Here is a 72,089-nt window from a genome sequence, read left to right as displayed (position 1 = left end):
CATGTTATGGTTGATGCATGCATACATAATCATTATGTGGCTGGTCCTTGACGATGGTGGATCAGTGGTAGCTAATTCCCATTGTGTGGAATTAGTGAGTGGGTGTTACCGTATCCTTGACGATGGTGGGTCGGTGAGTTGGGTTATCCCAGATTTTGGTACCACATGCATGTAGTTGCATTGCATTAGGCTACTTGTGCTGTTATAACATGAATGGAAGATTGTCCAATGTTATAATTTGTGTTGATTCGTGGTTTGCTTACTGATTGTATGGTTTTGAATCTGATCGTAACTGTGATTGGGTGAATGGCATGTGATTTGATATTTTATTATCTATATCTTATAACATTAGTTAAATGTGAATGAGACTCACCCTTACTGTTGTTATTTTATAGATTGAGGAGTAGCTCTTGTACTTGGTGAGGATTAGCTCGTTAAGTAGTTCGTTAGAGTCAGTTGGGTCTGTGTCATGCTCTGGTCGTGTAACACTGGGACGTTGTTTAGAGTTACTTGTTGAACTATTTTTATTTCAGTGTTTTATTATGGTGGTGTTTTAAGTCTATGACTTTGGATGTTGCATTGTTCAGATGTTAAATAGATTTCCGCTGTGTTAACATGACGATCTGAAGGATATTTGGGTTTAACGTTCTCTTTTATGGCATGACATGTGTATTATTTTGATTATATGGAAGTTGTAATGCCCTTTTCATGTTTTACTCTGATTATTGTTTAATATTTATGCGGGTATTAGAAGGGTGTTACAATAGTGGTATCAGAGCATAGTCGGTCGTTTGAGTCAGAGTCTTAGTGTCGGTTAATCCCTCGTATGCGATTAGTGTAAGATTGACACTGTCGATACTTCTTGTTCTAATAAATATTGTTTTGTACTTAGCAGAACAATGGCCGGAAGAGGAGGAAGAAACGACGACGCGATTGCTGTGGCTCTGGGTATGATTGCTGGTGTGTTGGGTGGGAATGCCAATGGGGCTGGAATTGGTGCTGACAGGCAGCTGACCAGTTTTCAGAGGAACAACCCTCCGTTGTTCGAAGGCACTCACGATCCCGAAGGCGCTCAGAAGTTGCTAAAGGAAATTGAGAGGATCTTCCGAGTGATTGATTGTGATGAAAATCTGAAGGTGAGATATGGTACTCACATGCTGTCTGAAGAAGCTGATGATTGGTGGATGGCTAGTAGGGATGAACTGCAAGCTGCTGGTGTTGCAATTACTTGGGCTCTGTTCAAGAGAGAGTTCTTGCGGTGGTACTTTCCTGAGGATTTTAGAGGCAGGAAGGAGGTTGAATTTCTGGAGCTGACGCAAGGTAACATGACTGTGCCAGAGTATGCGTCCAAGTTTGTTGAGTTGGCAAAGTATTATGTCCACTACAACAATGATGGGGCTAGCGAGTTCTCGAAGTGTGTTAAGTTTGAGAATGGTCTTCGTGACGAGATTAAACAAGGTATCAGATATCAGCGGATTTGCAGGTTTGTTGATATGGTTGACTGCAGCCGAATCTTTGAAGAGGACAATATTAAGCTGAAGTTGTCACACTCTCGCGAGTTAGTCGACAGGAAAGAGAAGAAGCATATGGATCGTGGTAAGCCATATGGTAGAGGTGACCAGAAAGCTGGAGGTTGGAAGAAGCCTAGTGGGGGACACTCTAGTGCCCCTATTAAGTGCTTTAAGTGTGGAGAACCTGGACATCGCATTCACGAGTGCAAAAGTGAAGAAAAGAAGTGCTATAGGTGTGGAAAGGCAGGTCACATTGCTATTGAGTGCAAAGGGAACACTGTAACTTGTTTCAACTGCGGAGAAGAGGGCCATATTAGTCCTAAGTGTCCTAAGCCGAGGAAGAATCAAGCTGGTGGTAAGGTGTTTGCCTTATCTGGTTCCGAGACTACTCCAGAAGATCGGTTAATTAAAGGTACGTGTTTTATTCATGGCACTCCTTTAATTTCAATTATAGATACTGGAGCAACTCACTCGTTTATTTCGTTGGATTGTGCTAAACGACTGAACTTGGAAATATCTGATATTAATGGAAGTATGATCATTGACACTCCTGCGTCGGGTTCAGTGACTACTTTGTTTGCTTGTTTGAACTGTCCAATTGATATTTTTGGTAGAGAATTTGGAATGGATTTAGTGTGCCTTCTGTTGGAGCAACTCGATGTTATTTTGGGAATGATTTGGTTACAATTCAATTGGGTTCATATCAATTGTTTCTCGAAGACAGTTATTTTTCCTGAAGATGAAAGTGTGGAAGGTTTGGCGATAACCGCTAGGCAGACAAAAGAAGCAGTTAAGGACGGGGCTGCCGTGTTTACGTTGATTGCATCCATGGAAGTGAAAGGGAAGGTAGTGAGAAGTGAATTACCGGTAGTATGCGACTTTCCCAAAGTCTTTCCAGAAGATGTTAGAGAATTGCCACCTGAGAGAGAAGTGGAATTTGCTATTGAGTTAATTCCTGGGACTAATCATGTGTCGATGGCACCGTATCATATGTCGGCATCTTAATTGAATGAATTGAAGAGTCAATTGGAAGAGTTACTTGAGAAGGAATTTATTCGTCCTAGTGTTTCACCGTGGGGTGCACCGGTATTGCTAGTAAAGAAGAAAGAAGGCTCGATGAGGTTATGTGTGGATTATAGACAGTTGAATAAAGTTACTATCAAAAATCGGTATCCGTTGCCGAGGATCGATGATCTAATGGATCAACTAGTTGGGGCGTGCATGTTCAGTAAGATTGACTTGAGGTCGGGATATCATCAGATTCGGGTGAAGACTGACGATATTCAGAAGACTAGAACAAGGTATGGTCATTACGAATACACTATGATGCCGTTTGAAGTTACGAATGCACCTGGTGTTTTTATGGAATATATGAATATGATTTTTCATCCCTATCTCGACCAGTTCGTAGTAGTATTTATCGATGATATTTTAATATATTCTAAGAATGAAGAAGAGCATGCAGATCATCTTAGAGTGGTATTGGAACTATTGAAGGAAAATAAACTTTATGCGAAACTGTCAAAGTGTGAGTTCTGGTTAAATGAAGTAAGCTTTCTTGGGCATGTAATTTCTAAGGATGGTATTGCCGTTGACCCAACGAAAGTAGAAGCAGTGTCTCAGTGGGAGGCTCCGAAGTCAGTTTCCGAAATCCGTAGTTTCCTTGGTCTTGCGGGTTACTATAGAAAGTTCATTGAAGGTTTTTCAAAGTTAGCATTGCCGTTAACTAAGTTGACTAGGAAGGGTCAAGCGTTCATCTGGGATTCGAAATGTGAAGAAGGATTCCAAGAGCTGAAGAGGAGGCTGACTAGTGCGCCGATCTTGATTTTGCCGAACCCGGCGGAATCTTTTGTTGTGTATTGTGATGCTTCATTGATGGGATTAGGAGGTGTGCTAATGTAGAATCAACAGGTAGTCACTTATGCATCGAGACAACTCAAAGTGCATGAGAAGAATTATCCGACTCACGACTTAGAGTTGGCAGCAGTGGTATTTGTGTTGAAGCTGTGGAGGCATTATCTATATGGTTCAAGGTTCGAAGTATTTAGTGATCATAAGAGTCTGAAGTATCTCTTTGATCAAAAAGAGCTAAATATGAGACAAAGAAGATGGTTATAATTTCTCAAGGATTATGATTTTGAACTGAATTATCATCCGGGTAAAGCAAATGTTGTTGCCGATGCTTTGAGTAGGAAGTCCCTGCATATGTCTATGCTTATGGTGAGAGAATTGGATTTAATTGTGCAATTCAGAGATTTGAGTTTAGTATGTGAAAACACTCCTACCAGTGTTAAATTAGGTATGTTGAAGCTGACGAGTGGTATTCTTGAGGAAATTCGAGAGGGTCAGAAGACTGATGTATAGTTGGTTGATAAGTTGACCCTAATTAACCAAGATAAAGGAGGTGAATTCAGAATCGACGAGAATGGTATAATGAGGTTTGGTAATCGTGTTTGTGTTCCTGATGTTGTCGAGTTAAGAAGAAGCATTCTTGAGGAGGGACATCGTAGCGGATTGAGTATTCATCCTGGTGCTACCAAGATGTATCATGACTTAAAGAAGTTGTTCTGGTGGCCTGGAATGAAAAAGGAAATAGCTGAATTTGTTTATGCTTGTTTGACTTGCCAGAAGTCGAAGATTGAACATCAGAAGCCGTATGGAGCTATGCAACCGTTATTTATTCCGGAATGGAAGTGGGATAGTATATCTATGGATTTTGTTTCTTGTTTGCCGAGGACGGTGAAGAATTGTGAAGCTATTTGGGTTATTGTGGACAGGTTGACGAAGTCTGCTCACTTTATACCAATGAGAATGGATTACCCGATGGAGAAGCTAGCTCAATTGTATATTGAGAAGATAGTGAGTTTACATGGTATCCCTTCGAGTATCGTGTCAGATAGAGATCCAAGGTTTACATCCAGATTCTGGGAAGGTTTGCAGAAGGCTTTGGGTACTAAACTGAGATTGAGTTCTGCTTATCACCCGCAGACTGATGGTCAGATTGAGAGGACAATTCAGTCATTGGAAGATTTGTTACGTGCTTGTGTATTGGAAAAAGGTGGTGCATGGGATAGTTATTTGTCGTTGATTGAATTTACCTACAACAATAGTTTTCATTCGAGCATTGGTATGGCTCCATTTGAAGCTTTGTATGGTAGAAGATGTAGAACACCTTTGTGTTGGTATGAATCGGGTGAGAGTATGGTGATTGGACCAGAAATTGTACAAGAGACCACGAAGACAATTAAATTGATTCAAGAGAAGATGAAGGCTTCTCAGAGTCGCCAGAAAAGCTACCATGATAAAAGACGAAGGACACTTGAATTTCAAGAAGGAGATCATGTGTTCTTGAGGGTGATTCCTACAACAGGTGTTGGTAGAGCACTGAAATCAAGGAAGTTGACTCCGCGTTTCATTGGTCCGTATCAAATTACAGAAAGGATTGGAGAGGTAGCTTATCGTATTGCGTTGCCATCAACGCTTGCGAATTTGCATGATGTATTCCACGTGTCGCAATTGAGGAAATTCATTGCGGATCCATCTCATGTGATCCAGGTAGACGATGTGCAGGTGAAGGATAACATGACAGTTGAAGCTTTGCCTATGAGGATTGAAGATCGAAAGCTGAAACAATTGCGTGGCAAAGAGATAGCACTGGTCAGAGTAGCTTGGGGAGGACCAGCAGGTGGGAATGTGACGTGGGAACTGGAAAGTCAGATGAAGGATTCCTATCCAGAGTTATTTGCCTAAGGTATGTTTTCGAGGACGAAAACTATTTTACTGGGGGAGAGTTTTAACACTCCATACTTTCATAATTTAATTTAATTAATTTAATTGAATTATGAGGAATTAAGCAATTGGGCTTGAGTCGTGATTAGTAAAGAGGGGGTGCATTGGTAGGCCCTATTACTAATTAAAATTATTTTATTTTATTTTTAATAAAATAGAAGGAGTTGTGGAATAGAGAAGGTTACAGCATTTGGAAAAGAGTCTGAACGTGAAAAGAGAAGAGGAGCAGAGAAGTGCGACAAGAGGAAGAGCGAAGAATCAACCTTCAGGTAAGGGGGACTCTTCCGTTTATCTTCTATTATGGGGTTATAGGTAGTATGATAGAACTGATCGTGTTATCCGTACCAATTGAGTTATGCTTAGGTTGTAGAAATGTTAGGTTTTGGGAGAATGGATTGGTAATGATTGTGTTGATCATGTATGGTGTTAATTAGACGATTGGAATGTATTATAATGTGTTATAATATGTGTTTGTTTCACTGTATGCCAAATCTGGTTGGAATGAGATTGGTTTGGTAATGACTTGGTGAAGGAAGGGCAAAATCGCAGGTTGTTTTCTGCGACTCATAGTTCTGGAAATCGCCAGTTCGCGCCGCGTCCAATGGTTGGCGCCGCGATTTTGAATCGTAAGCCGGATTTTGGTGCCGTTTCGAGCATAGTGAAGCTAATCAAATAATTTACATAATAAAATGGTGTTTTGAGTTGTGACTAGAAATTATTTTTAAAACACGATTTTATTTGGTTGTGGTGGTTTATGCTTACAGGTACACTAATGAATGTTTAACCTGTATGATGTTGTGGTTGTAACCGGTGTTTGTTATTCATGTATGGTTGGTTTAAAATATGTGTTTTACTATGGTTGAGGAATAGCATGATTGTGTGTGGCTATTTATTATTGTAATTGATGATTATGACATTTGGTCGATTTATGTGGGTGATGAGCATGTTATGGTTGATGCATGCCTACATAATCATTATGTGGTTGGTCCTTGACGATGGTGGATCAGTGGTAGCTAATTCCCATTGTGTGGAATTAGTGAGTGGGTGTTACCGTATCCTTGACGATGGTGGGTCGGTGAGTTGGGTTATCCCAGATTTTGGTACCACATGCATGTAGTTGCATTGCATTAGGCTACTTGTGTTGTTATGACATGAATGGAAGATTGTCCAATGTTATAATTTGTGTTGATTGGTGGTTTGCTTACTGATTGTATGGTTTTGAATCTGATCGTAACTGTGATTGGGTGAATGGCATGTGATTTGATATTTTATTATCTATATCTTATAACATTAGTTAAATGTGAATGAGACTCACCCTTACTGTTGCTATTTTTCAAATTGAGGAGTAGCTCTTGCACTTGGTGAGGATTAGCTCGTCAAGTAGTTCGTTAGAGTCAGTTGGGTCTGTGTCATGCTCTGGTCGTGTAACACTGGGACGTTGTTTAGAGTTACTTGTTGAACTCTTTTTATTTCAGTGTTTTATTATGGTGGTGTTTTAAGTCTATGACTTTGGATGTTGCATTGTTCAGATGTTAAATAGATTTCCGCTGTGTTAACATGACGATCTGAAGGATATTTGGGTTTAACGTTCTCTTTTATGGCATGACATGTGTATTATTTTGATTATATGGAAGTTGTGATGCCCTTTTCATGTTTTACTCTGATTATTGTTTAATATTTATGTGGGGTATTAGAAGGGTGTTACACCCAGCATAAAAGAAAACCAAAGCGCTCGACAAGAAGAAGAGTCGGCCGAGAAGCCCGCCTCACCGCCATCGAAGCACTCAGGTTGAGTCTTCCCCATCCCATTCACCGGCCAGAAGCGACGAGGGCGAGAACATTGAAGCCATGCTCAACTACCGCATCGTTCGGGGAGCCACCAACTGCCAACTCTTTCCTATTACTCTCGCGAAGGGCACAATGGCTTGGTACAAAACCTTGGCTCTGATGTCTATCCATTCTTGGAGTGACATGATGGAACAATTCTCCAGGCACTTCACCGCCTCTCGACGACACCCAAAGTACGAGGCATCCTAGGAAGCAATCACCCAGGGAGTCGATGAGCCCCTACGTAGATACCTCGATTGATTCAATCAGGAGGCTATACAAATCTCCACGACAAATGATATGAACAGGTATCTGCTTGATCGTAGGTTGTGCCCGGGCGACGACTTTAAGAAGGTTGTCGGGATCGAAAAACCCCACTCGGTGGATGCACTCCTCCTCAAGGCTCAGGCCTACATCCAATATGAGGAAAACCAGGCTTCTAACAACGCCCACTAGTTAAGAAGTCAAAACAACTCGAGGATCTCGAAGTACGACGACCTCGCTCCTCCTCTTCGTGACAAAGAGAAATTCAAAAATTAAAATATCTTTTATATAAGTATTAATATCTTTTAAAAAACATATTGATAGCAAAAATTAAATTAAGTTTGACTTTTTTATTAGAAAACCATAATAAATAAATAAATAAGTAAATGTCTATAAAAAAAGAAAAATAATAAATTTAAAACACCTTTTATATAAATATTAATATCAATTACAAAAACATATTTATAGAAAAAAATAAATTAAATTTGACTGTTTTATTCTTTTCTTTTTTTGTCAAAATCCTCATTTTATTTGCAATTCATTGTTTTTTGTCCTAACTTTGTTAGGACAAAAACAATGAGAAGGATCATACCCTTCACGCTGTTAGCGCAGAAAACAAGGAGAAAAAGAGGAAGTGGACAAATACGCATGGACAGGAAGAAAATAAAGACGAAGACGACGACAGTGACACCACTGAAACCTTATGTACCTGGAGAATTGATAACTTCAATCCTTTTAAGTTTACCGATGAAGTCTCTTATTCGTTTCAAATGCGTTTCTAAACCATGGTTTTCTCTTATCTCTGATCCCAATTTTGCTGAATCTCATTTTCATATAAAATTGATTTCATATGAAATGCTTTACGCCTATCAACATCTAGAGATTTAGAAGAACAACTTGACTTAAAGAATGCTTCTGTTAAACGGTTCCATTTTTTGCATCCCCAACCTCATTCTCTTAATCAAATTATCAATTCCTGTAGAGGATTTATATTTTTCCAATATTCTTCGAGTTTTTGCATATTTAATCCATGCACCAAAGTTCACAAACAAATACCTTTAGCTCCTGGTGAATTTGAAACAAATTTAGAGTTACGTAATTTGTATTATCTATATGGTTTCACATTTGAATAGTTAAGAGATGATTACTTAATGGTTTCATTATCCTATATTCTATCCTAGGAAGATTTTTCACGTTTGGAATATTTCTCATTGAAAGATAACAAGTGGAAGGAAATTGAGGATACTTATTTCCTTTATACGATTGAAAAGATTGAGCCCATAGTAGGATCACTCTTTAACGATTTTATACATTGGCTGGCTGTACATTCAGATTCATCGATGAAAGTTATTATTGCATTTGATTTAACATAAAGGAAACTATTGGAGATGCTTTATCCAAATGGTGTAGGCTGTAACACCCTTCTAAACCCCGCGACAATTAAACAATTTCAAATCAGAGTAACATGCACAAGGGCGTCACAATTCATAATAAAATAAACATCATCGATCGTATGTCATGCATTCACTGAAGGAACATCTTAACATAACTCATAAATCAAATATCTCATGTTTACACAGCGGAATGAATCATCAAAACTAGCATCACATCGTCAATGCTTTTAATCCTCAAAATATATTAAACAAAACATAGTTATTGTCATAAACTTAAAACAGTGTTCTCCCGGTGTTACATCTATCAGAGCATGACCCGACGCTAAATAAACACATTGACTCATGAGCTAGTCCTCACCAAGTCGAAGCCGATATCCTCAACCAGAAAAATATAGTGTAAGGGTGAGTCTCATTCGCAATTAACAAATATTAGTGCATTATAAATAACAACACATCAATAGTTACATTATTCACCCAATCCATCTATATTCAGATAATCCATCATCACGCAAAACACACAATACCAATCATAATAATGAAGCACATTCAACCATATTATCCAATTCATGCATATGGATGTAACTGACTCTATGCATGTGGTACCAAATATCATCAATGGGAATAACCCACTGACCAATCTAACATCTCCAGATACGGCCCTGCCAGCATAAAATTCCACACGTTGGGAATTATGCCCTTCACTGAATCCTCTCATCATTAGGAATTCAACCCTCATCAAATGATTATGAAATGAATGCAACATACACAACATACTTATATCATCATCATCATCAATAAGCATGTTCACATGTATATTAGAAATCACTCAATACAATTCAAATCATCATCAATAACACAAGATCATATCACAAGGTTCATCATCCTCAAACGGCACACAAAACAGGCCTACAGATCGAAAGTTACGCATCATTGAACTTTCAAAGAAAATCACAAAACAGGATTTTTAACACACAGAGACCATACGCGTATCACCAAGCCTATACGCGTATCATACGCGTTTCACCAGAGTCAAAATTGCCCAGAAAATATCTCATACGCGTATTAACATCTCATACGCGTATCATTAGAACCAAAATACTCTTTAAAGTTTCTCATACGCGTATGACCACTCTCATACGCTCCTCATACGCAAATCACCAGCACATGGTCTATGGGACAGGGCAGCTGCGTATCATACGCGTATTGCCCCTGGGGATTGTCCCTCATACGCGTATGGCCTCATCCCATACGCGTATGACACTGTTCCATACGCGAAACACCAGTAAATTTTCCAGAACCTGCAATTTCGCACCAGTCCAATTCTCACTTGTTTCTACTCATATCAGTCCACGATTTTGAGTCTAAAACAGTCTAATTTCAGACTTTCATTCATAGGATTCATTCATACTTATTAGACTATCATCCTATATCAATCCATACATCAAAAACCCAATTCCCATATCATTTCTTAGAACCCCAAAAACCTAACTCTGACATACAAATCAAATTCACTCAACAACACAACCAATCATGCATTATCACTCATAATTACAATAAGAGATGGTAATTGGAAGAGTCCCCCCTTACCTTAGCCAAATCTCTTGATCTTTGGTCTCTTCCCGTTTGTTCCTCTTTTCACGTTCTTCGTGTTCCAACTTCTCTGTTCTTTCACGTTCTATTCTTTTCCTAATTTCCTTCTTGTTTTATGAAAAATAACTTTTAATTAGAAAAGGCTTTTTACTAACTCACACCTCCCTCCTTGCTAACATCATACATTGGCCCAATGTCTAAAACCTTTTATTTTCTAATTTTATTTTCCATAATTCAACATAATTCTAATATTAATTAAATTTCCAACTTAAATTAAAATTAAAATCATACGGGTGTTACACAGGCCATAAGTCAGAGCATTGTGAGTAGTGGGTATATGGAGAATATCTTAGTTTATGGGCTATGGATTGTGAAACTAGTAGAATTGAAATATTGTTGATGAAAGAATACAATGTGCATTCGTCTTGGATTAAGGCTATTGTTTTTCGCTATGCAAATCCTGTCTCCTCATCAATTTTCTCCAATATGCCCTACAAAAACTATTGATATCATTGTAACAGATGGGACTAGATTGTTGAGGTATACCGACAAAGGAGAGCTTATAGAGGGTTCTGTATGCGGAAAAATTCACTAATCAATTATATGAGATTGAACATAAATACTTACTTGTTGTAGACATGATTTAGGAATAAGGATTGTCGTTATTGTCACCTTGATTCGATCCCCGAAAAGATGAATGACGGGATCTTCTTCTGTATCTCACACTCCCGTTCACACCTCTCAATGGGGCAACTTGTGGAGCCGTCAGTTTTTGTTTCTGATTTCGTGATTACGGAAGGGACCTAGCCAAATAATATATATAACCCTAGTCCCTAGCCATTATGGGCCAAGGGTTAAAAGCCCACACTTTTGCCAACACTAATAAAGTTTCAGATACTCTATCTTTAATTAAAAATATCACTTAACCAATAAAGGAGCCTGTTTATGCACCTCCATCAGAATCACGATTAACCCGTTTTTCACAAACTAAATAACAATTGATTGTAGCCCATAAAATGTTAAATAATTCTAACATTCTCCCACTTGGGAAAAATCAATTGTGTGATTTTAATTTTAAAAACATTTCGAAAACGACTCTCGGGTTAACGACTAATTTCTTAAATTGCGTCCGCATTTTAAGAAATACATGATTCCAGGTGCAGTATCCGAATATGACTCCATCCAACAAAATTCAAGCAGTATTGATTCGTGGCGATTATTATATCTTTCATTGACATAAAATCTTCCATGGTTATAGATACTACGAACTCCGTCAACTAGTCATTAGTGTCGATGTGATCCAACAGCCAAACTGCTATTTTCTCTGTCAGTCCTTAATAATTTCTCTAAAATTCCTTAAAGCCGGAGAAATTGCATGATTTTGCAAATTATAATGCCTCAGTTCCAATATAGCGTCGACGACCGGCACAGGGATCCTGACAACGCTGAGCTTAAAATCACACCTCAGCTCCAATATGACATCGATCACTGGTATAGTGATCTCGAAGATGCCGAGCTCAAACTTATAACCATGCCTCAAACTCCAGCTATTGTCAACCATAGGCACAGTGGTTCCAATGACACTGAGTCTCAATCTTAACAATTGACATATAAATAAATAATGACAAATAATAATATTCATTGCATTATCAATTGCACAAAGTAGAAAATACTTGATAATTCAACACTTAAAGTGCTCAAAATAAAATACAACACAATAAGAAAATGACACAAAGAATAAACTCCCACTAACCAAGCACATCGAAAGAACTCACAATGCCTATAGTAGGACAGATTCTTCCTAGTATCTAGAGTAATTGGGCATCATTCAGAGTGATTGTCTTCACCTGTCATACCTTTCAAGATATTTTCCTAATAGGGAAACTTATTGAAGGGAGGAATCTTATTGGATTTCAAGGGTTTTAGTTGTCAGTTTTGTTAAGGGGAGGTTGAGTCCTCGTCAAACCTTTTTTAGACTTGTGAGGTAGTTACACAAGTTTGGTATAAGATCTTTAGTTGAATAGATTGGTGCTCGGATTTACCTAAAGATTTAATTACTCTTTTTTCAGATTTTCTTTACCCTTGGTGGGTCGATTATAATTAGGGGAGGTCAGCTCCTGGTTTGATATGTCTTAGTTTGGTCGATTTTGAAAGCTCGGAATGTGCTATAATATTCTCAGTTACTTCAGAAACTCTGAAAGATTTTATAATTGTTAAAAATTATATTAAAAAATATATATCCAATGATTATCAGGGTTCACCTATTTCTTTAAATATTCTTATGGGACAAAAAAAAAAAAAGAGGAAAATAGAGATATAGAAAGACAAATACTTCAATTCACTTGTTAAACTCCTATCTTATACTATCCATTTTCTTTAATAATATTTTAATTCAAAAAATAACTTTAAAAACTTAGTTATTCTCTCTTTAAATATTTAATTGAGAAATAAAAATTCATAAAATGAGAGAGAAAATTTACCACTACATGAGGTAGCGGTCTCTACCATCTCCTACATTTATACTTCTAAATTTTTTTATTGTGATACTTCAAATCCACATCTTAAAAAGAAGAATATATAATTAAAAATTAATAAACAATAATAAAATTGAAATATATAAAGAGAAAATAAATATTATAAACTTAGAGAGGGATATATTTCCTCTGACTTGAGAAAGATGTTTCTTCTGAACTATAACCATCTACATTTTTGCTTCTAAAAACCTTTTTAGTGATCCTTCAAATTCACATCTACAAAATATATATAATTAAGAATTAACAATAATAAAATTAAAATATATGATAATAAAATAAAAATCATATATTTGAAGTTAAAGATATTTCTTCTAGCTTGAGGTGGATTCCACAATCTCCTATGTCCTTACTTCTAAAAACCTATTGTGTGGTGCTGCGAATCCACATCTATAAAAAAAATAATTCAAAATTAATAAAAAAATAATATTTAAACATATGAAGAGAAAATAAAAATCATAGATTTAAATAGGGAAATATTTCAACTAATTAAAAATGAATAATTGACATGTATAACCGTTACTAACTAAGTGAATTAATGGCCTGGATAGTTAGTCATGGAGAGAAAGTTATGAGAGAAATTGATATGCTATCCATTTATTTTTTGTGATTTTCTTTTTTTATTATTATAATTTAATAGAAAAGTAGGCGGGATTACTGAAGAGGTGAGTTTATAGAAATTTATTATTATTATTATTATTATTATTATTATTATTATTATTATTATTATTATTATTATTATTATATAGAATGTAGTTTTTCTAAGATTGGCATGCATTTTGGTAAAACTAACCTAGCTGAAACATGTTGAATAAAATCCCATATCATTCAGTTTTCAACATGTTGAACAAGATGTCACAATATTACTGGTATGACATCGTGTTTACTGGGGCGTGTTTGCTAGAGCTGAGCTGTCAAGTATATCAGCTCTTTTGTTAGCTATAGAATATTTTGGAATATTCAGTTATCTTAGGTGTATCCAAGATCGACTTAATCTTAGATATTTGTTGGTTTTCACAATCTCTATAATTGGAGACAATTTAGGAAAGGCTGGATTAAAACCCTATTTTCTTGGAGATCAAGCAACTTTGCATCCTCCTTGCTATAGTTTTAGGCCCAACTCAGTCAATACTAATTCTATAAATAGACTGACCTAAACCTAGTTTTGGGTGGAAGTGATATTTGTATTTTTAGGATTCTATGAATCCTTATTTTAGTTGTGTTGTAAGTTTCATGTTATGTGCATTCATAAATCTGTAGGTGTTGAATGTTGTTTAATCTCCTAATCTGTTAAGGAAGGAGAGTAGTGTCAGTTCTCATAAGCTTTTAAGCATTGAGAATTGTGTGTCTTGGAAGAGTGTCTTATACTCTTAATTGTTTGTGGTGTTTGTCACGGGTTGTGATTGTGGGAATTTGAGGAGGGCCTCATACCTAGGTGAGTCTTAGGTAGAAGTCATAGGAAAGGTAGGGATTAAATAAGAAGTTGTAAACGGGGGAGTTTAGCTTCGAATTGATACTATCGTATATTGATTTTATCCCTTGCTTGGTAGCTCCCAGAGTAGGAAGGTTGTTCCGAACTAGGTAAACAACTCCTTGTGTCTTTTACCGTTCTGCCTTAACTTTCGTTACTACTATCATCTTGCTCCATAAACTTTATCAACATATATTTGTGTTGTGACATCTCATTCGACATTACATATCTGATACCAGAATTTCAATTGGTATTAGAGCAGGCATCCTGCTCTGCATCTGGGTGAGATATAGGGAAGTTACTTTCTGGTACGATGCACAAGGAAGGAGGATTTTTGAACAGACCACCTAGTCTGGATGGAAGTAATTATGACTACTGGAAACCTCGTATAGTTTCCTTCTTAAAATCCATAGACAGTAGGGCTTGTAAGGAAGTTTTCAAAGGATGGAAGCATCATGTTGATGTGGGAGCGGACAAACAACCCACTACTGAGCTAAAGCCTGAAGAAGACTAGGACAAAGAAGGGGATGAACTAGTTCTTGGAAATTCTAAAGCCCTAAATGCCATCTTCAATTATATTGACAAGAACATCTTCAAGTTGGTGAACACATGTGAAGTAGCCAAGGATGAATGGGAAATTCTTAAAACTGCTCATGAAGGCACGTCCAAAGTGAAGATGTCAAGACTACAATTGTTTATCACTCAATTTGAAAATCTAAGGATGAAGGATGATGAAAGTATTTAGGACTTTCATATGAATATTCTTGAGATAGCTAATGCGTCTAGTTCATTAGGAGAAAAGATACCAGAAGAGAAACTGGTGAGAAAGATGCGCAGGTCCCTTCCCACGAGATTTGATATAAAGGTGACTTCCATCGAAGAAGCTCAAGACATTAACCGGATGAGATTGCATGATCTAGTAGGATCTCTTCAGGCGTTCGATTTGAGCATCAATGAGAGAGCTAAAAAGAAGAACAAAAGCATAGCTTTTGTAGCCAACACTGAATATGGTAAGGAGGAATGTGATTTGAGTTAAGATTATGGAATATCCAATGCCATAGTACTGCTTGGGAGACAATTTAACAGGGTGATAAAGCAGATGGGCAGGAATCCAAGATCAAATGTCCAGAGCAACTCATGTGACATTCATGACTCAAATGATGTTGGAAGAAGTAAAGCTGAAGAAAAGTTCTCGTAAGAAAAAGGTATACACTGCTATGAATGTGAAGGTTTTGGACACATTAAACCCGAGTGTCCTACATATCTTAAGAAGCACAAGAAGGGCCTATCTGTAACTTGGTCTGAAGAAAACTCTAAAAGTGACCTTGAAGACGAATCTGCCAAACATATAAATGCTTTAACAAGCATATGGACATCCGATGGTGGTGGTTCAACATATGATGATCTAGCTGCATCAAACAGAGAACTGTGCCTCAAAAGTGCTGAATTGCATCAAGAAAGGGAGAAAAAACATGTCTAGTATGCCAATTGAATGCAAAAAAGAAAGAACATCTGAGGACTATCTATGGACTGGAAGAAGAGGCGAGCTCTCTAAAGTTTGAACTTGACAAAGTTCAAAAGTTTGTTAGAATGGTGAATAATAGGTCTCACTTGCTTGATGAAATTCTTCAAATGGGAAGAATGACAGGGGGAATGAGTAGCCTAGGGCTGGATGAGAAAAAGAAGCTTTTGGAAATTATTGAGGATCTTATAGAAGATGGTGTGTTGTTAAAATCAAACCAACAAAACATGACTCAAATAAGAAGGAGTTAAAGTACCGGTTCCACTGTGAAAGATGAGAATCGTCGAAATGAAAAAATCTCTGAGAAAACCAGGAATCTTGACTCTAGAGGCCAAGATATTGAGAAGGCCTCTCAAAGGAAGAAGCAGAAGATGTCGAGACCCGTGTCCCAACATATGAAGGTAGCACAGAAAAGGTACGATAGCCCTCAGCATAAATACCTTAGATGCGATCACTGTGGCAAGTTTGGTCATTCAAAAGCTACATTCTACAATTTGACTGGATATCCCAAACGAATGTTGTCTCATCAAAGGAAACATACTAATATGAATCCAAAGGCAAAGAAAGTCTCCATCCACGGGACATGTGTGAAAACTGTCTCGAGACACAAGCCATGCTATGCATGGAAGAAGATCCAAGTCTATGAAGGCTGAAGGCTCAAGAGCAAAGAAAGATGCAGGTGTCATGAGTGATAACCTCTCTAAAGCCAAGATGGTGAGTTCTGACAGGAAGAAGTATGAGGATTCCAAAGTCATATTTCGCAAGGAAGAGAATTGTGACCTGACCAGGTCCAAGGAGATAATGGACTCTACAAATATGATCATCTGTAACTCTATCAGAAAAGTAAACACTGTTAAGACAACTACAACACCTGCTAAAGTAAGTTCTGCTAAAGAAGTCTCAACATCTGATACCGACATTGGAGAATCTAATGCAAATGCTTAAGCTGGTCTAAATCAGTACAAGAGGAGTGAGACAGGGAACCTGGTCCCAAGAGATGTTGAGGTGCATGTTCTAAGTGAGCAAGACATTGCCTCTAAAGCTGAAGAGAGCCTTGCTTTTTAGAGTGGTTGTCCAGGTGAATATCAAAGTGATGAGGTCTATATCTGTGATCAGTCAGTAATTGAACTTATTTTCAGGCTAAGAGTGTGTGTGTGTGTGTGTGTGTGTGTGTGTGTGTGTGTGACACTAACCAAGATTCGAGGGCGTGGTATATGATGTTGACTGAACCCCGAGTCAATCATGAATATGGAGGGAATGAAACTGACAAAGATCTTTGTGTCATGGAGGGCTCAAGAAACTATGCCCAGGTATTTATGAGTATTAAAGGGATGTCGGATGAAATGATCCAACATCTTGTCAAACAGATGTAGTTGAGGGTGGAAAAGTCTCTAGGAGCGCAAGCTAAACAGATGGAAGACTCAATTCTCTTCTATCAAAGCAAGTGTGCAAAGAATGTTGATTGGGGACTCAGTCTGGAGAGTACCGGTCATGGAGAAATTCCTATCTCCTTTCACCAGAAATGTTCTAAAGATGAAGAAGGAGTAAGGGTTTATCAAAGTCTTCATCAAAGCATGACTAGGAGGCTTCTATATTTTAATGCAACCAGATCAGACATAGCTTTAAAAATCGGTGGTTGTATCAAAGGTCAAGAAGGACTCAAAACAAACCACCTCAATCAAGCCGAGGGAATTTTGGAGTCAGTATTGAGTACAAGCAAAGCACTACATTCCTATGATTCAGACTTTATTCTAGTAAGATGTTGTGATAAAGATCAGACTAATAGTGTTGCTGATAGAAATAATACTTCTGAAGAAGTTTCTCTCTTGGAAAATAATGTCTCTTGGCCCTTTGACAAGCAAAATTGTGTCACTTTTCCTATGGATGAAACTGTTGGTGCCCAACAAATGGTGCTAATGATAATGCTCCTCTAAATGTCATGACATAGTCATGCGAAAACTCGAGTGTCCTCAATACTTACAAGGACCCTAGGCATCTCAGTGGAGATATTGGGGAGATAAGGACCGTGACTCTGGAGCATGGTAATACTAAAAGGAAGCTTGCTATTAGTCTTCCAAAAGGCCTTAATAATACTCATCTTAAGAGAAAACTTGGGGTATGTATTCATGAAGAATTATAGCAATTACTTCAAGAGTTGCATCTGCAAGTAGAAGAACTAAAGATGTTGGAATGTGTACAACTTCTGGTGGTACCATTTGAGAAAAATGAGCTTTTGTTATGGCTGCTATTGCATGACTGCTGGTCATGTGATTTTGTTTAGATTTACATTATGATTCTTTTTAATTTAGTCTATGATTTTGTAAGAGTTAAATACCCAGTATATTTTAATTTTACTTGCATAAGAATTTTTTTTTTGCTTAACAAGTACATTGCTTTGTTCAACTACCTTTTTCACTTGGTGGCTAAAAAGGGGGAGTAGGAATTTAGTATACATGAGGTGCTTGTGCTCGAGGGGGAGTCTGCTTGCTACTACTATTGTGTTAGTATATACTTTGTTAGTATAAGCTGGCATATGTTGAGGGGGGCTGTTACGGTGTTATCTGTTACCCTATTATCTGTTACCCTTGCTTGTTCTTCTGATGCAATGGTTATTTGGTTGTTTTAGCCAAAATGTGCCAAAGGGGTAGATTGTAGTTTCTCTAAGATTGGCATGCATTTTGGTAAAACCAACCTAGTTGAAACATGTTGAATAAAATGCCATATCATTTAGTTTTCAACATGTTGCACAAGATGTCACAACATTACTGGTATGACATCGTGTTTACTGGGGCGTGCTTGCTGGAGCTGATCAGTTGAGTATATCAGCTTTTTTGTTAGCTGCAGAATATTGTGGAACATTCAGTTAGCTTATATATATATATATATATATATATATATATATATATATATATATATATATCCAAGATCGACTCAATCAGAGATATTTGTTGGTTTTCACAATCTCTATAATTGGAGACAATTTAGGAAAGATTGGATTAAAAACCTATTTTCTTGGAGATCAAGCAACAGACTTTGTGCAGCCTCTTTGTTGCCGTTTTAGGCCTAGCTCAGTCAATACTATTTCTATAAATAGACTGGCCTAAACTTAGTTTTAGGTGGAACTGATATTTGTATTTTTAGGGTTCTAGGAATTCTTATTTTAGTTGTGCTGTAAGTTTCATGTTGTGTGCATTCACAAACCTATACGTGTTGAATGTTGTTTAATCTCCAAAGCTGTTAAGCGAGGTGAGTATTGTCAATTCTCATAAGCTTTTAACCATTGAGAATTGTGTGTCTTGGAAGAGTGTCTTCTACTTTTAATTGTTTGCGGTGTTTGTCACGTGTTGTGATTGTGGGGATTTGAGGAGGGTCTCATACCTAGGTGAGTCTTAGGTGAAGTCATAGTAAGGATAGTGATTAAGTGAGAAGTTGTAAACGGGTGAGTTTAGTTTCAAATTGATACTATCGTATATTGATTTCATCTCTGGCTTGGTATCCCCCAGAGTAGGAAGGTTGTTCCAAACTGGATAAACAATTCCTTGTGTCTTTTACCTTTCTGCATTATTTTTCGTTACTGCTGCCATCTTGCTCCATAAACTTTATCAACAGATATTTGTGTCGTAACATCTCATGCGACATCACATATCTGATGCCAGAATATCATAGAAATTATATTTATTAAAAACCTTAATCATGGTTACTTAAAATATAGATTTTTTGGAAGAGAATATTGGGTAAAGGAAATAGTATATTAGTGGGAGGTAATCATTAAAAAAATGCTAGTTAATGGATAGTTATTAAAGAAATAATAATTTATTAATTAAAATAAAAAATAATTATTTAGTGGTGTAAATAATAAAATGAAATAAATAGATATGTAAATAATAAATTATAAAATTACTCTTAGTTTTGGCACCAAAAAACTGTTTAAAAAATTAACAAATTATATATTTATATATTAAAAAATAAAAAGACCATCATAAATAAGTAAATAAATGTCTATAAATAAGAAAAATAAAAAAGTTAATATACCTTTTATATAAATATTAATATCTTTTAAAAAAACATGTTTATAGCAAAAAATAAATTAAATTTGATATTTTTATTAGAAAGCCATAATAAATAAATAAATGTCTATAAAAAAGAAAAATAATAAATTTAAAATACCTTTTATATAAAAATTAATATCATTTACAAAACATATTTATAGCAAAAAATAAATTAAATTGGACTGTTTTATTCTTTTCTTTTTTTTATCAAAATCCTCGTTTTATTTGCAATTGTTTGTTTTCTTCTTAACTTTATTAGGACAAAAAACAATGAGAAGGTTCATAACCTTCATGCTGTTAGCGCAGAAAACAAGGAGAAAAAGAGGAAGAGGACAAATACGCATGGACAAGAAGAAGAGAAAGACCAAGACGACGACAGTGACACCACTAAAATCTTATGTACCTGAAGAATTGATAACTTCAATCCTTTTAAGTTTACCAGTGAAGTCTCTTCTTCGTTTTAAATGTGTTTCTAAATCATGGTTTTCTCTTATCTCTGACCCCAATTTTGCTAAATCACATTTTCAACTTACAACACACACTCGTAAAATTGAGTTCATATCAAATGATTTAGGCCAAACAACATCTATAGATTTTGAAGAAGAACTTGACTTTGAGAATGCTTCTGCTAAACGGTTCAGTTTTTTGCATCCCCAAGCTGATTCTCTTATTCATATTATAAGTTCGTGTAGAGGCTTTATATTTTTCCAATATTCTTCGAGTTTCTGCATATTTAATCCATGCACCAAAGTTCACAAACAAATACCTTTAGCTCCTGGTGAATTTGAAACAAATTTAGAGTTACGTGATTTGTATTATCTATATGGTTTCGGATATGATCAGTTGAGAGATGATTACTTGGTGGTTTCATTGTCCTGTATTCTAGCCCAGGAAGATTTTTCACGTTTGGAATATTTCACATTGAAAGATAACAAGTGGAAGGAAATTGAGGATACTTACTTCCTTTATACGATCGACAAGATAGAGCCCAGAGTGGGATCTCTCTTTAACGATGCTATTCATTGGGTGGCTGCACATTCAGATTCATTGATGAAAGTTATTATTGCATTTGATTTAACAGAAAGGAAACTTTTTGATTTGCCTTATCCAAATGGTGTAGGCCATAAGTGTGATCATTATGAGTTGTGGGTATATCAAGAATTTCTTAGTTTATGGGCTATGGATTGTAAAAATAGTAGAATTGAAATATGGTTGATGAAAGAATACAATGTGAACTCGTCTTGGATTAAGGCTATTGTTTTCCCTGTGCAAATCCTATCTCCTCATCAATTTTCTCCAATATGCTCTACAAAAAATGGTGATATCATTGTAACAAATGGGACTAGATTATTGAGGTATAACGACAAAGGAGAGCTTATCGAGGGTTCCTCATACAGATGCTTTCCAGATAGTGCAGTTTCACGTGGATCCCCATCAATAGTGTATACAGAATCTTTTCTTTCACTCCCTGGTGATGGCACGCAATCTTAAGAAGATGATTCAGACTAGAATTATTAGGTTTTGAAATATTTTCTTGATTTATTGATGTGCAACAAAATACAAAGTTTGGTTTTATGTTTATTGAAAATGTTGACAGCTTTGTTTGTGTCATTAGTGTTATTTGTGCATATGTAAATGTAATTGCATGAAATCAAGATTGTCAAATCTTTTACACGTGATTGTCTTATTAATGTTAGTTATGTTATTTGTTTTAATTTCACGAATAATATGCCAAACCTAAAACCTGTCATAGAGTCATTGTACTAGATTTTATAAAAATATGCTTCATTCGTAAAGATTTTAACAATAGCAATTATGACAAATCACTTAAGCTTCTTAGAATCTGTTTTCTTTTATATTCTATTAAAGGAAGCGAAAAACTGGAGATTTTATGGTTTAGTTCAGAAAGAAAACACTTTTTTTAACTGAACAAAACCGCTTGGGTTATTTAATTTCGAAGCAAACAGTTTTAAGGTTTTATTCTAAATAAAATCCCCGCCGGTAACTACCTTGTTGCATTTGACGTGTTCGCAATGGTTGGATTTAAGATTAAACAATTTGGATTTTAATGTAAATTTCAATTTGCTTTAAAATAAAAATATTGAATTTAAAATTTCAACCGCCTGATTTTAATCCAACAATTATGAATATGCGAATGTATAAAGGTAAATATCGAATGCTGGGAAACCTGACGAGTCACTGAGTTTTTATGAGTCTAAACCGAACTTCTCTAATATTATGGTGGTTTTGTTATTGATATGTGTTTCAAGGATTCACAAAGCTAGATGGTTTTCCCTAGGACAACTTTTATCGTATAATTCAATTTCACTTTTCAAAAGTATAGATCTTATTTTAAATTCAAATTATCGTGGTTGATATGATGCAAGCAAGTGGTATGAAGTGTGTTATAAATTGCTATAAATTTCTAGATTTCTCTTAGATATAATGAGTATGGAAATGTTAGAAGAACCTAGAAGAATCTATCATAAGACATCTAGAAAGAGTTAAAATAATTTAGAAATATTCACTACTATTGAAAGGTTAGTGACTTGAGCCTATATACGCAATTGGTATTTTGTAATTAATTATCCAATCTCTTCGCTCTCCTAGTAACAACAATATTTACTTCTCTTCTTCTTTTTACTTTTCTCTTTTCTCCTCTTTCTCTACTAACACTAACAAAACAAAGGATTACAAAGCATTTCAATATAGAAAGGGTTTCAATATGCATTGATAACTTTATAAATGGAATTTCAGTCATTGATTATTATTAGCATTTGTGTGTGCATGGAAGCAGATATGACCCATCAAGGGTGTATCAGTATCTAAGTAACAAGAATATAACAAGCGTTTGTTGCAAATATCAATTATTGTTAAATCAAAGCAACCAATTTCAGTTCCAAGTGCAGAAATAGTAAACATTAATTGATAGTAAATTAGCTAAAGCAAGGAGAGATAAACACTCGGTCAAGAATTACAAACCTCTGAACTTTGCCTTCCATGGAAGAGAGAAGAGAAATGATTATTACCTGGCAAAGTTGCAATGTAATTTTCCAATGTGATATTTTAGTTTGTGAATTGGTTTTTAAATGGCTAATCTGTATTTTTTGTAGTGATTCTTATAAAAATAGAAAAACTTAATTTTTTTCAAACTTTTTTAAAATAGACTAAAAATACTTATTTATAGTAAGAGTTCTTCTAAGCCTAAATGGTCCATAAACCCCACGTTATTGGTTCTTATTGAATTACATAATATTTTGCTAAAATAAGTTAAATAAAGCAAACATCAACTAATTATAAGTTAAAACTATTACAATCCCAAATTAAAATTAAATTTATTTATTCAAAAATAAATTAAAATAGAATATTTCTCTTCTTCATCCTCTTGTTTGACTCTCATCAAAGTAGTAAACGAACATTAAGCTGTAAAGATGATTGAGTTTGATTACACTAATGATCGATTCTCAGGTGATTATTATTTTTTATTATATAATAATTAATATTTTAATTTCGAATTTTTTTTGAATTTTATTTTTATTTTCTTAACATGGTAGTTTCAATATTAATGAAATATAAATTTTATTTTTAAAAATATTATAAAATATTCTATTAAAATTTTTACTAATTTAATATAGAAAAATATTAGGATTAAAATTGTTTGCCTAATAAATCATTTCAAATTCAAATAGTGCGCATTCTTCAAATTATGTGTTTTGATCAGAAAGTTGTCACGGTTTTACTTCTCGCACCTCACCCCTTACAACCTTTTCATGGACAAAACTCTTACCATAATCTACCACTTAAAAGTAACTCACCTCTCACAAAATTACCAAGGGTTTTATTTTGATAATAATTTGCATTGAATGTTTTAACTAGAGATCCTTACTCCTTAGAGATCCTTACATTTTTAGGAGTTTTGGTATATTATTAATCTAAAAGAAGAATTAGAAGTGAAAGTATTAGTTAAAAATATGAAAATTTGAGCATTTATAAATAGGAGAATCTGCACACCTATAATCTTAATGTTTTTGATGAATATATGATGTGTCTCATACAAATGTGTGTTTTTTAAAAAAAATCTTTAAAATGTACAAATATTCTCTCATTTTACCGAGTAAAATAATGTCGCATATTTTTTAATATCCGTTCTATATATAGAGTATTATTTAGAATTCTTTTTATTACAAACACTTAAGCCAAGAGGTAAGTTACTAGAGAGACAGATAACTATATATGACATGTTAAAGGAGTGAGAAAATATGAGAGCAATTGAGGTGATATAATCCATGTTCTATTTTTTGGAAACGGCATCCCATCATGTGACACAGTCTTAAAAAATTATACTAATAGTAAATAATAAAGGATAGAGAAATATAATAAATAAGAAAATGGGCAAAAGATTAAATTAAGAGGAGGCAAATTGAGGTTGAAGTAGAATTGCAGAGGGTTCTGCAGATAGATCCCCTCGTGCGTCTCACCCGCTGACTCACACTTTGTCCTTTTAATCTCATCATTATCATTTTTCTTTTGACCTTTGACTGCATCACCAATGACACTAAATTAACTTTATAATTTAAAACTGTAACGTGTATGAGGAAAAGGGTAGTAGTATAAGGGTGTAAATCAATACACGGTTACATTTTTGATTTATTAGGTTCTTGGATCCCTTGCACGTGAGGTCCTTTTACTAATAACATATTATACCATTATGTTTTTCACAAGAAAAGATTTTCTCCATTTCCTTCCTTCTCTATTCTGTGCATTACTAAAATTTTGAAAATATTAATATAATAATGTGACACATAATGTGTACATTTATTTTTTATGTCCTATATATATCTTCAAAATTATAGTAATGAAGAGAGAAAATGAAGAGAAAAATGGAGAAAATCATATCTCGTTTTTCAAAGCATGCATTTCTTCTCTATTACTCCCGTAGGTAATTACTTATTGGTCCATGTAACTTTGAATAGAATCGTAGTTATTACTTTCAAGTTTTCAACACATAATATATGATAAAGATTTCACCTAAATTCGTATATTTCCTCGATTTTTAATATAACGGGAAGAAAAAAACAATTCTAAATATATTTTGAATCTCAGCTATTACAGTTTATGTTTTTATTTGTTTATAAGTATATAATAAATTATCTATTCTTTCGGTTTCCATAATAACTAAGAAATAAAATAATCAGATTTTATTATAAAATAATCGTTAAATAGGTTTTATCATATTTCTAACTTATATGTAGCAGCCCCAAACTCGTTCGCATCATTCTTTGGGATAGATTGCAAGATAGAAAAATTCTTCAATGTTCTTCTATCCTTGAACAAGACATTTTTTATTCCCTTGCAATCTTTCTCATATAATGGTGTTGGTGTTGATGTTGATGTTGTATTTTTGGAACAACACTCAATTAAAGAAGGTTGGAAAAGTTAAACATAGAAGGGCGTTCAACCTTTGAAAAGATTAGAAGTTGGATGCATACAAGATATGTATTAAGAGATTTCAACATGAACATGAAAGTGAATAAAGGTGATTCTCATTACTCATTAGGATGAGCACAATGTGCTTTTATACAAGATTGAGTTACATCATAAGAAGCTGAACATGTGCTACATGGAATAAAATCCTAGAGTAACAAACTAACTGAAATAACAGAATTCAGTTAGTGTACTTTCTCTCTATCCTTTTTATCATTACTCACATACTTCAATATCCCCCCACAAGATGAAGGATGGTACTGACATACCTTTTTGGTATGCTTGCTGGTCGGGCAATCAATCTCTCATGGAGGCATACCCGGACTTATACCGATATGCCAAGAACCATCTTACTGACATTTTTTCTGCAGGTTTGTTGTCCTATGGAGCGGCTGACAGCGTCTCTTCCACAGATGCAGATGGCATTTGGCAATGGCAGCTTCATAACATGGTGGAGATGTGTAGAGGGGAAGATACGGAGCTGACTGACAGCGGCGATACGGAGCTGACTGACAGCGGTGGAGATGCTGTCTCGGTACAGCAGCGACATACCCTCATTGCTGGCTTGCTGTCCGATCTTCAGCAGCAAGGGGTGCGCGTGTATGGTGATGGCGAGGACACTTTCGTTTGGAGTGCGGAGGCGTGTGGTGTTTTCACGGTGAGTTCTTGCTATAACCGTTTTAGGAAGAATCTTTCCGGTCCCCCGATAGATAATATCACAGTTGTAGCCTTATCCCATCTCTGGAAAGTTAATGCTCCCCCCAAAATTCTATTATTCGGTTGGCGTTTCATTATCAACAAAATTGCAACGAAAGACCTTTTGGTTAAAAGGGGCATTATTTTGGATGGTGATGATTCTAGATGTGTTTTTTGTGCTAAGGAAAACGAGTCGCTTCGTCACTTATTCGCTCATTGCGAAGTGACAAATAGAGTTTGGAGGAAAGTCTTTGATTGGGTTGGAGTTGACATTTGTTTATCTAGGGAGGAGTTTGTGAATTACTTTCATTATTGCGGGAAAATAACATGTGTCAAGACTAGAATCATTGGGGCGGTGGTGTGGTTATCAACGGTTTGGAATATTTGGCTATCCCGGAACGCTATCGTTTTCAAAAACGAAACCTTTAGTTTCCTTGGTTGTTGGTCGGAGATCGTTTGTAATGCTTGGAGGTGGTTAAGCTCTTTTTATAATAGAGTCAATTATTGTAATTTGTATACTTGGAATATTCTACCGTTCTCGTGTTTTGAGACGTAGGAGTTTTCCATTTGTATCTTAGGGCGGAGCACCCCTTTTGCTCCGATTAATCCATTGCCTATTAAAAAAAAAAGGATGGTAGATATCTAACATCTTCATCTTGAACAATAGGTCATGAAAAGGCTGTGAATGGAGTGACTTAGTGAACAAGTCAGCGAGTTGTTCTTTGGATTTCACCGGTAGTAACTTCAAAATGCCTTTGCTTTGTTTTTCCCGGACAATATGGCAATCAATCTCCAAGTGTTTCGTTCTTTCATGGAAAACGGGGTTGGAGGCAATGTGGATGGCACTGTTGTTGTCACAGTATATCACAGGCGTTCTAAGACATGTAATGTGAAGATCTTTCATGAGGTATAGGAGCCATTGAAGCTCGCATGTAGCTGCAGCAAGGGCCCGATATTCCGCCTCGGAAGAAGAACGTGAAATCGTGAGCTGTTTCTTAGTGCGCCATGAGATAAGAGATCTACCAAGGAAAAAACACTGGCCTGACACAGATCTGCGAGTGTCCAAGCACCCTGCCTAGTCAGCATCAGAGTAACCATTTAGTTGGAGGCAGGAATCTCGTGGAAAGAAAATGCCTCGAGCCGGACATGATTTAAGATAACGTAAGACCCTGCATGCAGCATTGAAGTGAGTGACTGTAGGAGATGCAAGGAATTGACTAAGTTGTTGTGTGCTGAAGGTGATGTCAGGTCGAGTGGCATTAAGATACAAGAGACGACCAACAAGACGGCGGTAAGAGGGAATGTCGTGATATGGTGTACTTGAGTCTTGGTGCAGTTTGACTGCAGGGTCAGAAGGAGTAGTAATTGGCTTGGACTCAAGGAAACCAGAATCATCCAATAGATCGAGACAATACTTACGTTGGTTGAGAAAGATTCCTGTCTTAGATTGAGCAACCCCAATGCCGAGAAAATACTTTAATGTACCCAAGTCCTTGATTTTGAAGGCATTGTCTAGGGCAAGCTTAATAGAATTGAACTCATTCATATCATTACCAGCTAGAATGACATCATCAACATAGACTTTTAGAATAGTGATGGAGGATGATGAGCATTTCACAAACAAAGAATGATCTGATGTGGCCTGAATGTATTGATGAGCAAGAAGAAATGAGGTGAGTCTCTCATACCATCTTCTACTCGCTTGTTTAAGGCCATAGAGGGACTTAATAAGCTTGCATACCTGGTTCGGTTTGGAGGGCTGCACACCCGGTGGAATAACCATGTAAACATCTTCCTCAATATTGCCATGTAAGAAAGCATTATTTACATCAAGCTGATGTAAGAACCAATGCTTGCAAGCAGCTAAGGCAATAATGGTGCGGACTGTAGTGAGCTTGGCAACTGGTGAATAAGTATCGAAGTAATCAAGGCCTTCAATCTGGTTGTAACCCTTGGCAACCAATCGTGCTTTAAATCTGTCAATCGAGCCATTAGCCAAGTACTTGATTTTGTATACCCATCTGCAGCCAATTGGTGTGATGCCAGGTGGTAAGTCCACAAGTTTCCATGTACCTGTTTTCTCGAGGGCTGACAATTCAAGTTGCATAGCCTGTTTCCAGCACTCATACTTAGAGGCCTCAGCATATGTCTTAGGTTCAGTATTTGTAACTAAGGACAATGCATAGTTAGAATAAGATGGTGATAAGTGTTTGTGTGAAATGAAGTTAGAGAGAGGATATGGAGTACCTTTGGAAGAAAGATTTGAAGTAGCCAGAGAATTGCAAACATAATCTTGCAAATAAGAGGGTTGGTGACTCACCCTTGAAGAGGTTCTAGTTGAGGGAGAAGGGTTGGGTGCTATAGGCTCAGATGTAATGTGAGGGTTGAAAGCTAAAGCATCAGTTGTGATGTTAGGTGAGTTATTGATGGGAGAGGATGCAGTAGCAGGTTCAGTAGGTGTGGGTGGGGAGGTTGGGGTAGTGTGTGTGAGGGTTTTATCTTTGATAGAAGGAAAGTAGGACCAAGAAGTAGATGACATAGGAGTTGTGGGGATGTAAGGAAGGATATGCTCATGGAAAGTGACATTTCTAGAAACAAAGATATCATTGGTATGGAAGTCAAGGAGGATGTATCCTTTCATACCAGATTTGTAACCAAGGAACAAGGATTTTCGGGCTTTTGGATCAAGTTTGGTGCGATGAGCTTGAAGGGAAGATGCATAACATAAAGAGCCAAAGACCTTAAAGGAGGAAATATCAGGGAGTTTGCCATAAAGAACATGATAAGGAGACTGGTTTTGAAGAATGGGAGTAGGGACTCTATTAATGATAAAAGTTGCAAACTGAAGAGCATATGACCAGAAAATCTTGGGAAGTTTGGACTGATACAGAATGGCACGACCAACATTTAATAAGTGTTGGTGCTTCCGTTCAACTCTACCATTCTGCTGAGGATTTTCAACACAGGATCTTTGGTGAATGATGCCTTTGGATGCATAAAAGTGGTGGAGTAAAAACTCAGGGCCATTGTCAGTTCGAACGATTTTGGGTGTGATGTTAAATTGATTATGAACCATAGTAATGAAGTTTTGGACATGAGAAGAAGTTTCAGATTTTGATTTCATAAGAATGATCCACACAAATCTAGTATGATCATCTAATACAGTTAGGAAATATTTGTGGTTATGTGGGGATGGAGTGGCTATAGGGCCCCAAATATCAAAGTGTAAAAGTTCAAATTTGTGTGCAGCAATAGAGGAACTCAAATGATAGGGCAATTTCTTTTGTTTGGCCAAATGGCAAATGTCACATGTGGCATCATTATCATGTACAACAGAAGAGTATAGTTTTGACATAAGAGCTATTCTACTAGAGGAAACATGACCTAGCCTAAAGTGCCACAAAGAAGATTTAGGAATGGAGATATTATGAGACTTGTCAACAAGACAGTTATTAGCTAAGGGTGAAAAGCTTGGCTGGGAGGCTGAAGAAGGAGAGTAAGCTTTGTCTTCAAGGTGAGGTTCCTTTAAGTGCAAGTTATATAAGCCATTCTCTTTGCTACCCAAACCAATCGTCCTCTTGGTATTCAATTCCTGTAAAATGCAATGATCAACAGAGAAAACAGCTGAGCATTTCAAGTCATGGCATAGTTTGGAAATGGAAATAAGATTCAAATGGAAATCAAGAGCATATAAAACATGATTGAGATAAAGAATGGGAGAGAAAATGATGTTGCCAGCATATTGAACCATAGCGCAGTTTCCATTTGGTAATGTAATTCTGACAGGATGGATTTTGTAGTAAGAATGAAACATTTCTAAAGAGGCACACACATGATCATTAGCACCTGAATCTAAAATCCATGAAGGAAGGGATTTCTTAATAGTAGCATTACAAGTACTACCTGAGGGTTCATTAGAGGCACTTAAGGAAACCTGATTGGTAGTAGGAGTATGAGTGGAGGAAGGAATGCTGGATTGTTGTAAGAGGCTAATGAGTTGATCATATTGTGCTTGAGTGATAGGCATCTGCTGACTTGCATTAGAAGCAACAATAGAAGCATCAGGTGATTGAGAGGAAGATGAAGAATCAGATTGGTTGGCATTAACAAATGCTTTGTTCTTGTTAAAGTTGGGGTGGCCATGCTTCTGGTAACAAAAGTCAACTGTATGGCCAGATCGATTGCAAAAGGTGCAGACTCTAGGTGTGTTCTTGGTGTTGTTGTAGCCACCTTTGTACCTTGAGTCTTTATGTGCAGCATTCACCAAGATAGAACTATCATCCACAACATCTACTTTCTTGTGGTGACTCTCTTCTTGGACAACAAGAGAGTAGATACGATTGATGGAAGGAAGAGGGTCCATGAGCAAGACTTGCGTCTTAACAACAGAAAAGGAATCGTTCAAGCCAGTGAGGAACTGTATGGCTTGTTCCTCAAGTTTGTGTTCTTGAGCTTTTCTCACAGCATTGCATCTGCATCGGAGAGAGCAAGTACAGATGGGTAATGGTCTGTGAGAGTAAAGTTCTTCCCACAATGCTTTCAGCTCAAGAAAATACTCCATAACAGTTTTGGTATCTTGCACTAGTGTAAAAACAACAATATAATTTTAAAATTTACACCCGATATACTAAAAACGGGTGTAAATAAGAAATATGGTGGCAATTTTATAAATATAGTATCATTTTAAGTAATAGCACGTGAGAATTTACACCCTATTTTAAAATAATGGGTGTAAATTAAAAATATTATTATTATCAAATCCCAATTACTCCCGTTAAATTTAAAACGGGTGTAAATTTAAATTGATTAAAAAAATTATTTAATTTTATTACTCAAAATATTAATATTATTCTAAACACATTTACAACCCAAAATCTATTTTATTGACTCACTTTTTAACTATCTATTTTGTATATTTACTCTTAAAACTATTGTTTTCTTCAAACTTGAATCTAAACCCGACAAAAGTGCTTATTTTCCAAAAGCTATTTTTTTCTCTCATCTTCCTCACATAACAACAACAATACACTCAAATTCTTCATCTAGTTTTTCAGAAAAAATTGATAAAACAAACAACCAACAATCAGATTCCGTTTTTGACTTGGAATTGTTTCAATTTCGGTTTCGCGGTTCTATTTGAGCTTCACGGCTATGTTTGGTATTCGCGAAGGTTTTTTGTTCAGAAACCAGTTCTGTTTTGCTTCGAGTTTGGAGGTTTCGACTCAGTGCGGAGTTTGAATTCGAGCGGAGCTTTTTCAAGGTTCATATTTTGCATTCGAGCCAATTTTTCTGTACTTGTTTGTTTCAATTTCAAATAGAGTTTTGTTTCAGAATTTAATTTACGTTTTCGACTCAATTACGGGTTCTACTACAGTTTGATTGTGATTCGATTTCGGTACAGTTTTTGGTTTGGATTAAAATTAAAGTGAGTATACAACATCATAAATCTAAATTGGATGAGAGCTTACCGGTAGAAATGAAGAAAAATGCAGAATTTGTCCTAGCTCGCAAGGTGTTCGATGAAATGTCCCAACCGAATTCGTCAGTCTTTTTCTTCCGCTCTCAACATTTTCATTTCTTGGATTATTTTTTTTTATCTGTTGATAACCTCAAATAACCCAATCCAGACAAACCCTTGGTTGAATTTAAATTGATGAAATAGTTTTATGCATGAAATATATCCAACATATAACATAATTTTTTTCAGCAGGGAAGAATTTATTGGTTATTATATGAGCTATCTAACAGAGGCGTTGCATGATATTAGTAGTATTGAATTGAGAGCTATAGTTAGGCAGCCCCTTGGTTTGCACTTGGAGGTAAAAAATTGTGGTTATCGTTGGATATATAAGGATGATCTGGAACAATTAAACCCACAAATGATGTACAATGGAAATTAATGTGCATTGTTATAGTGATAATAAGAACATGCTTGATCTTTGATTATCTCTAATGATATATTGCTAAATGTCAAAGTCTTGGATATATATTAATGTTAATGTTAAGTTGAAGTTATTAGTGGTGTAGCTCTTTTCATTAGTTAATGAGTACCTTATTCAATAGTTTTTTTAACATAAGTATACATGACCATAAAAGAAAAATGTGAGGCACTGTGTTTTTCTTACTATAATTGTGCAACCTTCTTGACATCATGCCTCTAAAATCCCCTGTCACACTCCCTATGACATGGCTTTGTTACCAGCATTAAGTAATTTTAGTAAAATGAAGTCTTACCTTACAAAATTTAAGAGTTAGACATGATGTTGCTTTAAAGAGAAAAATACATTGAACTCTTACAGTTTTTAATGTTAGATCTTGTTGGATTTACGAGTAGAGTAATTTATGCACAGTACCATTGATCCGAATATTTTAATTGCTACATACTACAAAGAAGAATGAATCCAAAGCTAATTATATTAACCAACTCTAGCAGTTTGTAATAAATTGTAAATGAATTTAGAGATAGAAGAAGATTTTCAGACTTTAATTTGAGCTTCCATAGACATTCCTCATGCTTGCGGTATATTCCAACAAATTATGTTATAAACCCTTCGTATTATGTTATATGTTGTACTCTATTGATTATAAAACCATGAGTGAATCTTCAGTTAGTAGTTTATGGTCTTGAAATAGTTGGTTCATAACAAAAAATGTCTTAACTTTAACCCATATGTATTATGATTTTTGTTGCTTCTTTGATATCAGGTTTTTGGGATGGACAAGAAATACTGGTTCATTCCTGCTTATTCAGAAGAAGATATACGAAGGATGCCGACTCTACAAGGTCTCGAGTATCCATCAAAACCCGACTTCGATTCCCAATAGTTTAAAAACACAAAGGTCATATTTGGTTTAAGTTTAATGCTTTCATTTCTAGTTTCACTTTTAATAACAAAACTTTCCCGGTTTTCATTCCATTCATGGTTATTTCGAAAACATGTTTTTCTTTTCATGTACAAATCTTTAAAAAAAATCCTTGCTTCCAGTCGCGTCTGAACGGCAAAAACAAGTGATGCGTTGAGAGTTGTTAAGTTCACAAGCAATGTTAGGGGTTGGAGCTGATGCAGGTCTTTCCTCTTCATCTCTTTGCAAATTGCAGCCTCTCCTCTCACGTCTCACAACCTCTCTTCTCAGTTCTCTCAAGTTTTTGCAGGTCAAGTTTTTTGTCTCTTTTTTTCTTTTTTCCTCCCTATTCTCTCTCCGTTTCTTCCATTTGTTGGGGTTTTCCGCAGATATGCCTCCTGTTGCAACATAGGATTGCTTCCATCAGTAGCAAGCAACATCAATGTCACAACCACTTTGACTTGGTTACTTTGATTGAGTAATGTCTTACTCTTAACAATATTGTTCTTTTCTTACTGGATGCAGGTCAGCTATGGTTAGACATTACATTAGAATAAAGAAACTAGTACTGAAAACTCAATTAATTAATACGGAAAAGTCATCGATGCTCGCTTTAAAACCATTGGATGCGGATCCGCCAGTGCTTCCTCATCCGTCGGTAGGTTATTTTGTTTGTGTTGGTTATTTATATATCCAGTCATTATCGGGTTAATCCGTGGTTTAAGCTTTGTCTTCGTTGTTAAACCGGTGATTAAAATAAAGCTGCTGATTCTTACACTCTTTCCTATACTCACAAAAGGCAAAACCCTAATTTTCATCTAGCTTCAATCGGAGCCCGTGAGAAGAAGATGCCTGCGAAGGAAGATAGCTCGGAGAAGGAGAAGTCTCTAGATCTCTTTCTAAAGATCGGCTTAGACGAACGCACAGCTCGAAACACCATCGCCAACAACAAATTCACTACCAATCTCACTGCTGTTATCCACGAGGTATTCATTTCATTCTATATTCTATTTTCTTTTTAATTTTGTGCTCTCTTTCAAACTTTTTATTATTTTTTGTGTTTCTTTGCTGTTTTAAGGCCGGTGTTACCGACGGATGCAGCCGATCAATTGGGAACCTTATTTATACGGTGAGTTACATGTCTTCTGTTTTGCATGCAACAATAAGGAGCTGAAATGCTTCAAGGTTTTGAGGAAACGATAATAAATTAATGGGTTTAACGTTGTTGTGTAGATACTCATACTGTAGCTCACTCAAGGAATAGGTCTTCTAAGACAACTAGTGATTTTGATAGTCCCCGTTCTGTGTTTCTTGAACGGGCATTTTTGTCATATTCTCGGAGGGGCACTATCAACGGCTCGGTATGGTTACTATTTATATATGTGGCTCTTTCTTGTAATAATTTCTTGTGTCTTGTTTTTTTGCATACAGAAAACAATTGCTTCTCCAGGACGTGGTATTTTGGCCATGGATGAATCCAATGCTACATGTGGAAAGCGGTTGGATTCAATTGGACTAGAGAATACCGAAGCTAACCGTCAAGCATGGCGTAAAATTATATATGAAGAAAGTGTTATGACTTAGTTAAAATATAATTTTTATGTGTATGATTTTATAATACTTGAAATATTATGACTGTACATGATTTTGTATACTTTTTCGTTAATATTAAAAATATTTTGACTTAGTTAAAATGTGATTTTTATGTGTATGATTTTATAGTATTTACAATATTATGACTGAAAATAAAATATAGCTAAATGGTGTTTATGAAATAGGGTGTAAATAGATATAATTGTTCATTCATAAATGGCGTATTTACACCCGATTTTTACTAAAATAGGGGGTAATTAAGAACATATTTACACCCGATTTTTAATAAAATAGGGTGAAATTAAAACGTAATTAAGCCCATTTACACCCGATTTTTATTAAAACAGGGTGTAATTAAAACGTAATTAAGCCCATTTACACCCGATTTTTATTAAAACAGGGTGTAATTAAAACGTAATTACGCTCAGTTACACTCGATTTTTTTAAAACAAGGTGTAATTAAAAACGTAATTACGTTAAATTACACCCGATTTTTATTAAAATAGGGTGTAATTAAAAACGTAATCACACCCAATGACACCCGATTTTTATTAAAATAGGGTGTAATTAAAAACGTAATTACGCCCAATTACACCCGATTTTTGTTAAAACAGGGTGTAATTAAAAACGTAATTACGCCCAATTACACCCGATTTTTGTTAAAAATAACGGGTGTAAATTCGTTAGACATTTCTCACCCTGTGGATATACACCCGATTTTTATTAAAAGTAATGGGTGTAAATTTAATAAAAAACGGGTGTAAATTAACATTTTTGTACTAGTGTTGCTTCAAATTGTTAATGTTAGATCGTAATGTGAGAATGCGAATACGATCAGCTTTAGAAAAACGCTCACGTAAATCGTTCCAAGCAGTCAAAGCATAATCATGATAAAGTATCGTAGATGCGATTTGATCACTAACCGAATTGATAATCCATGAGAGAATGAGGTGATTACAGCGTTCCCATTGAGAGAAGTTAAGATCATCATCAGGAGGAATCTCCATGGATCCATCAACAAACCTTGCCTTGTTCTTGGCTCCCAAGGCACGTTGCATGGATTTGCTCCATGACAAGTAGTTAGAACCATCAAGCTTGGGACTGATGTTGACAGAGTTGGGACCTTCGCTTGGATGAATATAGTAGATAGAATCAAGATCAGATTGATGAGTAGGAGCTACGCGCGGCGGCATGATTGGATCGATGAGAAAAAAACAGCAAGAAGCTGCAACAAGAAATGGCAGAACGAAGATGATGAAGATCTTCAACTATGAAGATCGTAACAGAAAAATGATGAAGATCGCTAAGAAAGTGCAGCGATTGATGAAGAAAAGGGAGAATGAGAACTTGTTCATGGAGAGAAAACTGATACCATATTAAGAGATTTCAACATGAACATGAAAGTGAATAAAGGTGATTCTCATTACTCATTAGGATGAGCACAATGTGCTTTTATACAAGATTGAGTTACATCATAAGAAGCTGAACATGTGCTACATGGAATAAAATCCTAGAGTAACAAACTAACTGAAATAACAGAATTCAGTTAGTGTACTTTCTCTCTATCCTTTTTATCATTACTCACATACTTCAATAATATGTAACAAAATCTTGAATTAGAGTGACAATGTTGACTATGGATTTGTTTAATATTCTTTATAAACAATTTATTATTTTTGTGTATTTTCGCATATTTACAAGGACAATAAAAAATCCATTATTCCCAGGACGATTTTTTTTCGTGATTTCAAGAAATTAAATCACTTCATTCTCGTACTTTTCATTTAACCTATTGTCTTTCATACGACTATGATCCATAATCACATAGAGCTATAGAAAATAAAATAAAAATCGTACATAACCAACAACAATGAATATCTCATTTCAATAAAACGACAATAATAATAAACATTCAATCTCAACACACCAACTACAAATACTACAAAAACAACACAATATGATACCTTAAGTCTCAAAAACAACAATAACAACTACACCAATAATAATAACGACGATGACGATAACAATGACAACAACATTACTGGTACAATGATGTTGAAACTTTTACATGCCACAAATATGTTGAGATAGTCAAAGAAATGTGTTGGTTTGAGGTTTGAGTTTCCTTATTCGAGCTTCCTTCATCCTTTGTTTACTCCATTCGACTTGGAGAATATGAAGAATGGTGTTTTGCTTGTTCGATAGAGAAGATGACGAATAATTTTTTGTTCTTTCGCTAGGGAACAAAAAGTTTATGAGAAACGCAAAAGAGAATGAGACTTAACATTCTGATGTTGGAATTAAAATTTATTTTGGAGTTTATATCTCCATTGGTAAAAGCCTCTGACCGAAAAACGATTTATATTGTAATTAAAAAATTAAATAAAATAAGGGCGTCATTTTAGTTGTAAATAAAATATGAAATTGTAGAAGCTACGAATTGAAGCTCAAATCCTGAGCAACATTTACTTTCGATTTTCAATAATGGAGAGAATAGATGATTTATTTTATCATTAAAAAATTAAATAAAATAAGGACACCGTTTTGGTTCTAAATAAAACACAAAATTGGAGGAGTTAAGAATCAAAGTTCAAAATCAGAGCTATATTTCTTGTCAATTTTACTAAAAAACTGAAGGATAAGATTTAATTTTAAAAAAATTATAATAAAAGGTCGTGTTTAGGACATTTAACCTCGATTTTTTATTGAATAAAATGAAAATTTTATATTTCATTATCAGTAGTAGTATGTTCATCTTCATATTCAATTCATTGTCTCAAACAAATATATGTGAACTATTTATTCTTTACTTAGTGATATCTTTGATCATAAAAAATAGAGATGATCATACCATGCAGGCCACTAAGGTTGATATTCTCTAATGCATGTTGATAAATCTTCTGATGAAACCGAAAACATCACTCACATGTGTGCAATCTTGTACCACTGATATGTTCAAAAATCAACAACAATCCTGGTTTGAAGAAAATTTATGATTTAAATTTACGAAATTGACCCTTTCAAAAACACTTTTGTGATAAAATTGTTTTATGTCAGATACATGGTATTGTATTTTTCTACTGATGATGATGTGCTTACATCACATTCCTCTTAAAAATTGTATTCTTATTAGTATTACTCATGTTTGTCATTGCAAAATTGAATTGTGATCAGATATTGATTTTACGTGTAATGGAGAGAGTTAGGGACTTATTTTGATTTGATTTTATAAAAATGAATAAAATTTTAAAAATTTAAAAACCACAAAACTTGTTTGGTAATATAATTTTAGCAAATTATTTTTGAAAACTATTCACTATTTTAAAATTTAAAATAATAAAAAGCTAAAATAGATTTTTGAAGTTTTGGTTTTGAATTTAGTTTTGAAATTAAAAAGAAGAAAAAACAAAAAAAATGTATATTTTTTATTAATGAGATTTGTAATATTTTACAACTTTTAAACAATTTCTAAAAGTAAGATTATCAAATATATTTTATTTTATTTTTTCTTTTAAATTATTTTTATAAAAAATTACAAAATAATTTTTAAAAAATAAAAAGTAAAATACTTTTTTTGTTTGTTGATAAAGGGCAATATATTCAAAAAAAAATATTGATACAAAAAAAAAGTTGGGGACTAGGCCAAAACTCATCCAAAAGTATTTAAATTTGTAAAGAGACAAACCATATCTATTTTTTTTATAAAATCACTCCTAATATCAATCCCTAAGCGGATGCAACCGGAAACAAATCCACCCAAGCCAAAAACTACGATAATCTTCCAAGCCAAAAAACCGCTCCAAAATTATTCCGGTCGGAATGATATCATCCAAATGGAGCCAAAGAAACAATTTATGCCACCAATCTCTAGCAATGTCACAATAAAGAAAAAGATGATCTAGATCCTCTTGAGCCCGACCGCTCAAAGAACACACTAACAAACTAGGATCTAAAAGAGTTCCACGTTTAGCTAATTCAACTTTCGAAGCAAGTATATTCCAAATCAATCTCCAACCGAAAATATGAATACGACTAGGAACCTTTGACTTCCATAAACGAGAAAAAGCTAAGCTAACCGAATTGTTCAACGGAGGTGACAAAGAGTCAAAAGACAATATGGAATCATAAGTATTACTCACCGTGAATCCGGAAGTATTACGCCACCAAACAAACGAATCCCCAATCAATTGACAAGGTTGAACCGGAGCAAGAAGAATCACCAAATCAAAAAATTGAGTCGCGGCTGCCCCATTTTCCACATCACAATTGAAATCAAAAGACCAATTCCAAGTTTCTCCATTCCAACTATCCATATCAGCCACCTTTGCGTGCAGATTATCCTTCAAAGTAACTAAATCTGGAAAAGAGTTCCAAGCGGTGTTGTACCGAACCAAGTGTCAAACCAAAATTCATGAAAGGTAATAACATCCTCTTTTGGGTGAAGTGGAAGAATTTGTAAACTCAAAGAGAAATGAGGGTTAGGATTAAGAGATGTTGATGAAATGAACAAAGCTCTTCTTCTAAAATGGAAGTGGAAAATTTTGAAGGAGGATAAAGCAATTTGGAGTAAATTTCTTCTCTTGAGATATCTCAATCCAAAACTTAAAGTGTTAGCATCTTGTGAGGAGGTTCTAAATCGTGAGGATTCTACTTGGTGGAAGGATATCATTCTTAATGATTTCTAGGAGGAGAGCTCCGAAGAAGGATTCTCCGATTGGGTAAATTGCAAGTTCATGAAAGGTAATAACATTATTTTTTGGCATAGTTGTTGGTTGGGAGATCAAACTCTTAGTACCTCTTTCCCATACTTGTTTGATCTTTCAACCAATAACTTTGCGCGGTTAGTGAGGTGATCTCTCGGAACAACGGAGTCTTTTCGTGGAACATCGATACTATTTTTGGAAACGATCGAATGCCACCTCCGGGTTCTAATGAGGGGGACTCGGTCGGGCCTCCCAATTGAGGGAGTTAAAGGACTTATTAAATGGCATTGCTCCGGACAACTCCGGTTTAGATGACTATCATTGAAATCTAACCACTAACGGTTTTTTTTCGGTCTCTAGTGTGTCAACGGGGGTGTCTAATGCTAAGGATTTGGCTTGGCCAACTTCTATAATAAATTTGTTAGATGTTATTTGGAAGACTAATATTCTGAAAAAGCTAAAGATTTTCTCTTGGAGATTCTTCATCAATAGACTTCCCCTAAAAGGTCTTTTGGCACGTAGAGGTTTGTCTAATTTCCCCTCTCTTGATTGCTTATTTTGCTCTAATCACCCGGAAACTTCGGAACACCTCTTCTTACAATGTCTAGTTTCGAAAGCGGTTTGGGAAAGAATCTATCTTTGGTTGGGAAATGGCTTGGAGTTTTCTATTGAAGAATTTAAGAGTTTTGGTAGCATTCAAGAGAAGGTAAAAAATACAAAGAATAAAGCAAAAATCAATCTTATTTGGTTGGCTTTAATTTGGAGTATTTGGCTAACTAGAAAAACCATATCTTCGAAAATGCACCCTTTAGCTTTGAAGTGATTGTTTCTAATACTATGTTCTACTCTTGGAGATGGTTTTGTAATAGTGACACCAAATCTAGGTTAATTTTTAATGATTGGTACAAATTACCTCTGAATACTTACAACTCTAATTAGAGTTTTTTTATTGTAAGAGTTAGTGCGATTTCTTATATTAATTGCCTATTAAAAAAATATTTATAAAGTTAAATTACCTAATAAATTCGTATCACTAAACTAAATTGTTAATGCATGTATATTACACGACAAAGTGAGAATTGTGTTTTTTTTCTTTCTTATAAAAATTATGCGATTAATTATGTTTTAACAAATATCAAATCATTATTTTAATAGTTGCTACCCTAGCACCAAAGAATCTTGGATTTTTTCTGGTAATTATGATTCTTATCATACCTAATACATTGCTATGTTATGCTGTTCCAAATTGACAAATTTCTTTTGAATAGACTACACAACCGAATGTCATATTCATAATTTTAAATTGTGATTTGCAATTACAATTGCGACTTGTTGATGTGGTAATTCCTGCAACCATATCTAATCATAATTATACTGTGATTTTATAAAAATACATTCAGCCGCATTAGAAACTCCATGAGACAATTTCGTCCTTAGTTTTTTTAAGTATTTTCATCAAAACTCATTATTTCATAATCACAAAATTCAATTTACTTCAAATGTAATTAAAAACCTTAACATCGAGTGTTTTTTAACAAGTGTTTTTCAAAGTTGTAATTAGAACTTTGTTCAATCAAAATTAAAGCTGCAAAGAAGCAACGGTAATGACCAAAATTATAACACCTACAAACACAATTGCATCTGCAATTTAAAACCATGATCATAACTTAATATGACTTCTTCTAAACTTAGACAAATTTACTATCAATCTAAAAAGAACAAAAAATCATCTCAATATGATTTCTTCTAATCTTAGACAAACTTACTATTGATCTAAAAAGAACAAAAGTTCATCTCAATCATCTGAAAATTATACATCACATGCTTCTCCCAACCACACAAGTCATAAAAAGGTGGAAAACTATCACGACTTGCCACTTAAATTCTCTCAAGAAAGAATTGGAAATATGTTTACTGATATCTCCTAGGTAAAAAAAAAATTTTGACCAAAGTGACAGCCACACAAACACTGTGATATTCCTTGCCTAAGCTAAAAATCACGTGAATAGGGTTTTTGCAAAACCATACACCTAAGACAAGGGTAAAAGAAGAAACAAACAAAAATAAAAAGATCTCTTCCATTATTCCAAACTCCAAGAATAACTCTTGGTTCGAATGTAAAGGCATAATTAAGCTAGCAAGTTCCGAAATATTAGCACTAAATTAAGCTTGTAAGTAATTTGTCATTAATTGTGTTGGTTATTGATTAGTGCTTAATGAGTTGTGGCTGTCTGTCTGTTAGAAATGCACATAATTATTAAAGTACAGATTGATTGAGTGGTATAGTGGAGTAGTTGATGATTGGTTTAATGTTGTCCATGTTTGATTCCCCAAAAAACATGGGATTTTATCGCAAATACTTGTTTCGGAATTTAGCTGACTGAATTTAGACAATGCTGCCATATATGCACTAAAACAACATTGGTGCTGTTATAGACAGTGGCTGCTTGTTTTCCTTTCTAAAGTACCAGTACTCCTTTGGTTCTACACACTCACTCCTTATTATAAGATTCATTTTTAAAATTTGTTTAGTTTTAGGAATTTTGGTTTTAATTTTCAATTTTTAAAGGAATGAAAATTTAGTAAGTTTGAATTTGTTGTAGAATTAAATTGTGAACGAATATGATTTTAGGTAGGATTTTATTTTTGATTACTCTAATAATTATTTTTATGTTAAACTCTTAACTTATTGAATTTGGGAGGGTAAGAGAAATGTTTTTATTTTATTTAGTTAATTAGTATGAATAAGTTTATGTATTAGTTGAGTAAAATGAATAAATTATTGATTTATATTCAATTTTGGTCAATGTTATTTATTTTGGTAAATTATTTGGTACCGTAAATTTTGGTCGAGTACCTATATGATCATTAGTATAAATAAATTTAAATTTTAACTAATTTTAAAATAAAATAATATTAAAATTATATATGACATTGAATTTCATTATTTTATAAGATGAAATTATTTATATCCAATTAAGTTAAAGTATATCGAAGTGCTCACCATATATTTATATTTATATATTAATGTAAAAGAAATTAATATCTTAAAAAAATTAATTGAATTTTATAGATTAGGTCAAAAGAACTAGAGAAGTAAGGTGTAAGACTATGAAGTTTTCATATTATTTTAAGGAAAAATTGAAGATGCCAACGAGGTTGAATTTAGAAAGGTTGCTGGTCTTTTGAATATAAAAATTAACTTAAAAATAATTTTAGAAAAATAATTTATGAATCAAAAGTTTTAATTTTTATCTTTAATTTGAAAATAATTCTAAAACTAGAATAAATTTTACTTGAAAATAACTAAACCTATCAAAATCAATTTAATTTCTCATTTTTTTTAACTCATCCAAAAAAAAAAAACATACGAAGACATACAATATGCATAATGATTCAAGAATTGGAAGATGGGAAAGTTTGGACAAAAAGTAAAATAATAATATTTTTTGGGTTTTGGTTTTGTCTTATATAATTAAAAAAGAGAAGCAAAGTAGTGATTTCTATAGCTAGTTGCCACATTTTCTAAGTCACAACCAGTAAAAATAGTCATTGGGAGAAACAAGAAGAAAACGGCCTAGCTAAGACAAAACACAATTCCTACTACCCCACTTGCTAAGATTCTATACTATCAAAAATCAAACTCGTCCCATTGATTTCCCTGTCATAGAAACGAAATTTTTTTCAATGAAATGTCACAACCAGCAGCAACATTTCGAACTGTTGATAAATATTCGTATACCATGTGTTTTTCTTTATTGTATGTCACTATCAAGGATTGTTACCTAGCTAGGAGTTTGTTAGAAACGTATTAATGTCAACTTTAAATTGTTTTATTGAACTTAAGGTTATAATTGAATTCCACTGTTATCAATTTATTTTTACTCTTTGAAACTGCTAGACTGTTTAACTTCAAAGGGTTGGCTCAGTTGGTAAATGAGCTTTCTCCAAAAATGGACGAAACTGGTTAGTACCCGGGTTCGATCTCGGCTGGAGTCAAAACGCCCTGGGGCCACGGTGCCGTCGCCTCCGAGCATGGGTCCAAATTTGTGATGACTATAAATATCTCAATATTACTATAGAGGAAGTCTAACTATAACACAGAAAATACAAACATAAAGTAGATTCTCACGCCACGTGATCTAACTATCAACCTCACAATAACCTTAAAACCTTTGATAACTCTTAATCATGAGGAATAGTTATGCATTTGTGCTTTTATCAAGTGCAATTGACGCCCACCGTTGGACCCCGATAAAATTAACTTGCGCCACACACATCATTTAAGCGCGGTTTCTTTCACCATCATCTCACGAGGATGTTCGAGCAAAGCTCTATGACATTACAAACAAATAACGTTTTTTATGACGAAGCTTTCACCACGTACGATAAAAACCGCGGATACATGTGATCGGAGCATCTTGTTTTATTTAAATAATAATAATAATAAATCAGTTACCTCGGATTTAAATAAAACAGACATAAATATATGATCAGGGTTTGAGGTTCGATTTCCAACTTTTTTTAATTTAATGTTTTATATGGACCCAAAAAGGCGCATTTATTTTTTTTAGATTTTACGACTGATATGTTACCTCAGTTTTCTGTAAAACCGAGATAAAAACTCCTTTTTTTTTTGCAACCAAAAAGACACCTTGATTTTTTTGTAGATTTTATGAGATGGTTAGTTACCTCGGTTTTTTAGGTTATCCGAGATAAATACTCTTCATCTTTTTAATTCCTTAAGGCTATGTTTGGGAGTTTGGAGGGGAGGGGAAGGGAAGGCTTCCGAAAACGAATTTTTAAAAAAAATATAGAAAATTTTTTGACATTTTTTGAAAAAATGATTTTGTTTAGAATGATAAAAGAGTCATTATCATTACAAAATTCTTAATTTTCAAAATAGTATAACAACCTAAAAGATATTTGGATAATTTATATAAGCCCTCCAAAACCCTCCAAAACCCTCGTTCAATACAATTTTTGAGTTCCCCCATTTTATGGGGTTTTTGGTGTTATGAATAAAACCAAACCCTCCAAAACCCTCCTACCCAAAATCCTTTTCTTATTTTCACCCAATTCTTCCTATTTTCCAAAGCCCTACCCTCCCTTCCCCTTCAAACTCCCAAACATAGCCTAAGTGTCTACCTAAATAAATTTTCGAGCCCTAACGAAAGTACAGTACTTCTTCTCCAAGGAGTCATAGCGAACGAAAAAACTCTTTCACCGGTATGTTATTATTGTTCTTGTTGTTGTTGGACTCCATTACTGTTGTTCTTGTTGTTGATGTTGTTCTCCATTACTGTTATTCTTGTTGTACTCCATTACTGTTGTTCTTGTTGTTGTTGTTGTTGTTCTCCATTACGGTTATTCTTGTTGTTCTTCATTATTATTGTTCTTGTTGTTCTTGTTGCTGCTGTTGTTGTTCTTCATTTCTATTGTTCTCCATTGTTGTTGTTCTTGCATGTTGTTGTTGTTGTTGAGAAACATTATTTTGGGTTGTTTTAGGTTTTGGATGGTTTTCACTAAATATTGGTAAAAGAAAACTACATACGCCAAGTACTCAAGAAGACTGATCTAGCCACAAAAATAATGTTTATTGTAGTAGAGATGTATGAATATGACATCGATTACATTCCTAGAGGAAGCATCAAGTCAAATGTATTGGAAAATTTTATTGCAGAGTTAGGCTCACCCCACTTGGCGAAGAGGTTTCCCCTGCCTAGATCCTTTCACTGGATGGAGCCTATAAGGTGAAAGGGAGTGGCACTAGAATAGTGCTAGAAATACTAAATGACCTATTGATAAATCAACCATTAAGGTTTGAATTAAAGGCTAGTAATATTAAGCCAAGTATGAATCTCACATTACTAGTGAGTACCAGGGCGAAGGAACCATAGCTCATAAAATGAAGGAACTTCATGCTCAAGCAATTATGAAGAAGTATCTTCAAATGAAACATTCAAAAGAATAAAATAAGGAGAAATATCAACCTCAGGTAGAACCGTAAAAGAATCTTCCTTCAGCACAGAAGACAAAGTCTTCTTAAAAGCAACCTACGAGGTAGATACTGTTATGGCAACTAAACCGTCCTATGAATAACTGTTTAGGATGAGTGGTCAATTAGGTAAAGAAAATAATAAATTAGGAGAACACAACTTAGGTCTTAAAGATTATTTAAAATATCTGTAAAAAATCATTAAATTATTTGAGATAAAAAATCATTAAATTTGATTAAACTATCAAAACAGTGGCTTTAATTTGTACACATCTCAATAAATTATTTTATTAACCCAAAAGATGAGTATTCAAGTGCTTTATAGTAGAAGGGTGTAAATAAACGCTAAATAGGGGTTCGGAAAAGAACAAATCCAGCACAAGGCCCAACATGCACCAAAGAGACTGATCTACGTAAGACCAATCGATTAACACGTTATGGTAATAGATTGGAAGAGCTTGGCATGCATAATTTCATATCAAATCCAAGTAAAACTTGTCGTTCAAGTAAAACAAATCCTAGCATTGATGATGAACACATAAAATCTTGAAAAATATGGCAAACCAATCGATTAAAGCCCTTAGCTAATCGATTGACACACTCAATCTAGAAAGATTTTAATTTGATTTAATTTTCAATCACGATAATCCAAATTGATTTATTTGTGGCCTAAAAATAGGTAACTTGAAGATTTATAAAAGGAAGAAGAGGAAGAAATTAGAGTTAAGTAGAACTCAAATACAAGGACATAAGTCCAATCAGGCTCAAGGAAATGATGTTCAGGTTATATTCTCCCTCACACTAAACAAGTTGATATAAATACAATAGATTTTGACATTCCCATTGCTATGGGAAAAAGGGTTAGAACTTGCACTAAACACCCTATTGAAAAATATGCCTCCTATGGTAAATTTACACAAAGTTACGGGTCCTTTATAGTAATTGTTGGCAACATAGAAATTGTCAAGAAGCATTGCAGAAATGTAATTGAGTAGCATCTGTAACAGAAGAAGTTCATGTACTTATAAAAAATGGCACATGGGAGATCACCACTATACCAAAAGGGTAGATAATTGCATAATGCAAGTGGATATCAATTAAGTACAATCTTAATGGAAGTATAAACAGGTAAAAAGCCTTGTTGGTTGCTAAGGGGTTCAAACAATCTTATGGAGTCGATTATGAAGAGACTTTTGCACCGGGTGCAAAACTCAATCTCTGCCTAGGTTGTTAAAGTCACTACAACAAATTTGTCTTTTAGCAGCGCATCTACGAAAGCGCTTTTGGGAAAAGCGCTGCTATAGGGTGCGCAAAAAACAAAACTAAAAAACAAGGGAAAAACACGCTGGTAAGGGGGGGGGGGGGTACGAGAGCGCTTTCTAAAAAGCGCTGGTAAAGGGGGGGGGGGTACGAGAGCGCTTTCTAAAAAGCGCTGGTAAAGAGTGGGTACGAGTGCGCTTTCTAAAAGCGCTAGTATAGGGCACATTAAGAAAGCGCTTTATAAAAGCGCTGGTATAGGTATGGGGTACGAAAGCGCTTTTAGGGAAAAAAAAACGCCGGTATAGGGTACCTATGAAAGCGCTTTTGAAAAGCGCTGGCGTAGCTCATTTTAAAATTAAATTTTTTAAAACAAATTAAAACAAACGCGTTTTGTCTTTCATTATTCTTCATCGTTTCTTCTTGTTGCTGCACTGTTTTTCTTCACAAAGACGCCGTCACTGTTCTTCACAAGACGCCGCCGCCGCCAACCTCCACAGGGCCGTCGTCGTTCGTTCTTCATCGTTCTTCTTGCCTTCTGTTCGCCGTTGCCGTTCGTTTTCTTCTTCGTTCACAGCCGGCGCCGTTCGTTCTCAACATCTCCTCTCAGCAACAACAACTTTGAATTCGTTTGGAGGTAAATCTTCTATCATCTTTCACTATTTTGTTGTTATTTGAAACCCTAATTCTGATGTGAGGTTGAAGATGAAAGTGAGGTAGCAAGGATGAGAGTGAGGTTTCAAACGTTGTTTTGCTTTGTTTGTATATTAGGGTGTGTGGTATATGTTTTGATACATTGTTTTGCTGAGTTTTGCTTTGTTTGCTCTGTTCAACACAATGAAACAAAAATTGCATAGACAAAATTACTCAATGCTCAGGAATTGACTTAATGATGTCGGAATCACCTGAAATAAAAAAACAACGTATAAAATTAGAATATAAAAACTAAATGTATTACAAGTTTCTAATATTGAAATATTGAAATAGTTGAAATAGTTGAAATAGTCAAAGCCTTGTAAGTTTTGCTTTGTTTGTATATTAGGGTCTGTGGGATATGTTTTGATAGATTTTACAGTCTGTGAGGATCAAAATTGTTGTCTCATACCGAGGCATATTCAGAATTTTATTTGCAATAAAAGGTTTATGAAACAGTGTGAATTTTTTGAATTTGCTAAGTTCCATTTGTGTACCGGTCTCAAGTCTAAGGAGGAGGTTATAATATTTTGAAAGGAAAACTCTAGCCAAAGCATCTAGATATTTTGCAGTATAAAAACTAACTTTAGTATGTTCAATCTAACACGTAATAAAATCATTTTAAGCATACTTTTCTAGAACCAAATATTTGAGCATTTCGGTTTTGTAAATTCGAAAAGTCTAGAACATATGAACTACTTACTGCATTTTTCAAAAATCGAGTTCTAGCTAATTGAGTCTAGAACATATTTGAGCATTTCGGTATTGTAAATTCGGGTGTTTGTAGTTTCTAGCTAATTGATAATTGATTTCATATCATTTTAAATAATTGAGTTCTAGATTGGGGTTTTTTTGATATTGTGTTAGTAGTGGTGTATTTAACTGCATCGTGTGTGTTTAATTTTATAGTTACTTTGAAGCCTCTGGTTTCTACTTGTACAACGGCGATTCAATTTTAACTGCATCGTTCTTTTTTTCATTTTAATTTTAGACTGCTCATACAAAACCCGCAATTAAGGGTAAAGGGATTTTACAGGAGGAGGAGTCTGTTGCATCACTAAAAGAGGTACATTTAAAGTGTTAATATATAATTTGAATCTAAAACTGCATGATTTTATATTTTACCGATTGTTATATGATATTTAGGCATCTGCTCGGGGGTCACAACAAGTGATACAACAAGTTCGTAGCGTACCACCCAAGGGTCCTCCGAAGCAAGCGACAAAAAAAGGTGGTGCTTTTGTGCCTCGATACCGGACGACGCTCGGAACACTTGTTGATATGTCCGATTTGAAGGATGGTGCTTTCCGTGAAATCAATATGGATGAAGGTATCTTTGGTATTGAATTCATGTCAAATATTGCACTAGATGACTTGGAAGAGATTTTTACGCATGAACAACTAGGCGTCGCTAATATGCACTCATACATCCGGTAATATTCACTCATCCGATATATTATTTAATTAGTCGAACAATTTATTTACACATTTCAATGAAAATAATATAATGTTTATTATGTTTTTATTTAAGGTTGTTGTATGACAGAGTGATGCGCAGGACTGCATTGTCAAACAGATTCCGTTTCGTGTCTTCCGCCCATTGCAGCGGGATGACAATTGCTACGGAACCGGAATCAGTTAGACAGCGCTTAGTTGATAGATTCCTGTCCACCGGCAATACAGAATGTCTGATTCTTTGGACGTATAATACCCGACCAGTAGGGTTAGTTTTTCATTCTTGGTTCATCTTATCTTTGTTTCTTTTGCGTAGCAAAATTTTCATATAACCTATTGTTTTAATTTATAGAACATACTGGTTGTTGCTTGCTATCAACCCTATAAGAGAAGTGGTATATTTTCTGAATTCGGTAGATGGTGAGTGGACCAATTAACCAGCTATGAAGACAATGATTGATACGTTAGTGGGATCGTTCTAAATATTCGTGTATATTTATATATTTAATTATTTGTGAGATTGATCTAAATATATGCTTTTATATTTTTGTTAGATCAATACAAGTGTTTCGAAGTCAACGAGACGCACAGGTATCCCGGACTAAATCAAACAACATTACTTGGGTCAAAGTGCAGGTACATTAATTTTCACAATTTTGCTTATAATATTTATGCTACTTGATAAAACAAGACAACTATAAAATCTTATTTGTTTTTCTATGTAGTGTCTGATACAGCGAAACAGTTCAGATTGCGGATACTATGTTTTGAGGTTTATGAAAGAAATCATTCAAACGAATCAATTAGAGATCCCAATCACGATATGGATTTATAACTTAAGATAAATTCTTATAATTTATTACATTTAACTAAATCATTCATATTATGTTTTTGTTCTGTAGTACTTTGACGACTTCTATGCTGCTTCTTACACGAGACTTAAGTTGGAAGAAATCAAAGAGGATTTGTGTCAATTTTATATTCAGCAACTATTCATATAGGTATGAATACATTATTGTGTGAACAATTTTATGAATACATTATTTTGATAATGACTTTGTGTTTGAGTTTCTTTGGTGGATGTTGGTTCATGTTTGTTTTTGTTGTTGTTGAGCCTTTAATTGACCGTGTTGTTCTGTTCATACTTTGCAGGACCAGGCCGGCCGGGAAACGATCAAACTTTTGAAGTATAATATTATAGTACTCTAGGATGGTTACTAACTTTGTTCATACTGTTGCCAATATTTGAAATATAATATTGTTGATGTTACTGATTTAGTTTGTTTGACATGAGTTAGTTACATGTGAAACTTTCTGTATATATATCATACTTTACATGATTTAGTTTGTTTGACAGGAACTATAATGATGTATAAATATGATTTTGGATATTATAATGGTATTATATTAGTATATATATATATATATATATATATATATATATATATATATATATATATATATATATATATATTGTCCTACCTATAGTTGAAAATATATCGTCGAAAATTTATTACAGGTCGAAAATATTACAGGTCGAACTGGGAGGCTTAAATTACAGGTTGCACTTTAAAATACCTCATTTAGCAACGACAGTGCTTTTAAAAAACGCTCTTAAAGGGCCACCTACTAAAGCGCTTTATTACTAAAAGCGCTGCCTAAGTTTAAAAAAAAAAGCATAAAAAAAAAAAAACGCAACCTACGAAAGCGCTTTTGGAAAAGCGCTCTTATAGGGGGGGTACCAGAGCGCTTTTTCTAGAAAAAGCGCTCTGATAGGGGGGGCTACCAGAGCGTTTTTTCTGGAAAAAACGCTCTTATAGGGGGGGCCACCAGAGCGTTTTTTCTGGAAAAAGCGCTCTTATAGGGGGGCTACCAGAGCGCTTTTCTGGAAAAGCGCTCTTATAGGGGGCTACCGGAGCGCTTTCAAAAGCGCTTTCGTTACCTACGGCAGCAGGCTTTGGCAGTGATTTAAAGCGCTTTAGTAGCCCAAAATAAGCGCTTTTAAAGCCCTTCCGCATTGTAGTGAGTAGACTTTGAGAAACATTTTGACTCTGTTAACTAGAGCCTCCTAGATAATATGATTATATGCGTATGAAAGTTTAGACAAGTTTTCAGACAACTTTTTGGAAATAGTCTTGAATATTGAGTATAACCCTTAAGATTAGCTTTCAAAGACTCTTCACCATCTCCGAGAGGCAGGATGGCACTGTTGGTGAGATTGGTAGGCGAGTAGATGGGATAATTTCTTGAGGTCATGGTTGGAGGAGATCATTTTTTGTCCATGAGGAATATATGGTTGTTGATTTTTTCTCAATCCTTCTTGAGTTTCAATTTAGTGAGGAGAATGATAGGAGTTTCAACTTATCAAATCCAAGCTAGCCATTTCTCTCCCAAAAATAATTCTAAGCCACCCCTTGATCCAGCACTACTCCACGTACATCAGTTGGACACTTATTTTCAAATGGATAAACATCTACTTTAGTTCACAATTTATTATTGTATTTTTTCATCGGTTTATCTGTATTAAAAAAAACTACTTTAGTTAACGAATTATCTAAGTACATGTTTGATTTAGTTTTTTAATAGACAAAAACATTTTTAAACTTGTAAATTGATTTTGAAATAATTCTTAAATATTTAGTTCTTCTAAAATAGAAGTGATTTTTTCTTCAAAATGATTTTATATAAAGATAAAATTTATAACTTTTGAGTTTAAACGTGTATTTTATATGAATTACTTTACATCGAACTCACTTTTAATCAGAATCAATTTTATAAAATAAATTCACGCACAATCAATTTTATAATAATGTATAAGCGATTATTATATGTGTTTTTTTATATTTTATTTCTCATATATATATATATATATATATATATATATATATATATATATATATATATATATATATATATATATATATATATATATATATATATATATATATATATTATATGTTTTTTTTACAACTTAGTCAATAAAAATGTTAATAAAAGAGACCCCTATAAATACTTTTGCAATTTTGATGAATTCAAATCCATTAACGACAGTAATTCAAACGGACAAAATTTTCCGAGCATTAATTCTCAAAATTCGAGCCATAGAGCCTATCATCCTCAACTTACCATTGGCGTCATATCAGTAAGTAGTCTTCTAGGTAAACCTCTATTGTTTTTTCCATTAAAAAAACTATATAACTTTCATTTCTCAATCATATAAAAAAGAATAGATACAACAATTTTCCTTTCCATGATAAATGTGACATTAATGATTACTCTATATTACCACTTATCAAACAAGTATGCTCTTATTTTCCGGTGCTATGTTTTATACAATGTCTTGTTAACTAGGTTGGTGATTGGTGTCTCTATGCTCTAATTGCTTAGCTTTGAAGTCATTACAGTAATTAATTAGTATATTTAAAAACTATGCAAACTGTGGTGATCAGAGATTTGCAGAAGACCAACATAGCACGAATGAAATTAAAGAAAATAGTGTTTGGAGAAAAGGTGATTCCAAGTTTGGTTGTGCTTTCTCAACTAATCTCTCTGACCTTTCTCGTTCTCTTGTTCTTAACTTATGTTGAGCCAACTTGCAATCATTTTAAAATAATAATTAATTATAATTCCACTTACATTATTCAATGAAATTAATTTCAAATAATATTTTAAACACATATATTAATTATATGTCATATATATATATATATATATATATATATATATATATATATATATATATATATATATATATATATGACATTCCAATTTCTTATATTTTTATTTGTATATTTAATTTATTTAAAAAATCAATCCTCATAAAATTATTATAGAATTACACCAAGCTGTTAACTCGTTTCATTAAATTAAAAAAGTTTCAAAACAAAAAATATTCGACTACTATTACTATCTTATTAATGATTTTAAATTGTAATTATTTGTTTGTTATATTAATAATTTTTTATATTAAGGATTATAAAAATAAATATGACTGTAATCACGGTTGTAGTGTTATTTAAAACTATACTTTAGTTAAAAAAAATTTATAAGTCAAAAATCAAGTTGCTATGTTAATTCCAAGATTTTTTGAATAAGAAGAGAGGTGTGACAATTTAAAAAATAATATGTAGATTAAAAAATAGGAATTTAATTAAATGCAGCTTGTTCAAGAAAAGATAGGTTTGTTTAGAAATAGAGCTCTTTTGCCAAGATGAAGAGCAGAATAATTTAGATTATAAGAATGGGAGACATGGAAACACCTCCCACGTTCTCCTCATATCATAACTTGTTTCTTTATGATTCTCTCTTTTTCTGTCTTTTTCATCTTTCCCCTACCTATATATGTACAAAATATTTTCATATATTTATTCACATATCCAACAAAAATAATAAATAAATTTTATATATATAGTCCTCTTGTGAACCTCCATAAGTACTCTTTTGTGTTACCTTGATTATATTCGAGTTCAACAAGTTTTTCTATGATCATGGTAATTTGATGAATTCTCTTTCTTTTACTATCGAAATTCTTATATATTGATGAATTTTTATGTATACTTTTGGTTTAAATTATGATATAATTTGGTTATTGTTAATTATAGGGATATCAAAAGCCTGCATGGTTGGAAGCTCTTTATGCAGAAAAGTTCTTTGTTGGTTGCTCTTATCATGAAAATGCAAAAAAGAATGAGAAGAATGTTTGTTGCTTAGATTGTTGTACAAGTATTTGTCCTCATTGTTTGCCGTCTCATCGCTTCCACCGCCTTCTTCAAGTCCGTCGTTATGTTTATCATGATGTTGTTAGATTGAAAGATCTTCAGAAACTTATTGACTGTTCCAATGTCCAGGTATATAATTGTGTCAAAGAGATTGTTGTTAGCGTTTCTCAGTTAATTCAACTATAATTCTAGTTAATTCAACTATAATTCAATCTTTCTTAATCTTAACATGAAATTCGATTGAAAAAGGTTTGAATTATGTTTTTTATAGGCCTATACTATCAATAGTGCTAAAGTGGTTTTCATCAAGAAGAGGCCTCAAAATCGACAATTCAAAGGATCGGGAAACTATTGTACTTCATGTGATAGAAGCCTTCAAGAACCTTTTATTCATTGCTCTCTTGGATGCAAGGTACATATATTAATTATATGCACTAAACAAACTAAAATCAGTCTTATCATATCAAAACTTTTATGCATATAATTAGAATTATGGATTAATGAAACCGATTAGTTGTTCTTTTATGCTTAATGATTACTGAAATTGAAATTGACTTGAATTGAATTGAACATATAATTTTATCTATTTGAACTATATACTAAAAGTGATTGCAATGTTTATAGAATTTAGGGTTTAGGGTTTGATTTGTTATAAATTCTTAGATATGAAATCAAACTCATAAAACAGATACATGAATTATAAAGATTGATATATAGCAATTGAACCGAGACTCCATGTAGTTTACGATATTCATATATTCTGTCATGTTTTAAAAGACAATCTACTACCTTGAAAATGGTTGTGACAAAAACAGTATCGAAAGATGTCGATACCGATACTGTTATGCATCTTTTTATGATGAAAAAGAAATTATGGTTATAAAGTGCAATGACTTATAAAGTGCAATGACTGCAATTAGTATTACTTCATCTGTATCAATCGAAATCGCAAAAGCCTTTACTGTTATTTAAACTTGTGTATCGATCACATGCCCTAAATCTTGATAGTTGAATTATATATATTTATGAAAGTGATTATTAAGATAGAAGAAAATGAGTTAGTTTAGTGTTTAATATATTTTGATGATATATTTGTAGGTGGATTTTGTGCTGAAACACTACAGGGATCTTTCACCCTACTTAAGGACATGCAACATCCTACAACTAAGTCCTGATTATCTCATTCCACAAGAAATGGGAGAAGAAGAGATGACAAGATCAACAATTGATGAACAAATGAGTTCATATTCAGGATCATCATCATCATCAGGGTCAGAAAATATGAGCATTGCATGCACAGAAATTGTAAGGAAAAGAAGAAGTGGATGGACAAGCATGTGTGCAAAATTCATGACCAAAAATAATATTATCAATAAAGTTTCTGATGAAGACATGGCTTCAAGTATGATTAGTAGAAGAAAAGGAATCCCTCATAGATCTCCTCTATGTTAGTGTCTTAATTAGCTACCTTAATCAATAAAATTTAATTAAGCTAATTAAGGTTCCAACAACAAAGAGGTAAAAGAACATTTACTAGTTGGATATTTAATTTTTTTTTTTTCATTAGTTCTGTGACATGATGTTTTGACTGAAGTGAATTGTTCAAAGTTGTTACTACCTTTCTATCTCGAAATTGAAGTTTTTTTTTTTGTTTAATTAATCACTTGGTCGGGGGTTTTGTCTTAATGGTATCACGTGATTCCCAATTCCAAGTTATGGTGTGTACATTTATTTAAGTAATTTCTTATTACCATGGTGATTATAATAATTGTTGTTAGTACAACTATCCTAGTCAAGAATCATGCTTTTGACTAGCAAGAACAAATCATGAAAAATAACAAAAAGAAATAGTAATATAATACTATTGTATATGTGTATTTTAAAACAACGGTCATTTTATACTTTAAATATCACATTCAACATAATATAATTTTAAAAATAAATCATTTCTATTTAAGTATCACATACAAGTCTATAGGGGGTGGAAAAACAAGTCGGCTGCCCCTTCCCACCTTGTCCCGACAAAAATGAAATTGCGCTTAAAAATCTAACTCATCCCGCTAAAGTGATAGGTTGTCGGCGGCCAACTTGTCCGCCTACTTTTTATTTTTTAAATAAATTAATTTTTTTTTATTATATTTCAATTAGATTTTTCACTTGTTTTTAGAACAAATTTTTATAAAGCTTGTCAGAGAACGAATGTAAGAACAATAATTGATAGTTACATGTTAAACTTTTTAAAATAGAATGACTTCAATTGTTGATGATGTCAAATTTTACTTCATACTTGTCAATATCAATGGTATTTCCAAATTCAGATATCCCTAACTTTATTATGTTTATAAACAAATAAATGAAATGGATTAGAGTCACTACAACACGGAAGGGCTTTAAAAGCGCTTTTTATGGGCTTTAAAAGCGCTGTGAAAGGCAGCGCTGGCGTAGGTAACAAAAGCGCTTCAGAAAGCGCTCTGGTAGGCCCCCCCCTATAAGAGCGCTTTTCTGGAAAAAGCGCTCTGGTAGGCCCCCCTATAAGAGCGCTTTCCTGGAAAAAGCGCTCTTGTAGACCCCCCCTTTAAGAGCGCTTTTTCCAGCAAAGTGCTCTGATAGCCCCCCCTATGAGAGCGCTTTTTCTGGAAAAAATGCTCTTATAGCCCCCCCTTTAAGAGCGCTTTTCCAAAAGCGCTTTCGTATGTTGCGTTTTTTTTTTATTTTTTATGCTTTTTATTAATCTTTGGCAGCGCTTTAGTAGGGGGACCTTTAAGAGCGCTTTTTAAAAGCGCTGTCGTTGCTAAATGAGGTGTTTTAATGTGCAGCCTGTAATTTAATCCTCCCAGTCGACCTGTAATATTTTCGACCTGTAATATGTTTTCAACCTGTAATATTTTCGACCTGTAATTTATTTTCGACGATATTATTTCAGCCATCAGTAAGACAATATATATACTAATATAATACCATTATAATATCCAAAATTATATATATACATCATTACATCGATAATATTATAGTTCAAATCGACACAAATCCTACATGAAAAATTGCTTAATATAAAATTGACACAAATCCTCTTTTATTTCTTCCAACTTAAGTCTCGGGTACCCAGCAGCACGGAATTCGTCAAGGTACTACAAAACAAAAACATAATATGAATGATATATTTAGTTAAATGTAATAAATTATATGAAATTATCTTAAGTTATAAATTCATACCGTGAGCGGAATCTCTAATTGATTTGCCTGAAGGATTTCTTTCATAAACCTCAATACAAAGTATCCGCAATCGTAACTGTTTCGCTGTTGCAGACACTACATAGAAAAACAAATAAGATTCTATAGTTGTCTTGTTTTATCAAGTAGCATAAATATATTATAAGCAAAATTGTGAAAAATAATGTACCTGCACTTGGATCCAAGTAATGTTGTTAGATTTAGTTCGGGATACCTGTGCGTCCCGTTGACTTCGGAACACTTGTACTGATCTAATTAACAAATATATAAAAGCATATGTTTAAATCAATCCCACAAATAAGTAAATATATAAATATACACGAATATATATTTAGAACGATCCCACTTACAAATCAACGATGTCCTTCATAGCCGGATAATTGGTCCATTCACCATTTACTGAATTCAGATAATACACGACTTCCCTTATAGGGTTGATAGCAAGCAGCAACCAGTGTGCTCTATAAATTAAAACAATAGGTTATATGAAAATTTTGCTATACACAAAAGAAACAGAGATTAGATGAACAAAGAATGAGAAACTAACCTTACTGGTCGGGTATTATACGCCCAAAGATGCAGACTTTCTGTATTGCCGGTGGACATGAATCTATCGACTAAGCGCTGTCTAACTGATTCCGGTTCCGAAGCAATTGCCATTCCGCTGCAATGGGCGGAAGACACGAAACGGAATCTGTTAGACAATGGATTCCCGCGCAACACTCTGTCATACAACAACCTTAAATAAAAACATAATAAACATTAGATTATTTTCATTGAAATGTGTAAATAAATTATATTGTGGGACTAATTAAATAATATATCGGATGAGTGAATATTACCGGATGTATGAGTGCATGTTACTGACGCCTAGTTGATCATGCCTAAAAATCTCCTCCAAGTCATCAATTGTAATAAGTGACTTGAATTCAATACCGAAGACACTTTCATCCATATCGATTTCACGTAAAGCACCATCTTTCAAATCGGACATATCAACCATTGTTGCGAGCGTCGACTGGTATCGAGGCACAAAAGCACCGCCTTTTTTTGCCGCTTGCTTCGGAGGACCAGTGGGTGGCACGGTACGAACTTGCTGCGTCACTTGTTGTGACTCCCGAGCGGATGCCTAAAAATCATATAAGTTAGGTAAAATATAAAATCATGCAGATTTAGATTCAGATTAATTATTAACACTTTAAATGTACCTCTTTTAGTGATGCAACAGACTCCTCCTCCTGTAAAATCCCTTTACCCTTAATTGCGGGTTTTATAGGAGCAGTCTAAAATTAAAATGTAAAAAATAAATAATAAACGGTTTAGAATTGACATTCGAAAACTAAATGATTCATAATCGTTTTCAATATACCTCATCACTAATGGTAATGAGCTCCGAGGGCCATGCAACAAATGATCCTATTGCATCTCGCAGCAATGTCGTCTCTGAGACCATGTCAGGTACCGGTAGCATCGCATCATGATCTACTACAACATCCACCGATACTTTCAGGTGTCCATCCGGGAGCGGTCTATGGTGAAGTAAATCTCCCAAAGTGTTGTGCACTTTTCCCTTGCCAACTAGTCGATAATTCGGTTCCGATAAGTATAGTTGGCAAGATGAAATGCTCTAAACCAATAGTAAATATAAAGTCATTATCATTAATAAAATAGAACAATTTAAAAGGAAAAATATTATAATTACCTCGGGAAATTTCCTTTGATAGTTGATGCTAGCCTTATCACTAGTTTCTTTCACCGATGAAGTGTTGCACTTTTCTCTCATATACATCTCTTTGTCTCTTTGCAATTCAGAGACTTGTGCTTGCAATTCCTGCAACTTTTGCAACACTTCTTCATTGGTTGGATTTCTTCTCCTAGGACTCTTGTAAAAAGAGGTTGGAGTCACACCATGACCCTTACCCCTCACCCGACCGGGATACTCAGGAGCATCTAGTGCTCTACTAAGTACGCTCCCCTCACCAGTGGATGCCGATTGCGACAAGGTCTCCTGTAATTCATTTATATTAAAAAATCATTTATATATAAAAAAACATTTGATTTAATTAAAGACACAGTATTATACTTACACATTCAGTAAAAACTCTCTAAACTTCGAGATCGACAGCTTGATTCTTGCCCACACGAGCTTCCCTCCACAACACATGTACAGGAAGTGAGGTTTCCTCACTTTTAGTCTCCTCTAACTATGCATTGACACAAATGATAAAATCGTCAAATAAAACACATTTAGACAATTGATTAAAACGTATTTCTATTTACTTACAATTTTATCCTCCAAGCGTGCATATCCCAAACGCCCTTTTTTGTATGGATATGCGGGTTTTGATGCTGTCGCGCTATTTGTGACACTCCTTTTCCGAAAATCTTCATCTCTTTGATTTACAAACTTAACCCAATCTTCTTCATCAATGAAGATCTCAAACTTTTTTGGCCGTCCCGGCGCCTCTTCAAGAAAGTTTCCATCTTTATCCTTAAGATAGTTATTTGTCAAAAAAGCTTTCCACCCTCTATATCTTTTTCCGGCCAAACTAAGTATGTAGCGTCTACGCTCATCTGGTATGTCAAAAGTCCTCTGCCAAAAAACATACGCATAGTGTGTTAGTATAAGTAATGTAAACAATTTATCGTCAAGATAATAACAACAACCATATATGGTATATACCTGAAGCTCTTCCCAAATCGCTTTTTTTTCGCATCCAAGTCTTCGCTTTTTAGATTCCATTTAGCTACGGAGACTGGAATATGCATACGAACAAGTGTACCAATGTAGCTTGTCAACTTTGCAGAATTAGGACCAATTGGCTGTAATTCAGAATTCCATTCCAAAGGGTGTACTAATCCTTGGTCTCTATGTCGAATGATTCCCTTCATAATGGTGATGCCTCGTGCAACTTCTTTTGCTTCAGTATCAGATGGAGCATTTGTATCCGGAGCATCTCTTTCTTGATTATCTCTTTCTTGTGAGTTTTCTTGTGAATTTTCAGGTGGAGCATCTCTATCCGGAGCCATTTAACCTATATCAAACAAACTAAAGCACATTAGTACACTATTAATAAGCTAACAATCTATACAAGTCAAATGGAAGTCAAACCATGCATGTACAAGTGTATCGGAAACGAAATCGGTACAAATCAAAATAAGCGTCAAAAAAGAAAGTTGTCGGAATTGAACGAAATTTACATGGCTATGGTAAAACGTCCCCACGGACTCAAAAATAAAGTCGGTTTTCCGAAATTCAGACCCTAAGACCGACTTTTGATTACGGGCAGAAGCAAAACCGATAAAAAACAGTCCCGAAATGTAAAGATAAGTGCATGAGCAGCTCCGGAATCGTCAAAATAGTATAGTTACATGTAAAGAAGTCGACAAACGGATACATGGTTCAAAAGTTATGTACAAAACGAGAATATGCACCAAAATAGAATAAGTACTATACTATTGATTAAAACAATCGGTACAAATTGAATAAAACAAATTAGTCGGAATATGTATACTATTACCTTTATCACTAACGTCTCTTTCTTTTCTTGGTAGGATTGTGTTCTACGCGTCTCTTAACAACGCGGACGGTTGGATTGATCCAAATACCCTCATTATGATCATTTCTAGTACAAGATTCATTCTCATTTTGATCGTTTCTTGTACAAGATTCAATGCCAACACCAATATCACCTTGATCTTCAATGTTTTCATCAACTATTTTGTTAGATAAAAGCACTATAGACCATTTCGTACTTGTCGGATCATTGACATAGAACACTTGTTTAGCTTGAGAGGCTAGAATGAAAGGCTCATCTTTGTACCCTACCCTATTGAGACCCACTTGCAAAAATCCTGACTTATCCATTCGTATGCCACTATTATTTTCAACCCACTTGCAACCAAATACAGGAATCTGAAACTTCGCGTAATCAAACACCAAAATGCGCTCGATAACCCCAAAATATGACAAATTTGCAAATTTCGGATTTAAGTCATTCGCACTTGATATGTGCATTGCTTCAGCTACCAAGGTAACACCACTATTTTGCATAGTACTTTTATCATCCTGTTCTTTGGTATAAAATGTGTATCCATTAATAGCGTATGCGCTATAAGAAAGCACAATTACAGTTGGACCATAGGCTAAACATCTCAACCTTTCTGTTACTGAAGCAGGATCTGAATGATACTTTGAATAAATATGATCCCTAAACCACGGTATGAAACTTCGATTGTGCTCTCGTACTATCCAGTTCTTATTTCTATTTGGATTTAAATCTCGGAGAACAACCATGTGCATTTCAACATACGGCTCAACCTCAATCTCATTGTGCAGAACATACAAGTGCGCTTGATCCCGTTCGACCATTGATACTGTCACAACTTTATTTCCAATTAGCCTTTTTCCTTCTTTTTTTCCGACAATATGAGATTTGGGGAGTCCAATTGATTGAACATTTGACAGATATTCAGTACAAAACTCAACCGCTTCTTCAACAACGTATCGTTCGGCAATACAACCCTCCGGTCGACTTCTGTTTTTCACGTACCCTTTTAATATTTTCATATAACGTTCAGCAGGGTACATCCATCTCATATAAGCTGGTCCGCACAATTATGTCTCTTTCACAAGATGAACGACTAGATGAACCATTATGTCAAAAAACGAGGGAGGAAAATACATTTCAAGATCACATAAAGTAACAACTATCTCTTTTTGCAATGTTGGTAAGATCGCGGGATCGACCACCTTACTGCAAATTGACCTGAAGAAGAAACACAGCTTAGTTATTGCGCTTCTTACTTTTTCTGGCAGAATAGAACGTATACCTATTGGTAAAAAATGTTCCATTATAACATGACAATCATGCGTCTTCAAACTCTTTAACTTGAGGTCTTTCATGGACACAAGTCTTCTAATATCTGAAGAGTAGCCTTCTGGAACTTTAACTTCACTGAGGAACTTACACAATGTTTTCTTCTCCTTTCTAGATAGAGTGTAAACAGCAGGTGGCAGATATGTTCGTCTTCCTTTCGTCACGGGTCCCAATTCAGTTCTCATTCCCATGTTTACCATGTCCTTCCTTATGTTAAGGCCATCCTTAGACTTTCCTTGTATATTGAGTAACGTACCTATGACGCTGTCAAATACATTTTTTTCAATATGCATAACATCCAGGAAATGTCTTACGTACAACGACTTCCAATATGGAAGTTCAAAAAAAATGGACTTCTTCTTCCACCCACCCTTGACAAGTGAATGTGCAAAAGGCTTGCCAAACTGAGTGCTCACATCTTTCACCTTTTCAAAAATTTGATCACCTGACAAAAAAGGCGGGGCTGTACCATGTTCGGCCTTTCCGTTGAATGCTTTTCTCCACCCACGGTAGTGATGATTAGAATTTAAGAATCTACGATGGCCGAGAAAGACATTCTTCTGACAAAGCTCCAATCGTGTCGTATCGGTTTCATCTTCACAAACGGGACACGCCTTTTGACCTTTATTGCTGTACCCGGATAGATTTCCGTATGCTGGAAAATCATTAATTGTTCCAAACAACATCGCCCTCAAGTTGAAACTTTCCTTCCTATACCCATCGTAAACCTCCACACCGTTGTCCCACAAAAACTTTAAATCTTCGATTAACGGTGCCAAGTATACGTCTATGTCATTCCCTGGTTGTTTAGGCCCAGAAATTAGCATAGATAACATCATGTACTTACGCTTCATACATAGCCACGGAGGTAGGTTATAGATCATAAGAATCACAGGCCATGTGCTATGCGAGATACTTTGAATACCATGCGGGTTCATTCCATCAGTAGACAATGACAACCGAAGGTTTCTTGCTTCTTTTCCAAATTCAGGATAATCAGTATCAACTTTCATCCATTGTGGTGAGTCTGCCGGATGTCGTAACTTTCCATCAATAATTCTTTCATCTGCATGCCAAGTCAAGTGTCTTGAATCGGTCTCACTATGATACATGCGTCTAAATCTCGGAATTATAGGAAAATACCATAAGACTTTAGCAGGAGACAACTTTTTCTTATATCGAGGGGCACCACATTTAGGACACTCATTAAACGCTGCATACTCGTTTCGAAACAAAACGCAATCGTTTGGACATGCATGTATCTTATCATAGCTCATGCCAATAGAGGACAACATCTTTTTGGCTTCATACGTTCGATTGGGAAGAACATTATCCTCTGGTAGCATATCTTTCATAAGGGCTAATAACTCTGTGAAACTTTTATCCGACCATCCATTGTCCGCCTTTAAGTTGTACAACTTTCTATTACACCTCGACTCAGCATTCCCGTTACTTTTCTCACCATGCATTGTCCAACATGTATAACTTCTATCAATTCCAAACCGTAGTAAATGGGATGCCAACTTATTCCCGCCAAACTTACCCCCATAACAGCAACCCAAGCAAGGACACGGCATTCGAAGCGGGTCTTTGGAGTGCGCAACCGCAAACTCAACGAATTCCCATACCCCTTTCTCGTACTCTTTCGACAATCGGTTTGAATTCATCCATGTCTTATCCGTGTCTTAATTAAGCTAAACAAATGCTTCTTGGTTTCTCTATCAGGTACTAAGGAATTCTGTCAAGATAATAAATAGCTATCATCATAATAGAATACCTAATCAGAATACCTAATCAGAATACTCAAATTCTTAAAGAAGACATTACCTTATTTCAAGGTAATATAAGTCCACAAACCAAAAAATTGGTTGAGAGACACTAAATTGATATTAAATAGAACCATAAACAATAAACTATAAGCAGAAAATAACAAACTATAAGCAAGAAGAAAGGGATAGTAACCTGAGTTAGACTTGATGTGGGAGATGGTAGGTTTGAATCGGCGTTGTACAAGTAGAAACCAGAGACTTCAAAGTAACTGTGAAATTAAACACACACACACGATGCAGTTAAATACAAATATCATAAAAGTGAGAAAATATTTCATATGAAATTTTTAATCCTTTACTTTATACACATTAAGTAGTTAGATTGTATTCTCAATCCACCCTCTTTATTTTTTTTTCAATTAAGAAACATTCTTTTACTTTTATTAGTTTGGGTTCAACCTTCATAACACAAGCAAGAAAAGCATCATCTTTGCAAATTTGTGGACAACATGACTTTTCTCATCCATGATGATAAGGCCCATCCAAATTAGATACTCTCACTTTACAGATAATAAGGACTCAAAAAAGGAAAATATATTATAAATTTCCATTTCAATAAAGAAAATTGACACTTTATACCGACACCTATATAACTTGCAATAGTATGTTACCAATTTTTTTTTGTGACTGACACTTGAATCTCAAGTAAAGAACAATCTCTTAGCATCAAGAATCTCATAGATCTCTTGAGTTTATGCAAGAAATTCCCAAAGCAATAAAGAAATTATCAACTTATATATATTCATACATAGCATTATATATATAAACATCATTTGATTTTCTTCTTCATTCATATTTACACTAGCCCTTCAAAAAATGGCTCCACCTCTCACACAATCACAATCTCAAGTAAGAAAATATCATAAAAGTAAGAAAATATTCAATGAAAATTAAACACTCTAAAGACAATACACTCTAAAGACATTTAATCAAACATGTAATATGCTTCATTCTCAAATTGCAGTGCAACCCTTAGTTGAAACCCTTAAAACTAAACCCATAAATCATATTACATGTTTGAGAATGTAAACCCTTAGTTGTTTTTCTTTACCTTGCACAGTCAGTTTATAAAACTAATGAAAATATAAACTAAACTAAACTAACCGGCGGTGGAGAAAACGAGTGACGGAGGGACGCCGACGGAGGAGAGAACGACTAACGGAGGGACACCGACGGTGGTGGCTGGCACCGATGGTGGTGGACGGAAGGGCAATGGAGGATGATACGGAGGGTTTTTCGGTTGCAGAACAGAAAACGAAAGAGAGAAAGTGAGAAACAGTAATTAGTCAGAAGCGTGTTTTTGTTTTTAATTTTTAGTAATAAAGGCTACTAAATCGCTTCTGAAAAGCGCTCTCATAGCCTGGTCTATACCAGCGCTTTTTAGCAAAAAGCGCTCTCATTAAACCCCCCTATAGCAGCGCTTTGAAAAGCGCTCTCATAACCCCCCTTACCAAAGCGCTTTTCAAAAGTGCTCTCATACCCCCCCTTACCAAAGCGCTTTTCAAAAGCGCTCTCATACCCCCCCTACCAGAGCGCTTTTTTTCATCATTTTCCCTTTTTTATTAATTTTGTTTTTAGCGAACCCTACGAGAGCGCTTTTTGCTAAAAGCGCTTTAGTAGCTGCGCTGCTACAGCTTAATTTTGGCGTAGTGAGTGATATATGCATCAAAAAGTAACAATTTTAATAGTCACTACAAGAAAAATGGCCTACGGCCACGCCAAATTGTTCCACAGCTCAAAAATTGTGGCTACATATATGCTATGGTCGGGGTTTTAAAACCGTGAAAATATGTTTTGAAATATTGAACCCCGATTGTGAAACAGTGGCATTTTCTTAAATTGCCACGTTTACAAAATGACATATATTTAGACCACGCTTAATAATCGCGGCATATAATTTTTTATTCAAACTGTGGCCTAAGCCCACATTTTATACCCCGCCAAACTTTTCCTCTTTTTTTTTTTTCAGTTTCCCTCTTTGTTTTTTATTTTATTTTCTAATTATATTTTATTAAAAAAAAAGAAAAAGAAATAGAAAAACGACCTTCTCCCTTCTCTCCTAACCTAATTTCACTATTCCCTTCTCTTGCGCGAACCCTTTCACTCCTACGCCTCCCGTCTCTTCACTCCGGCCAACTCCCTTCTCCCTTCTCCGAAACACGACCTTCTCCGTTTCTCAGCCATCTACTTCGGTCAACTCTCTGCTTAAGTTTTCTGCTTCTCTCTTCATACCTCCGCTTGTTCTCATACATCTTCGTTCGCACCTCTGCCTGTTTCCTTCACACATCTCCGTTCCCACATTCATCTCCGTTCCTCTTCTCTCTTCAAAGTCCAAATCCAAATTTTGACCTAATCCCCAAATTTTGTTTTGCATGCATTTTTGATTTTTTTTGTTGAGGTGTGAAGTGGAAGCTTTCAGTTGTGGTTGGAGCATTGCAAGGTTTTCATCTTTACCCTTATTTTTAGATTTTGTTATGTTGTTTTGAAACTGAGTTTTTTAGGGTTTCTTCTGTTGATGTTAGTGAACTGATCATTAAGTATGTTGTTTGAATTAGTTAAATGATATGAAATTGACCTTAAATTGATTTTCTGTTTGGATTGTATGATTTAATATATGTTTGGTGATGTGAACTGAACTAAAATTAACCTTAATTCACCTGGACAGTTGACTGTTAATCAGGACATGGATCCACAACTCAAAACATGGCTCAAGAATTTCTATTACCTCAATATAATCCATTCATACGATTTATTTGAGGAGGAGAGTTTGATTCATCACAAAAGTCCAAGATTTCATTTCTTTTGGAAAAAGTCAATTGTACAAGATCACCTTTGACTTTTAGGGTTTTGGGTCAAACCATGACTTTTAAGGATCAAAATCATCAATATATGATTATTGAAGTCATTTGACCAAGAAAAATCAAGAAAATCAATTAAGGATAAAAAATTCAAAGATTGACTTTTCATACTTAGAAATTTTTCTTTAAAGGTCTTTTTTTCAAAACTTTGGAAGGGAATATCTCAAAATTTCACCTACACAACTCAAAAAACTCCTAACATCAAAGTTGTAGATTTTGATCCAATGAACAACTTTGTCACATATAATTTTTTTGCTAGAAATCAACCATTGGAGAGATATGGAGCTTCAAAGTGACTGCCTTCACAAAACTAGCAAAGAAACCCTAGTTTTCTTCAAACTTTATGGGACTTTTTCATTAATTTCCCTAAGGATTTTGGGCAAACACCAAACTAATGAATTTAAGTACATGTCAAGGGCTTTTCAAATTATGTTCAACCATCTTCAAATTCATTGTGATCTAAGAGATATGGTTGATCAAAGTATGGCCATTTGAAGTGAAATTATAGGTCATGTCCAAATTTGAATTTTGCAAACTTTGTACCAATGCCTCTACCAATTGATGCATCCTCATTCATGAGATATCAGAAGAGATTTGAAGGAATCAGATGCACTATTTCATCATTTTTGGCCAAGTTGCAAGAATTCAATGCCATGTGATTAAGTAATCATTACAAAATTGGAATCTTGATGAATCACCAAAGAATCTTCTCCTAAGCCAATTAGAGTTCACTTCTGAAACATAATTGTCCCCTAAGATCACACAAAATCGATGGCTAGGGGATTGATCGAGTGGAATCAAAATTGTCATCATTGCATTTTGGATATTTTTGAAATTCCTTCATAACCAAGAAACCAAGTTAACCTCATTAAGCAAAGCTCACTCTCTGCAAATACACTGATCTCTTTGCCTATAAATATAAGAGCATACCTCAGTAATTAGACACACCAATGAAACAGAAATCTTGCTTTCTCTCTCCCTCCCTCATACTTAGGTTTTTCAAAGGTTCTTTGGCAAGAAGACTCGGATTCTTCAAACCAAAGCTCTTCCTTTGAAAGTAAGTATTCAAACACATCAAAGGAGGTATTTATAAGTGATCCAAACACCTGGAGCACTTCTGTACGTGGAGGATCATCATCTTCACCTCTCACTTGGAGCCATATCAGTTGAGTTCGAGCAAGAAGTTCTGGGGAGTTCTAACTCAAACTAAGCATCTCAACACCTTCCTGGAGGATCATTGAAGCTATCTGGATCGTTGCAACAGCTCTGTAACACACTTTGATCAGAGCTCAATCTCCATTTCAGAAGTAAGTTTCATAAGCTTCAAACTCTATGATTCATGTTTCATAAATCAAAACTTGTTATACCAACAAGTTTCTGCACCTGAGAGGATCATTAACCCTCAGTCAATTGCATCATATCATGCATATAGAGTATTTCATGTTAATTTTTAGTTTTAGGGTTCTTAGTGTCCATGCGTGCGAATTTTGAATTACACTAAAAATAAATAAAATCAAAGGATACCATAATGATCCTTGTTCAAAAACGAGCAAAATCCATGTTTACATCTTTAAGTTTGGTTGAGAAACGAGGGAGATAGCAAATTCAAATGTTTGAAGCTTGAGGTTGAAGATGAAGATGGCGGAGCCATTTTTCAAATTTCCCAGGAATGAGTTTATTTTATTTTGAATGATAGGCGTGTCATTTACGAATTCATCGTAGTGTCACAATGGTTACAGCGCGCGTCCAAAGTCTCTCTTGCCCAAGGTCTGGGATTCGAAACCCCCCCAGACCTTTTGTTTTGTTCATTTTATTTTTAGAGAGCATGAGTTCAAGCCCTTTGGGAGACAAAACCTTATTTTCTTATCACTTTTCCCGTTCAATTTCTTCACAACTTCAACTAATTAATTCACCTATCAAATTAAATCATTTTCACTTGATTTTTCACACACTTATCATTTGATATATCTATTTTGAGAATATCCAAAAAAATCCCAAAAAAATATTATTTTAATATATTTTAATTAGGTTTAAAATCATTTCATCTGGTCGACAATTAGGGTTTCTGACCTAATTCACCTGGACAGTTGACTTTTAATCAGGACATGGATCCAAAGCTCAAAGCATGGTTCAAGAACTTCTATTACCTCAATATAATCCATTCACATCACTCATTTGAGGAAGAGATCTTGATTCCACACAAAAGTCCAAAATTTCACTTCATCTGAAAAAAGTCAACTGTATAAGATCACCTTTGACTTTTGAGATTATTGGTCAAATTATGACTCTTATGGATCAATATCATCCACATATGATCATTGAAGTCATTTTACCAAAGAAATTCAAGAAAATTCATCAAGGATCAAAAAGTCGGGAATTAGGGTTTTTGAGGGCATTATGGGAACTCAAAATTTCACCTACACAACTCAAAAAACTTCCAACATGAAAGTTGTAGATCTTGCAAAATAAAACAACATCTTACAATGCAACTTTTTTCAAGAAATCAATCATTTAAGAGATTTGGGATTTGGAAGCTTTAGGTCATAAAAACTTAGAAATTTTTCATAGTGTTTTTAACCTAGTTTTCTTCCAACTTTGGGCTCATTTTTCACAATTTTCCCAAATGATTCTGAAGAAACCCCAAACTAATGAATTGAAGTAGATGTTTAGGGCTTTCCAAATTGTGCTCAACCTCCTCCAAATTCATTTTGAGCTAAGAGTTATGCTTGTTCAAAGTTGGCCTCATGAAGGAAAATTATAGGTCATGTATCATTTTGAAACTTTGCAATTTTGTGCATATGGCCTACTAATGGATGCTACACGACCCATAACACATCTGCAAACATACCATGCATTCATTTTCACCATGGCATAAGGATTGAAGAAGATTCCCAAAACAAGAACATGTGATTTTGTAATCATTACATTTGTGAATTTATGGCAAATGATGATTCACCAATTGGAATCTTCTTCTAAGCCAATTAGAGATCACTCTGCATCAGAAATGTTCCCTAATATCACAAGAGACCAATGGATAGGGGAATAACTTGAAAATGCAATGATCACACTTTGATATTCTTTGAAATTTCTTCATGCTTAAGAAACCAAACTTACTTCACTAAGCAAGCTCACTATATCCAATTGCTCTACATCATTTGCCTATAAATACAAGTGCATTCCTTAGTATTAAACACACCAAAGCAACTCAATTCCTTGCTTTCTCCTTCTCTCTCTCATGCTTATGGTTTTTCAAAGTTCTTTGGCAAGAAGAATCGTTTTCTTCAACCAGAGCTCTTCTTTGGGAAATAAGCATTCTAACATCTCAAGGGGGTTCATTTGAGGTGATCCAAGCACCTGGATCACTTCTGTAAGTGGAGGAACACCATTGTTGCTTTCATTTTGGAGCTCGTGCAGTTGGAGGTCCACGGAGCAATTCAGAAGGTGTCAAGCAAATCTAAGTACATCAACATGTTCCTAGGGGTGTAGTGAAGCTATTCAGATGCCTGCAACACATCTGTAACCACAGAACCACCAACCTCCATGTTCACTTGAAGCTCAAATCGAAGGGGTCGGGTAGAACAATCCTGAAGCATTCAAGGTGCAATAAGTATCCAGTTAGCATCACTGAGTCCCCAGGAAGCTTTTAGGATCATTAATACAAGCCCAGGTGTTCTCCATCAAGCTCACGACCTCCATTTTCAGAGATTGATGTTTACATCATGCCAATTGGTTGAGAAACCAGAGAGTTAGAAAATTCAAAATCCTTGAGCTCGAGGAAGAAGATGAACATGGCGCGCGTAAATTTGAATTTCCTGGCTTGTTTTAAAATATAATAAAATCAGTGTATATGGTTAACAAGCTGCGCGCGCAGCTCAGTTGGTTATTGTTTTGAGAAGTGAGTATAAGGGCGTGGGTTCAAACCTTGGTGAAGACAAATCCAATTTTTTACCACTTTTCTCACTTATTTTCTCTTACAACTTTAACTATTTCATTCACCTATTGAACTAAATCATTTTCACTTCATTTTTTACACACTTGTTAATTAATATATATATATTTTATGATTAAACAAAAAAAACACCAAAATATTATTTATTTCATGAATTTTTATTAGGTTAAAAATGGTGTTGTTTTAAGTGTTTTAAATATATTTTAATACATGTTTTCATTGAAATTTCAAAACCTAATATCTCATAAATATTTTAGTGATAAAATCCTAATCATTTAGGTCTTAATTAGGTATAGATATTATCTTTACTCTAATTAAGTTAACTTTTTTTGGTCAAAATTCAAGCTGTTTTTCAAACTTCAAAGTAAACAGACGATCGAGGTTTTCAGACAACAGAACTATGCATCTTTTCAACTATTTCTCATAAATAGTAAAACACTTTTTTCTTTTCATAGTTTGTTTTTCAAAATTGTATTTACAAAATCTTCTTTCTGTTTTCAAAATATTCTTCTGGTATTTGAAGGGCATTATTCCCGATGAAACTCTTCAGATACCTATGTGACCTATGTCCATCTTCACTTCTCCTGTTTTCAAAAACCTTTAACTGTTTATAATAAATATTCAACTGTTATCAATCAACTGCTGGTAAGGCTTTGTACATACTCCTTCAAAGGCCTCCACTCCATCCAGGTTAGGCTTTACAAGCTTTCCATTTACAGTCTTCATTTAAATTACTGTCAAATATAAATTGTTTATATATTGTTTAGAACTACGTCTGAGTGTAAACCTTAGGACAGTTAAACTATATATATTATAGGAATATGGCCTAGGATTGATAATGTCTTCCCGGTGAAGGCTCTTTCCTAATTTGAGATCTTTAGTTCAAACCCTCAAGGTGAATTATTCCCGGTGAAACATCTTGAAAAAGCCTTAGAACCCAAAATAGGGCACATCCACCCAAGAGGAATTATTCGCGGTGAAACCTCTTACCCATTTGCTTAAAGCCAAAATAAGTTCAAAACCACATAGCTTTCTCTTGTGCTATAACAAGGACCCTCGATGACCCTCGATTAGCCTCCTCTTGGGCTTTGTACAAGGACCCACAGGCTTCTTAAAAGCATTCCCAGCTTCCTCTTGAGCTTGTATACAAGGACCCATCAGGTTTCTTATAAACATAGGAACAGGTCTTTAGTTACCTTTTAGCCTACCCTGGTGAGTCTCTTCTATTCTTAAAACCAGACTTTTAAACAAGCTAAGAATGTCTCAATCTCAGCATTGAGCATACCTTTTGGAATGAGAGACATGGACAGTCTCTGTCACCCTTATCTTCATTAACTTTCCTTAGCAGAGTCTAGGATCCCTATTTGTTTATCCTCAATCAGAGTCAGCCTTAATCTTGGGCTTTAAACAAGAAGTCTCAAATAGTAATCATTCTGCCAAAAATCCCTAGAAAGGGTTAGCCTCCAAAATCACTCCTGTAAATCCAAAATCCCTGGAAAGGGTTAGCCTCCAAAAATTCATTTTTTCAAAAGATAACTTCCCTAGTTAAGTCAAAATCCCTGGAAAGGGTCAGCCTCCAATCACAATCAATAAAAGACATATTTCTTAATAAAGAGTTCGCCACAACCTTGGGCCTCATACAAGGCATGAAATAATGACTTCCCCAGTCAAGAGTCAGCCACAATTCTGGGCTTTGTACAGAACACCAAATAAAGTCCATCAAATAAATGCTCTCCAGCTAGAGTCAGCCTCAATTCTGGGCTTTGTACAGAACACAAAGGCTTCTTAATTTAAGTCAATCCCCAGTAAAGTTATCTCACAAAAGCCTCAAGCTTGGGCCTCATACAGAATTCTTGCTTTCTCTCTTCTCCCTTCATACTTAGGTTTTTCAAAGGTTCTTTGGCAAGAAGACTCGGATTCTTCAAACCAAAGCTCTTACTTTGAAAGTAAGTAT

The 72,089-nt window shown here is 34.7% G+C and overlaps 4 protein-coding genes and 1 long non-coding RNA gene across 7 annotated transcripts; 4 read left to right on the top strand and 1 right to left on the bottom strand.

The window, feature by feature from the left end:
* Positions 1-20,290: 20,290 nt before the first annotated feature.
* On the top strand, positions 20,291-21,439 carry LOC131606099 (F-box/kelch-repeat protein At3g06240-like). Its single transcript, XM_058878412.1, has 2 exons — positions 20,291-20,416; positions 20,750-21,439. Exons 1-2 carry the CDS (start codon positions 20,291-20,293, stop codon positions 21,437-21,439), a joined length of 816 nt encoding a protein of 271 aa, XP_058734395.1.
* A 4,240-nt stretch (positions 21,440-25,679) lies between these two features.
* On the top strand, positions 25,680-26,684 carry LOC131606012 (uncharacterized). The gene has a single exon (XM_058878328.1). The coding sequence runs from the start codon at positions 25,680-25,682 to the stop codon at positions 26,682-26,684; it is 1,005 nt and encodes a 334-aa protein (XP_058734311.1).
* Positions 26,685-31,080: 4,396 nt separating this feature from the next.
* On the top strand, positions 31,081-34,610 carry LOC131603808 (uncharacterized). 3 transcript variants are annotated; one of them, XR_009284509.1, is made up of 4 exons: positions 31,081-31,388; positions 32,834-32,968; positions 33,115-33,957; positions 34,050-34,610. It is a non-coding gene; the product is annotated as an uncharacterized LOC131603808 (long non-coding RNA). The 3 variants fall into 3 exon arrangements; XR_009284511.1 differs by having other exon boundaries at positions 32,834-33,957; positions 34,050-34,100; positions 34,205-34,610; XR_009284510.1 differs by having other exon boundaries at positions 32,834-33,957.
* A 3,673-nt stretch (positions 34,611-38,283) lies between these two features.
* Positions 38,284-38,877, bottom strand: LOC131605866 (uncharacterized). Its single transcript, XM_058878184.1, has one exon. The coding sequence runs from the start codon at positions 38,875-38,877 to the stop codon at positions 38,284-38,286; it is 594 nt and encodes a 197-aa protein (XP_058734167.1).
* A 14,094-nt stretch (positions 38,878-52,971) lies between these two features.
* LOC131603800 (protein RGF1 INDUCIBLE TRANSCRIPTION FACTOR 1) lies at positions 52,972-54,884 on the top strand. The gene is made up of 4 exons (XM_058876237.1): positions 52,972-53,160; positions 53,272-53,517; positions 53,660-53,800; positions 54,487-54,884. Exons 1-4 carry the CDS (start codon positions 53,152-53,154, stop codon positions 54,838-54,840), a joined length of 750 nt encoding a protein of 249 aa, XP_058732220.1. The 5' UTR covers positions 52,972-53,151; the 3' UTR covers positions 54,841-54,884.
* Positions 54,885-72,089: the final 17,205 nt, after the last annotated feature.

This window comes from Vicia villosa, linkage group LG1 (genome assembly GCF_029867415.1).
Source record: "Vicia villosa cultivar HV-30 ecotype Madison, WI linkage group LG1, Vvil1.0, whole genome shotgun sequence".
Lineage (NCBI taxonomy): Eukaryota > Viridiplantae > Streptophyta > Magnoliopsida > Fabales > Fabaceae > Vicia > Vicia villosa.
This window is presented reverse-complemented; position numbering and strand designations above follow the sequence as displayed.

Bases quoted from the DNA above. Each gene is read 5' to 3' on its own strand.
- LOC131606099 (XM_058878412.1), top strand. From the start codon at position 20,291: ATGGACAAGAAGAAGAGAAAGACCAAGACGACGACAGTGACACCACTA. The intron at 20,417-20,749 runs GTTTCTAAATCA...ACAAATTTAGAG, and splicing joins CTCTTCTTCGTTTTAAATGT to TTACGTGATTTGTATTATCT.
- LOC131606012 (XM_058878328.1), top strand. From the start codon at position 25,680: ATGAAGGATGGTACTGACATACCTTTTTGGTATGCTTGCTGGTCGGGC.
- LOC131605866 (XM_058878184.1), bottom strand. From the start codon at position 38,877: ATGGATAGTTGGAATGGAGAAACTTGGAATTGGTCTTTTGATTTCAAT.
- LOC131603800 (XM_058876237.1), top strand. The intron at 53,518-53,659 runs GTATATAATTGT...TGTTTTTTATAG, and splicing joins TTGACTGTTCCAATGTCCAG to GCCTATACTATCAATAGTGC. The intron at 53,801-54,486 runs GTACATATATTA...ATATATTTGTAG, and splicing joins ATTGCTCTCTTGGATGCAAG to GTGGATTTTGTGCTGAAACA.